Source organism: Ascidiella aspersa, chromosome 3, assembly GCF_963924565.1.
Source record: "Ascidiella aspersa chromosome 3, kaAscAspe10.2, whole genome shotgun sequence".
NCBI lineage: Eukaryota > Metazoa > Chordata > Ascidiacea > Phlebobranchia > Ascidiidae > Ascidiella > Ascidiella aspersa.
In genome coordinates, this window is record NC_139449.1 from 13,538,095 (window position 1) to 13,603,529 (window position 65,435).

The 65,435-nt window shown below is 35.3% G+C and overlaps 3 protein-coding genes across 3 annotated transcripts; 1 reads left to right on the top strand and 2 right to left on the bottom strand.

The window, feature by feature from the left end:
• Window positions 1-6,448: 6,448 nt before the first annotated feature.
• LOC146160304 (beta-ureidopropionase-like) lies at window positions 6,449-13,494 on the bottom strand. The gene is made up of 10 exons (XM_083383768.1): window positions 13,355-13,494; window positions 12,573-12,738; window positions 12,051-12,138; window positions 11,415-11,509; window positions 10,110-10,271; window positions 8,464-8,567; window positions 8,257-8,404; window positions 8,121-8,190; window positions 7,399-7,526; window positions 6,449-7,304 (listed from the first exon to the last, which is right to left on the bottom strand). Exons 1-10 carry the CDS (start codon window positions 13,447-13,449, stop codon window positions 7,218-7,220), a joined length of 1,143 nt encoding a protein of 380 aa, XP_083239894.1. The 5' UTR covers window positions 13,450-13,494; the 3' UTR covers window positions 6,449-7,217.
• Window positions 13,495-21,597: 8,103 nt separating this feature from the next.
• Window positions 21,598-40,744, bottom strand: LOC146160305 (uncharacterized). Its single transcript, XM_083384923.1, has 19 exons — window positions 40,687-40,744; window positions 39,844-40,014; window positions 39,632-39,755; window positions 39,005-39,197; window positions 38,664-38,836; window positions 38,289-38,529; window positions 37,977-38,145; window positions 37,709-37,798; window positions 36,624-36,801; window positions 36,082-36,301; window positions 34,780-34,938; window positions 34,576-34,707; window positions 33,736-33,922; window positions 32,848-32,963; window positions 28,276-28,389; window positions 27,041-27,156; window positions 24,641-24,765; window positions 22,692-22,840; window positions 21,598-22,311 (listed from the first exon to the last, which is right to left on the bottom strand). Exons 1-19 carry the CDS (start codon window positions 40,742-40,744, stop codon window positions 22,141-22,143), a joined length of 2,886 nt encoding a protein of 961 aa, XP_083241049.1. The 3' UTR covers window positions 21,598-22,140.
• Window positions 40,745-44,274: 3,530 nt separating this feature from the next.
• On the top strand, window positions 44,275-49,245 carry LOC146160306 (uncharacterized). Its single transcript, XM_083384924.1, has 13 exons — window positions 44,275-44,379; window positions 44,462-44,536; window positions 44,709-44,837; window positions 45,270-45,320; window positions 45,415-45,523; window positions 46,244-46,399; window positions 47,266-47,323; window positions 47,478-47,632; window positions 47,704-47,749; window positions 47,864-48,089; window positions 48,298-48,338; window positions 48,404-48,564; window positions 49,154-49,245. The coding sequence occupies exons 1-13, from the start codon at window positions 44,275-44,277 to the stop codon at window positions 49,243-49,245; spliced, it is 1,404 nt and encodes a 467-aa protein (XP_083241050.1).
• The last annotated feature ends 16,190 nt before the right edge of the window (window positions 49,246-65,435 follow it).

A 65,435-nucleotide genomic window follows, 5' to 3' on the forward strand; every position in this document is an offset into this window, starting at 1 on the left:
TCTAAACTCGGAAACATCCCGTTTCACATTTTGTTAACCTAATTTAGTTAACGCCATGTTTTGTGTTTTTTTTCCAAATTATACCTTCTTTGCAATATAGCCATGAAACCGCGAGTAGCACATCGGAAATGTTTACGTCTTTTACCTTAAACTTGATCAATAGCAATGTAACAAGCAATATGCATATATTTTATAATGTGATCAATATGTTATATCCCTCTTTAAATCTAAATTAAGGTTTTCTCTTTTTGTAACAAATAGCAACAATATTTCTTCAAATTCGACTTGCGCTCCACATTTGCGCACAATTCATAAAGTAATAATAACAAGTTGTCTGAATTATTTGTTTTGTAGTAAGACAGTATGACGTCATATTGAGTGTATTTAAGATCATATTTTTAACCCGGCACGCCGCAACATTTTAAGTTTCTCCTGCGGCCCGCTGTAAAAAAATAATGGTCTCTACTCCTGCTTTAGATCATCGAGGAAGCTCGGTACAATCGAGAAAGGTTTTCTGATTTGCAGCTTAGCATTGACGAGCTACAAGGTGAAAAACTTAAACTTATTTCTACAAAACAGGAATTGTCATCTTCACTACAGGTGGTTTATCCTATACCTAAAAATGCCAATAAAACACTTTTGATTACATTTTAAAATTTTTAGTTCAAAAAAATTGGTTTTTCACATATTTTTTATTATTATTAATTGGTTGTATTGCCTAAGAGGTAAACTGTTTTTTTTGTCGTTTAACTTGTTAAAACAGCAATAGTTTAAAATGCTTGTATCTGGAATATATCAAAGGTGTTTTTTTAAGGAAGAGCAAGTTCGCGCGACTGTGTTAGAGAAAAACTTGAGAAAATTCGAGCAAAATTTTACGGATCGCCTCACGAAAGATAACGATCTGAAACTGGAACAAGCTCTTAAAAGTTCTGAAAGTACTCTTTCTGCCCTTCGAAAACAGATGGTGACCATTAATGCAGCAAAGTATAAAATTTAATTAATTTTGTGTATTATGCCTCAAGTTCAAATTTGTCCCTCGTGTGTCTTGCAATGCGCAAACTGTCCGGAATGAGTAAACTGTCCTCCTAGATCGTTTGCTGGGGCTTCCTTTTCAATGAAGGGTGTCCGAGTCGCTCAACTCAGCCGGTTAGTTTTACAGAATGTAATAATTTAAGAGATATTCGAAGAGAGCCGAAACTTAACCAAAATTGGTGAATTAAGAAAAGGATTTTGTTTAATTGCAAACAAAATTTAGATTTGGGATAAACATTTCTTATTGCAAGTATTAGGACATTGATTTCCAAAGCACATTCTGCAGCCCCTAAATATTCTATGGAAGCGATATCAAGTGACAAAAGCAACAAATCGGATTATTGTCATTAGTTCATAGAATACGAAAATATCGCATGTTGTACGGTAACTTATACCTTTAAGATAGCCCTGTGACTTTCTCTCCTTTTTCCTGCGGCCTTAGAACGTGCTAATTACCGTGGTTAAGTTGCATGTTTAGCGAAGTAAAACAAACGAACCTACGTTGACACTCAATGTCACGCGAAAACGATAAAAAAGTAAAAAAACAAACAACAGAAACCCCCCAAAAATGTTTCAAACCTGTGTCGCTGGATTTGAGACGTTATTTTCAGTTACTTTACAACCGTCAGAACATTAACGGGAAAGCTTTTTGTTCTTTTTTAATTCTAAACCATAGAATTAAATTTATTTGGCAGGGGAGTATCTGAACGAACACTTGTTGAACGTGAACAGGAACTTGAGGCATGTCGTCGATCATCGAACCTTCTATCTGGTCAAATAAGTGCTCTTCATGAAACGATAGAAACATTTAAAACACGAATGCAGCGGGTAACGCCATTGCTTCATTGAAATATAATTACATTTAAAAGCTGTACCCACATTTATGACGTGCAGACTACTGACATCCAGACTCGACTACAACAAAACATTGAAAAGGCAAATCGCACCAACAACAACCTCTTGCGCTCATTGAAACATAAAGAATGCATTATTAGAAATTTGAAAGAAGAACACAAAAACATGGCAAAGCAGGTAATGCAAGAAGCACTAGAAAACATCGCGCCAGACGAAATAACATAAAAATATGTTATTGTTATTTCTCCTGTTTTGAGGTCCCCGTTAGAAAGAAAATTAATGCAATATTACGCCGTCGTGATATCCACAGTAAACGTATGCGCGCTTCGTTATGAAATCATCCTGAAACACGGTCGCAAAAGGAAACACGATAAAGTTTTTAGTATATGGCCACAAGCATTTTAATTGCAGGATAGTAAATTCAAGCACTTGTTTTTATGTGATTACCGAATTTGTCGTAATTGGCCTTTTATTGCTAAATTTTTGTTAGCTTTCTTAAATTTTTCTGAACATATTCTGGTTGATATAGTTTTTTTGACCGTTGGTTACTTGCGCCACGGCGCTGCAATGGCCAAATTCCTCGCGCAAATATATAACGTTAAACTTTTAGGAGGTCTCATTTAAAGGCTTCTCTGACCTGACCAACAATTTGCCATCCCGTAAACACTATACCTATTTATTTTGTAGACAAAAAGAAGCAAAACATACGCTGGGAAAGCATCTGACAATATCGGATCAAAACTTCTTGAAGATGATCAGGTTTTCCTATTCTATATTGTAATGAACATCACATTTTAGATTTAACTGGTTTAATTGGTTGGCGTATTTCAACCCCGGCATATTCTCGACAACTCATTTTGCTCACCCAAACGAAACAGTCTGGATAATTTGGGATATATGATAGTCTTTCGTCGAAAAAAGTACGGCCGCGCGATTTGATTCGAATAATAATAGCCTACCCATATTACCACGCTTATATTAACAATATGTTATAAAATAATTCATACAGTGGTAATGTTACCACCAGTATGCAGTTATAATTTGCTTTAAATGCAGGTAATTACGTTTGGTGGTGAACTTTTATAATACTTTCTAGTTAAAAATCTCCGCGTTGGATAGCATGTAATTGTTTAAATTTTGTTTTTATATCGGACGCCACATTTATTGCATTTTTAGCAATAGGTAATAACAACGGTATTCTTTTTTAAGTATCAAAAGTTAAAGACAGAGTACGCAATTTTATCAAGCTACACAAAGAGCTTAAAGCAAGAGCTTGAAGAATATCAGTTAAGATTAAAAAATAGCAACATCACCTTTCAAAAAACTAGCAATCTTCTTCTTCGAAGCACAAAACAACATGACTCCGATGCAAAAGGTTTAAATTCTATATTTTTATGTGTAAATAGTTTTTTTTGGTAATCCTAACAATGTTTTTACATATAATATATTTAAAACTGATGATAAATACAATACGTAAATATTCTTTAAACAATGAGATATATTGTTTGTAACGAAAGTTTTTTTTAAGTTTCAGAACTTTATGCAAACTCAGAAAAAAATTGAGATGAAACCAGATTTCCGAAATATTTTTGTGAAATCTCGACAACTGATAACTAATGGAAACCTAAGCCTATGATCAAATTTCACGACCTGTTAAAATTCAACTAATTATAAACCTTTCGTTGAGTAACCTTAGCGCAAGCCTGGTACTTTCTATGCTGCAAATAAAAACAAGAGTTTTTTGTTGAGACTACGTAATGACGATAATATTTTAAATATATAAAAAAATCATAAACTAGAACACTAAATCGCTTCTAGCACGCTCGTAAGAGGTAGGTTAGCCGCTTACCAAGCGGGTTAAGCAAGTTTTGAAACACTATTATTTCATAAACTTCTATACAGTTATATATGTTTTGAATGGGCAGAATAGGATAATCCTCTTTTGAACTGCTATATCTTTTACAGAAAAATTAACGATTAAAGTTAGTTCTTTTAAATATAGTACTGAATAAAAATTATCCTTAGAGATGCGATTAAAAAATATTTTTTTTGCCACAAATTAATGATGACTCACAACCAAATCAGATAAAACTTTACTGAGTTTTCGCAATTTTCTCTTGTCGCTTTTACGCGCTTTTAACACGAGTCAGCTAACACGTAGGGTTTTGACAGGTTATAAATGTTAAAAACACTGCTCTAATGTAATACTCATGCAAACTAGTGGCTGTATAGAAGCTAAAAGTTTATTTACTATCACTAAAAATCAATGTTAAGCCATAGGCGTAGCCTGGGGGGACCTGAGGGGCTATGCCCCCAAAAAATTTATAAAAAAATTTCTCTTACTAATTTGTGTTTTTTAGCATTTATGAGCATTACCACAACAGTCGATCGCAGGCATGCCATACCTTCAATTACCATGCACTGTTACTTCACAAACGATGAAGTTAATATTACGTTGGCTATACATTAATGTAGTTTTGCTACTTTTAGACAGTTTTTGCTCTTTGAATGTTTTTTGAGTATTGCGTTAAGACTCAGTCAGTTGCTGCTCGAAACGGTTTGCTAACATTGGTATTTGTGTTCGTTACGGCAGTAAATACAATGAAAAAAGCTAAACAAAAAAGTTCAAACTTTTTGGCCTCACAAAAATTTTCGGCTGCGCTACGCCACTGTGTGCATGTGCTTGGGCTAAAAATATTTAGAAGAAAATAAATATAAAAACTATGCAATCTCTTGTAAAAAACTTCTTACGAATCCCCAGGGTTTTGCGGAAATTAAGCCTCATTTGATTTTTCAAGGACGCTGTACTTTGCTTTAATTTCGTAATTTAACTCAATTGCAGTAATATAATGCGAGCAGGTATATGTGCCATAGTACATTCGAACTTCATCATCATTCAGTGCCATGCCTGAACCAGGCTACGGCTGCCATGAAACACTGTTTTCTCCATATGTGACTATTTCTTGCCAATTCAAAAATACTTGTTGCTTTGATGTCTAGAAAGTCCCTCAGTTGATTAATAAGCATTTTTCTTTGCCGTCCAGGTGAACGATTTCCACATATTTTGCCACACGAAATTATGTATTCTTGTTTTTGTTGTCTGGTTATGTGGCCGAAAACCTTGAGTTGACGAAGTTTTATTGTGCTTAACAGTGATCTCTGTTGATTGGTCTGAATTAATACCTCTTAATTGGTTTTATGGGAAGTATATGATATTCGTTGCATTTTTCTCAGGAAGCACATCTCACCTGCACTCAGGTTGTCAATCAGTTCCTTTGTGAAAGTCCAACTTTAACACCTGTAGAGCAGAACAGGCCACATTCGAAACTCATGATTGCCAAACTGTATAGTTTAGGCCTAGCCCTCGTTAGGCTACATATTGTAATATAACAATTAAACGAATGACACAACACAAAATAAGGTTTGAACTTTCATATATATGAATGTTTAATCTGGGTTTATTTTTTAACACGTACCGTAAAATACATTGTGGGTTTGTGTGGATAAAGCTCGACAAGATTTTTTCACGTCATAGCTTAACGCAGTGAATTAACTACTAAAGAAACCTACCGTCGATCTTGTGTGCAAATATGAAACTGAAATTAGGTATGGTTACATTCAAGGGAAGGTCACGTAAGCATTTTTTAAAGAATCTATTTTCTTTTGAAACATCATTAAACAATATATATTATAGGTCTACTCTTAGATATACAGCCTTTCATGTAGCGTATCTGCACCGAAATCACGTAAGAATTCAGACGAAGAGCATAACAGGGTGGGCTGTATAATTGGTAGGCTACAGACGATTCAATGGTCATATTGAAAAGACGGTATAGACTTACGTAAAAAAAATAACACAAAAAAGTTATTTCCAAAATTAAAAAAAAATTCGAGGCACACTGAAGAACCTCTCAAGGCAAACAGTTTACGAATCGCTGCGATAAACTGTGTAACAACAAATTTAAAGACTGGGTGGGTGTACCGACACTAATGTGTAGGCTAATGACGTGGCCATTTTACTTGTTGTATCTGGGTCGCTCTTCAGTGAACAAAATAACTATATTAACCTTACCTGCAATCAATCCACAGTCATTTAATTCAAGAAAACCGTTTAGTTTTTAGTTTTTAATGATAGACGAATTATAAAATTATTATTATTAGCGTTGGCAAAAATGGTTTACCTTTTCACTACCTCGTGTTTATGCGAATCAAATTTCAGTTCAGGTATGGCCCTGATAAAAAAACGACCACGAAATAACGTAAAATGACAAATTCAAGTAGCTGACTGGCTGTTTCACAGATTGTTCATGCATTTCATTATTTACCTACTCATACAACTTTTAGCATGATCAACGTAATCTTAACGCCTATTCATATTTAGGTATGGTCAATGTATTTCTGGTTAGCTTTGTGTCACATTTTAGTGGGATGTTTTTATCGCAATCTATTTTTTATTGAAAAACGGGGAAGACTGTCTAAACTATTTTTAAGGCAACTTAAGCAACAAAAAGTGCTAGTGTTGCGCGCTATTTTTTTCGACATTGTTTACAAAGAATTCGATTTTGTATTGAAAAGCGCCACCAGTATATTGACTCGGGTAAAGTTTCACAAAAAACTGTCTTTGCGTCAAAGCGAAAATAAGTTTGTAGAAACCTTTAACCTTAAAAAAAATTAAAAATCTGACGAATATTAAAAAATAAACAATCGATACAACTCTGGTTTCCTTTAGGCTTTTTGTAGCTGCTAGGCTACAATCTTGAGTTTTTTATTGTGACTCCATATTCATAGTAGCATACTTCTAGTGATGTGAATCGGAAGCAATTGCATAAAATCTCTCAAGACAATAGGCCTGACGCGAAGGGAAACAATAATACAGGACAAAAGTTTCCGGAGACCTAGAAATTCTCTACCTATTTTGATAGCAATGCAAGCAAAATTCAATTCAATCTGCACGAAAGACAAAGTAATTGATACCTTATTTTGTGACAATCAACAGTTAAGCAAGGGTGTTTTATTATCGTAATAGATTTTCAGACACATTGCACCAATAAAAATTAACAACAAATTGCACATATTAAACATTACTACAAATTTTGAATGGAACACAATCGCAATAGTAGTTTCTCACTGGCATGACTGCCTTATAATTGTTAAATCACTCGATGGCAGTGAAAAATCACATGACACAATTATTTATAAAAAAATATTATTTAATGCATATTTTTATTGGTGTTAATAGCAAATAAACTAATCTATAAACACCTTAATCCCAATGACTATGGTTTTTAACAAATACTACGGAATTGTTTTGTGCATGTGTGTGCTGGTATTTATTTCTCTTTTATAATGTTGGGTGTGAAATCAGGACTAGTTGCGTCCTGTAACGCATCTGCATACATCTTGTGTCTCGCAGTCATCTAAACACAAGTAAGGAATTAAAACATATAAATATAGTTTATATTTTTAGTTTTTAATATCAATAGAAAATCACAAAAACTTTTTAGTATTTACCCGAAATCCCCATTTGTCCGATATTTGTTGGCACATGTTCAAGTCAATTGATGCTATCAACAAGCCATCTTTATTTCTACATAACCCAGGTGTCCTTGTCCCATCAGGGGCAGCAACGTAACTTGAACCTAGGACAGAGATGAGTTAGGACTGAAATCAGAACTACATTAGACTAGAGTTCGACAACCTAAACCAATTAGTTACATTTTAAAATACATTGAATGCAGTTGATTAAACTATTTAGACCAAAGTCCTTTTAGGAAGAGAGTGTTCAAGAGACATTGAGATATCAATTTCCTATAGTACACACAACTTACGACAAAATGAATAGTACTATTCAAGTTGATTTTTAATGTACAACTTGAAATTACCAACATTTCTTGAAACAATTTCTTATGAGTTTCACACATTCCACTCTGAGAGAAGTGTCATTTCCATTATTGCAAATAATGAATGAACTCTCATGTATTACTAAATTTTAATGCTAACCAACTTTTGTGTAAAGAAAAATTAATTAAAGATTTGGGAAAACTTGACACTATGACAAAAATTGACAGACACTTGGATCCAATACGAAAAAAGGCCAAAAAAAACTATATACTAATATATCAACAAAGTCTTCTAAAAAAATTATTATATACCATTCAAAAATACTCCCAAACTCTTTAAAAATGTAACATTAAATCATTTCTTGCAAAGCGGCAAAGTCAAAAACATCCTACCATAAAAATGACCAAAATCAGTGTGTGCTGGTTTGCCATCTCCAGATGTAAATTCATTTGGAAATGTTTCCTGGAGACAACATCAGTTATTAAAGTAAAATATTGTTAATAAAACAATAACGACAGTAATACCAACCGTTCCAACTCTATTAATGGCACATGTGAAGTAATGGTTAGCAATAGATGCACATCTGGCCTCTATAGGCCACATTGGTTCAGAAAGCGAACCAACAGTTGCAGATGGATTGAACACTATCTCTGCACCGTGGATGCCGTACATTAACCTGGAAAAGAAATTATTTATGTGAAAAAATAAATTTAGTTACGAGTAAATGGAACGTACCAGTTCAAAGGATGATGTCTTCCATAACAAATGTTAATCGCAATGCGTCCAAATGCTGTTTGAAATACTCTGTGTCCTGTATCTCCTTCCATATAGTATGTTGACTAAACAAAAAGTCAGTCAGTATTCATGTGTATTGCTACCTATATCAGTCTATCATTTTATATTCCTCGGTTTGATTTGCTGGAAATATTTAGTGGGTTTATCTGTGGCAGAAAAAAAAGAAAAAAATCTGACATTGTTACAAAGAAGGCCAAAAACAACATATATGGGAATTTTAATCCTCAGTATGGCCAGTCATATTAGGTTCCCATGAATATTGTGTAACACTTGCAGTGCTATGTTTAAATCGGTTTCATTAAGTGATGCATCAGAACTTTTATTGGTCATGGAAATAAAATCAAAAATGCTAGATTTTTTAGGGCCTATGATGCAATAAATTCTGGTAGACAAACATGAGGTTTGTATCTTAACATTTTTGTGTTTTGCATCACTTTACTTCTAGAACCGACAACAGCCACATATGTTTTTAACCTAATAATTACTTTATTATTTCAAAAAAATACATCAGTCCTATGACTCCTATACAGTAAAAAATAGATTCCAGACAAATGTGACAAACTGACAAACTAAGAAAATCATTTGATTTTTAAGCAAGTAATCATGTTCAACTTGGGAAAAAGGTTTATGTTAAGTTGTAAACAATAGAAAAAGTATTTTATATAGAATTTGAAAGCATGTACAATTTCAATATAATATTACTCCGTAAAAATACACTTTAGGCTTTTCAAGAGTAGCAGTTTCCAACCTTTTAGATTAGATTAGGCTGACAGACCAGTTGAAACCAAAAATACTTAAGTGCTGAAAAACAAAAAAGCTTTTGACAATTAGAAACAGTGCAAACGGCATATTGTTCTAATGAGGTGCATCTTTATTATGCATGTTTGTGATAGAAGGGAAACTGAGACATAGGAGTTTTACTGTTGTTGATTTTTAGAAATAAAAAAACTTTTTAAACAAAGGCTGTATTTGCATACCAACAAACTTGGAAGTGTCAGAAAAAAAACGACAATAATGTAGTAGTGTATTTGTTCAATTTGTCATAAATAAAGGTTGGTTGTCCTAGAAGCAATCCAGTCAATATTAACTGAGGAATAAAAATAACAAATCCTAACAATAACCCTGTGGCACTACGTAAAGCTACAAACAACAAACTATGCTTTGTTTGCTTAAGGCGTATTGTAAAATTGCAATAATGCAGGCAGATTGTTAAACATTGTTAAACTAAATTTGGTATTAGCAGTGTAACCTGACAATGTAATATATATGCCTTGTTAACAATAAAATCATAAAATCAAATATTTATATATATATATATATATGTCTTATTTGCAAAGAAACAAAAAGTAGATTCGATCATTCTAATAGATAGCTTGTGTTTTGAAATTATTAGAAAATTAAGAAAACTGCTTGTTTGGGACAGCATTCATTAACATTACAAAACACAATAAGCTAACATTTGCATACTGATATATTGCTTCAAAAACCATTTAGTTTGGCAAACATTTTTGAAATAACTGGTATTCTTAAATGAGAACAGAAAAATGCATGGTACAAACTACAAATCAAACAAATATAACTTGTACCTCATTGAAATCCCCAACACGTGGAATATGATTTTTTCTAGTTTTTCCCAAAACAGAGCCAGTATTTGAAATAACAACAGCAGTGTTCCATAATACACCTCCATGAACAAAATCTCGCTCCAATATTGGTGAAATTATAACCATGTTGTAACGTCTTGCAAGCTAACAACCAAAAGTAAATTTTTCAAAAATATTGAAAGAAAGGATCAAACAATATAGCTTTTACTGGTGGCAATATCCAATAAACTTTAAATTTAAGTTTCAAATAGAACCTTTTAACAATTTTTTTTATAGTCATATAGTATATACATAATATTTAGAAAAATATATGTTAAATGTTTGATTATGTTTTTGGTGATTTTGCTCACATTAATAACATTTTTTAACTTTACAAGAATTTCTCACACGGTCCGATTTTCTCACAGTGTTCACCTTAAGCAAAAATTGGTAATTGTTATCAAACGTTGGCTGTCTTTATCTGTTGAACTGTGGCAAATTAAGGTTAACCTTTAACAATTTGTTAAATCGCTTTAAACGGTACACTATTTGCAAACTGTAACAACCTAAAAAAATCCAATGGAAAATAGTCCTATGCATTTAAATATTACAGGAAAAAATGGTCTCTAGTTGCAGTACGAACTTGCTATTTTGCTTGTTTATATTTGTTAGAAGAGAATTTTTTTTACCTTATTATAAGATGTTTATAGGGATGTTTATTGTGGATAAAAAATCCACCCATAAGATACTAAAACCCGCCTCCATCAATATGGCAAAGTTATTCTGTGGTTTTCATTTCTTAAACAAATTGGCATAGCGGAGTATTATTTTTCGCAGCTCATGTAATTCAATGGAAAAATTATTTTGTTGGAGAACTAAATAATGGTGTACAAAGACATTAAGTGGCATTTTTAAGAGTTAACCTTTGTAATTGGCCATGAATCTAGAAGTCGATTAGATGGATTGATAAATAGTTTTATCGTCATTAATTTAGTAAACTTGTCTGTAAAATAATTGGTGTTTGAACATTAACTACGTTACAAATGATTCCATTAGCCAATCCAAGCATGTGAATAAATGCTGATATACTTAATAACTATGAATGTACACAGAAATAAAATGCCAGTATAAATGGTGATAAACAAAGAGGTCGAAAAGACAGAAATTTGCACACATCAGGCCAACATTTTGGAAAGCGTAATTTCAGTCGGGCAAGTGCTGATTGGTACACATTTGGCTTGATTGACGTGTGCAAATTTTATTTCAATATAAACCCTGCAAACCAAACTTATTATTTTAGTAATTTACCTCTTGGCACATCTTGGTGGTTGGTCCTTCTTCGGCAGATTCTGCAAACTCAGTCCATGGTGTCTTTTCACGTGTACAGAAAGCAAATGGCATTGCTGTAGAGATAAAAATGTATAAATAACATAAGTCAACAGTATTATAAATAAGAATGTAAAACAACTTACCACCACACATATTACAGAGTAGGCAACATTTATCAATTTTCTTGGTTATTTATTCATATTTTTTTTATAATAGTTTTAACATGGCCAGTAAAAAATAAACAGTTAACAGAATAAAACAAATTATTTATGTAAAATATAGTGCACTAACATAGTGAATCCCAGTTTTCACATACCAATTCTAATAACAGTTACATTTGATTAAGGGATATTTATAAACAAAATACCCTCTTATAATTGGTGTAAATACAAAAACTAATGAGACAGTATACTAAATGAATATACACAGCCATGGGCCGGTTAACTAAGGTATTTTAACATAGATTAACCAGGTTAGTGTTTCCAGCAATATGTAGTATTTACAATTTTATTAATAATTTGTGGTTTGAAACAAGATTTTTTATTTAAAAAAGTATTTGTTTATTCTTTTACATGCAAAACTATGTTCCTTGGTAGTTTTATATACAAAACTTACTCCAAGCTTCTTGAAAGCAAAGAATGTTAACTCCAGAAAGAGCTGCTGCTTCAGCGATTTGTGAAATCCTTTTATGTAATTGGTTCACCTGAAATAAGATGAACAATATGATATGACAAAGGTGATCCAAAACCAAATCTTTACAAAATGTGACAATTTTTTAGTAGAATACTGTGCATCAATTTAGGTATAAAATATCCAAAAACACATTTTCATGGTGGCAGATGGCACACCATTTCATTTGGAACATTGAAATGAACTGAAATACCATCTGTCCCTATATTTAAGATAGTGCATTTGTGGACAGCAACAAGTGCATTTGTGGACAACAACCCTTAAAATATATACCCATTTTGTAAAAATACATCAAAATCACCAATTAGTTCAAATTTGAACTTTAACCTAGTTTTTTTAACTACAGCCTTTTGTCTATTTGTCCAAGATTTATTTTACTGTGTATGAACCTCTTTTCAAAATAATTACACTGTGTAATATTTTATCTTATAATTTTTTTTTTCACACCTGTTGAAGTGTTGTGTCAGTGGTTGCAGACACAATTGCATTTTGAATTAGTCCCACTTTTACCTTCCGAGATTCAATTGTATTAGAACTAGGTATTTCAAAACCTTTTAGTTCAAAATCATACTTTTGAGAAAGAACTTTGTCTTCTTCAGGTAAACTTATTTCACTGAAAAAGCACAGACATCAATGTTATCCAATATAATATAAGACAGAAGTGCTACTACTTCAATATATTTACCGATACATGTTCAATTTAAATAACATATATTTTAAATATAAGTTAATATAAAAGTTTATGAAATGGCCACAAAAGTCTTTCTTAAAATGCTTAACTTTCTAAACAACTGCTATTTGAAGCAGCTGTGTAAACTGTTAATGTATAATACAAATATCAGGTTGTTTCCGAATTTGGCCACTTTAAACTTCCCCAGTGTAAACTGGTGTAGGCCTACCGATAACCGTTAGAAGTTAGGAAAATTGCTCTATATTGTACATATGAGAGGATAAGTTTTGATTAAGGCCTGTAGTAGTGTACTCACTTTTATTTGTTATTAGGCATACCCAATAATACTCTGTTAATCCGGTTTAGATATTTGATCATTGCCTTAAAAGTGTATGTTAACTGTTAATTAACCCTTTGGAAGTCCATATTTAATGATATTGGCTTAAGTATCGTATATCAGTATAGCAGGAGTTCCAACCTAACCACAGACTAGTTGTGATTTAGCCTGCTTTGCTTGCATTTATTGTTTGACTTATTGTAAAATAAGTTAGATGCATACCCACAAGCTTTTCCATATAGAATCCTATTAACTTCTTTCAACTCTTCTTCGGGTATGTACTTTTTTAAAGTTTCTTCTAAACTATTTAACTCCATTTTAAAAAAAGTAATGACACAAAACAAAACTAGTCAACTTACAAATCTCTCCTACAATTTCAACAGCAAAACAGGCATTTTAGGAATTATAACATAAAAAAGCAAGCTGTGAATAATGTATGCAAAGAAATGAAGGGAGGGGGGGCATAAAAGTTTACAAAGATAAGGAATCGCGGTTGCACAACTTGGTCAATATATACTTAAGAAGATGTGGCCAACCGTTCGCGTCAAGACTCAAGAGCAAACCTCGTATAAAACTATGAGGAAATGCAATAATGAGTTTGGACTCGAAGTTTGATACACACCATTAGAATAAGTTTGTAACTCAGTAATTTGATATCATATTATGCTTGAGATCAAAAATATATCTTATAAAGGTGAAGCTAACGATATAAATTCCAGACCTAAAATCACAGGCACCTTTTCGTGCCACTGGGGCCTGATACTTTTTTCGTTGGGTAAACCCCCGGCGTAAATAAAGTGATCGTACCATAGAATACTAATTACATAGAAGGCTCACTGGGTCTCGTCACGCATGAGTAACACTGACACGATTTGTTAAAAACAAGGGTTTCGGCGGCAATTATAGGTAGAGTATTCATGTCGTTTGTTGACCTGTGTATTATTTTCGCGTTTTCGCGTATTTTATTCAGCGTTTCAGTTAATGCACGAACTTTTCTAATTATATCAATGTATATTTTGTCAGTTTAATATAATTTAACATGTCAAGTATTGGACTGACAAGTGAGGTGATAGCCGAACTGCTTAACGTTCCCCAAGAAGTGGAATTACAACCCACCACTAATCAAGCTAACAGCAGAAGCAACCATCAGTTTAGTGTCCCTGCCTGGAGAGATTCAGCTTCCCTTCTAGCCTATGAAGTAATTACGGATTGGTTGCAGTTATTTTTAAGAAAATATTAACCGGGTTGTATAATATCACAATATCCGAAATTTTGCTGTAATGCTGATAAGTTATTTTTAAATTTACCATATTTGGAAGCTGCAAAGCAACTTTTACATTTATTCAATGAAATTGTCTAAAACAAAAAAGAAGATAAAAAATTGCCATCTAAAGATGCCTGCTGATTGATGCTTATATTTTTTGATTATATGTATTTTACTTTTAGCATAGAATGCAACAAAAAAGCTGATAAAATTAATTTTAATGAAGTAATAATTGACATACTTTCTAGCAGTCGTTTTAGCAAGTTCAATGAAACTCTGAGTGAAATGGCTAAATGTGATTTGCTTTGTGGTGGATATACTTCTATGTGTAAGCACACATAATCCAGCTGTTTTAAAAGACGATTATTAAGCAGAATAAAAGTTATTTTATTCTGATTAGTGGTGAATCCTTCCAATGTGGGCTTTGCCATAAGTCTTTTGTTTTCACCTTTGTAGTGTTTTTTCTATATTTTCCTTTAAGTTATTTTGGCCATTAGGCCTTCTTTCGATGAATTTTGCCTTATTCCGATGAATTCAGGCCTTCGTTTGGTGAATTAAGGCCTTATTCCGACAGATTTAGGTCTTATTCAGACGATTTTGATATTATGCTGTTCTGGATATCACTGCGTATTTGGCTTTATTATGTTGTTGGTCTTAATACTATGGTTTTATAGATTTTTCTGCTTTAGGTCTTATTGTGTCACTTGTGTGTTCCCAGATTCGTTACCGCACAGGTGTAGGTGACCGCGACTATACGTATACATTTTATACGATCGTAGTTGTATGGAGAGGCCTTTACGATGGTAAAAGCCTAATTTTATCTTAATTAGTATATAGTTCTGAACGTCAGTGATGAAAATCCAATACACAATACAACAATTTTTTATGTCAAAGCTTGTTTACATTCACGACCGAAGTAAGCGTCATTCATGCGGAACAGTATGCAAATGAGGCAGTGAGCCTTCTATGTAATTAGTATTCTATGATCGTACTATAATGCTCACAGTGTAAGCATAGAATGGTAAATTCATTCAATTTTTCTGTATATTCATATAAATGAGAAAGGTTGTCCGCCGCATGGCATATGTTCGCCCAGTCGGTCGCTGGCAGAGCAACGTCGTCGTCGACACCCCACCGTGTGTTCGAGTCGGGGGTAAATCGTCGCCTAACAAACAAAAAACGGCGAATCCCCACCGTGGCACCGTGCGCTCGCCTCTTCACAGGGGCGCGGGTGACATATCGTATAACTCTTAACGTAACTGAATCTCTTTATCAAGCGCAATTAGCCTACCTGCGTGGACATAAAAAATAAACATTGCCTTAATAAAAATAAATTTTAATGTTTTCAACTTAGAAAATGCTTGACGTTCTTAGCCGTTGGGTATTAAGTCCTTCCAGCGGTTTTAATAGTAACCAATTTTAGCAAAGCTTATACTTTTATGTTTAATAGCTTTTTGCAGTTTCTGTAACCACGTCTAAGATAGTCTAAGTTCGCAAAAATTTTCTTTTGTTGTAGCGGTTTGCGTAACATTATTTGATTAGGCATCAAGATGCTTAAACCGGTAACGTACAGCAATTCTAACCGCAGTGACGTGCGGTGAGGTTCCTAGATGGTGAGGCACAAATTTTTTTCGAGTCACGTTTTTATTAACAACCTCAAAAACGGTTTCGTACTAATAAAAAAACGGCGCTAATCTGGAATCCTACCACAACGTTGAAATAATTGTTAAGCAACGCACATTATTTGGGTTAGGGTTAGTGTTTTGTGTTAGGGTAGGCCAAAAATAATAATACTTGACCCACCCACATCCAAACGCTAACTCGCAACCTAACCCAAATATTGTGTTTGATTTAATAATTGTGGTAGGATTCTAGAAAAAAACTTTAAACTTTTTTTGTTTAGCTTTTGCCATTGTATTAACTGCTGCGTACCGGTATCGAACACAAATAAATATGCTAGCAAACCGTTTCAAGCGGCAACTGACTGAGTTCATTTCATTCCGACAGTTCATTCTGTTCCCACAGCTTTGTTCATTTCATTCCGACAGTTCATTCTGTTCCTACAGCTTCGTTCATTTCATTCCGACAGTTCATTCTGTTCCTACAGCTTCATTCATTTCATTCCGACAGTTCATTCCGTTCCGACCATTCATCAAATTAGTTTCGGCCCTATTCATTCCATTCCGACAATTCCGACCATTCCGTAAATTAGTGAGCGTTCCGACCATTCATCATTCCGTAAATTAGTATTACCCGCTAAATACTTCATCATGTTTTCCGAGAGAATTTGCGAAAGAAAAAGGCACGCATAATGCAGTGTATAGCACTTCTGTGATCTGAAGAGAGGCACGGCTTGGCGCTGCCTCTCTTAGCATATTTCAATGATTTTAACCGCGCGAAAGCTTGATATGAATAACGCAACAACAAAAAAAATTAAGCACGTAAAATTTGCGGTAGAGATAACTGATATAACTTTTGCTTGATATATATTTTTGCTTTTGCCAGACTCCCCTGACTGCACGTCCCTGCCTAACCGAGTATACCGCGGACCAATTGGAGTTCGTACAGCAGTTTCAGAGGGTCCGCAAGGAGAAGAAGTCTTTAAGTTTTTCAACGTTTTGGTTTAGCGAGTGTATTTAAACATTATCTGTCATCATATTTGTCTGTAGTTAATTGCTTTAATATTCGATCTGTAGCGTGTTTTATGATGTCTAATGTAACATTATAAATCGTCTATAATGCTGTACTAACTGCTATCAGCCAATCGTTCGCATAAGTTAGAAACTTGTTACATTAGAAAGAATCGTGACTGGTCTAGTCTACAGAAAACATAGGTATTTTTTGTGAGGCCGCGAAACATCAAAATAATTGCAAAGGGTCCACCAGGCAAAGTTTTAATATAAGTTTGGGAACCGCTAATTTAAACAAAACACACAACTTTGTAATTTGGTTGGATGTTAAATACCCCAATACCTTTTTAAATCATCGTGGAATTTACAGAGATAAAGAATTATTTAGATCGTTAGAGCCACGCAGATAAGTCACATAAATAAAAACGCCATTTCGGTAATGCCGCTTTCACACAGAGTGTGAGGTGTTATTCTAATTGTGGGTAAGCATTAGGTTAACCGATTTGAGACACACGATGCCTCTGACAAAGATCTTACGCTATTCGTCATATTACTTTTTGTTTACCGGTATATTTTGATGATTACCACTTTTGTTTTTCATAGTCATGAGCTATAACATGAGGCTAGCGGTTTAACATGTTGCAACTAAATATACAATGATGGAGAGCCCACAGCATAATGGATTGTTTCATTTTGTTTAACCAGACAAAATTCAGGTAGACTTCGTACATTACCGTGGTTATAGTGGGTGTAATTATTTCTATACCAGTTAGAATTAAACTGGTAAATATTTAACCTAAGCAACCCAGGGTATTGCGTCTATTCTACTATATAAACAGAGTTACCATCTGCCCAGACCAAAAAATAAGCACGCTACTCCAAAAAAATAAGCACGCTACTCAAGATCAGGGGCAGATCCAGGACTCCGGGGGTGAAATCCAAGGTTTCAGAAATAACGTTATAAAATAAAAACTTGAAAAACAGCTATTTTTATATTCGCAAAACGTAGCTTAATCGCGCGAAGCGCAAAAAATGCGTTTATTAGGTTGAAATTGGCAAGTTAACCACCCTTATTTAATTTAAGCTTTGTCAATTTTTTCACATCAGAGCGCACCAGTTATACACCTTTTAAACCGTGGTGCCTGGCAGCATGAAACGCCTAATTTTGACCCTGCCTGGTGGTTAAGTTTGGTTCACTTGGCAGAGTTATGCTTGTAATAAAATTATTCATTGAATGATTTACTGTAATGCATCTAGCAATTTTTTTTTGTAGTAACATTGTGTTTTCCATAGCCTCTGGGCTGTTTAGCATTTTGTCTGTATTGACACAAAAAAGCCAGTCCTCACGTCAAGCCGAAAGTTTACTTGATTGCTAAAGCAACCTACCACACTTCTATAGGCTACAATGTACTTTTTAGATATAGAATAAACAATCACAACCCATTGTTATTATGTAATTTAATGAATTATCGTTATAATCTGGGTCAAATAACTTGGTAAATATAAATAAAAAAAATGATAAAGAACGCTTTTAGAAACTAAAATAAGACAAACTAAGCACACAACTCTAAAATAAGCACATTTGCTTTTTCTAAGACACTGCGCCCAAAAATAAGCACAAATCTTAAAAATAAGCACGGTATGGTAACCCTGTATAAAAATGAGAAAGTTTGTCTGCACAACTGCACATGTTCCCGGCTTGGTCGAGGCAGACAGAGAAGAGTTATCGTCGCCTAACAAAAGGAACGGCGGCGTCACACTGTGCGCCCGAGTTTTTTAAAGGTCGGCGACGTCAAAGTGCGCTCGCTTCTCCACGGGCGCGCGCTACATATCGTAAAACTCTTCCTGATGTCTGTTACTGCGCAAAATTTAGGTGGTGTTCGCAAAATAATGCATTTAATGCGTCGGATTTTCAGTTTCAAACGAGTTTCTACTTACGTTGGACGCAGTATGGTACCAGGATTACGTATTTGCTTGAATATCACCCAATAAATGCGATAATTTATAATACGCCATCCGATTAAATGCCGTTTACACGCAGGCTAAAGGATGTGACTCCATTTGTGGGGAAGCATTTACTTAAAATAGGCAAGGGCGACCAACAAATAATTATGCTGTATAACAATTAACGATTAGTGTTTTATCATTAAAATGTTTTATTTAGGAAAAATAAAATGTTTACCACTTTAAACCAGGGAGTCAAACCGGAACCGAACCGGAACTTTATGAACTGGTTTTGGGTCAATTTTATCCGAACCGTAACCGAACCTGAACCGTTTTTTATAAGATTTTAAGGAGCCGAACCGGAACTGAACCGAATAATTTGAAAGTACCTGAACCTTAACCGAACCCGAACCTTTAAATAAAAGCGGTTCGCTCCTGCATGACGTCACAACTTCTATTTTACAGAGTCAAGTTACGCCATATTCGAAATTTTATGAAAAAAATATGAATATTAAATGAAAAAATCGTTTATTTTTTATTTTTTAGATATTTCAATAATGAGCTGCTGTTTTTTAATACGACACGTAACTTAGATTAAATGACTTACAATTAAAACATTATTCTCTACATTTATCGAACCACATTTTGAGATTTAACGCAAATTTTATTGTATCTAAGCCGGAACTTTTTGAACCGGTTTTGAAATAGCGATGGTCGAACCGGAGCTGAACCGGAACTTTTAAATTCCTCCGAACCGAAACCGGAACTGAACCGGCATTATTATTTTGATTTAAAAGTTGAAAATAAACTACACTTGACATTGCCGTTTACGATGTTTAATAAGTGGAAATATTAATTCATTCACGATACAAGAGTCACAAAAAAGTGCATTGTCACGTTTGTTCCTGTGACTTTATAACCGAACTGGTCGATCGTGAGTCCTATGGTTACCAAGAAATTAATCGCAATGTAACATATCTTATCGGGTTATTGACAGTTTTAAACATTAATTCATATAACAGCCTATATCAAAGATGGAACAAAAGTTAGAGTTATGACGATACGCAACCAACCATACGTCAAATTTATTCATTTAACGGAACTCGGAAAAAAATGTACAAAACCAATTACGCAATAATATCTGTAACGAAATAAGACTCGTATAAATAAAATTGAAATCTACCGAAACAAGACAAAAACCCGATAGGATTAAATCCTTAATGTATCAAAAAAAGTTAGAATCTAGATCGCCAAAATAGAATCTAGATCAGCATGCCATGGTATGTGATGGTTTGTCCCTGATAGTTAGAAATTGAGTTAGAAATAGAGTCATTTGTGCGGATAGCACTTAACGAAGTTCAAGGTGAGGTTTGGGGGGTAGGCAAGAGGTTCCCAAAATTTTAGTCTGGCGGTTGAGGCATGTTGAAGAGTAGACTTTCGACTTGGTAGGCATATAGTTAGTCTAGATTTTGCCTTAATCCGAGTTTTGTTTTGACAATAAGCCTGTTTATATGCACGTTTAAGCCGGAATCGAATCCAATTCGTTAATCTATTCTCTCTCGTTTTGGCGCTTAAATGGATTAGGTTCTCTCGTTTCTCAATCCGTCAAAAGGTGTGGTTTACAATCCGTTCGCGGCTTAATCTGTTCGTTTCGCTGACGGCCGAAATTGAGCGTTCAAGTTTAACTATTTTTAACAGTTACGACAAGTGTCAGGTTAAAAGTATTTCCGAAGTGAAATATAGTTGCTAGTGTTTGACAGGGGAGAACAGCAAATGCCCTGGTTAGGCTGCTTAAGTATATCTAGTGTGGTTGTTAGTCTTATTTTTATCGTAAGGAAAATGAAGGCGCTGGCCTAGAATTCTACCACAGCGAACATTATTTGGGTTAGATGCGCCTTTGGGTAGGTTAAGCAACATTATTAAATAGCAATACTTGCTTTATTAATTGTCTCAATGCTGGGTAGGATTCTAGGCCAGCGCTAAATACAGTTTTTATTAGTCATGTTATTATTTTCCTTCTTTCGTCCACTCACTCTGATTTGTAGGCTGTATACCGTTGACCAGCACACATAAGCTTTCCTGCACTTACATTCTGCGTGCTAGGCAAACTGTAGCACTATACCAGGGGTCGGCAACCTACGGCCCGCGGGACGGATCCGACCGGCCGATTTAATTCATCCGGCCCGCCGCCTCTTTGACAAACTAGAAACGAGTCCATTTCACATACTTTTTGACTATTTTAACTACATAAGTGCGAAAAATGTTCGCGCCCCGCGAATGTCTATTCTACGTCCGGTTTGTTTACGTTTTGATGCTGCTTTTTTAACTAGATCAGCGCTTCTTCGCCACCGTTGGAAGGCTGCCAAGTTCGTCGCGGAAAAACGGAAAAAAGCATTTTTTTCGCTTTGCGCAACACCTTACCGCATCTGTAAATGTAACTAAACACGTTTTTAAGTGCAAAAAATATTCGACGCCCGCCTAATTCACAATTGTTCTAACATTTCAATAACACAATTGTTAGTTATCATTTTGTGCGGCCAGCAGAGACCTTTCTGAGTTTGGTTGTGACCCGCGACTTCAAAAAGGTGTCCGACCCCTGTACAGTCAAAAACGTACTTAATCGGCAAACCTAAAGCAAGTAATTCTTGTTTTTTTCATTTTTAGGTTATTGAAAACGAACAAGCAGTAATAGATTGCTAACCAAAGGAGTATAGCCTAAGCCGAAAAAGCGGTTGTGCGTCATAAGTTTAGTGGAATATTACGTAACAATGCATATAAGTGCAGTTTGTATACTCAAGCTGGCTTGAATTTCGCCATGTAATAACGACGCTGGAACGGATTACTTTTCAATCCGGATTGAAACCTAATCTAATCCGCCCGCGAAAGGTGCATATAAACGGGCTTACTGACAGGTTCAATTTCGCTCATATTTGCTGGTGTAATGAAATACTAGAAAGTTCAAAAACCATGTGTGCTGATCGACGACAAATTGAAATATAACATCACTGTGCTTTAGTACAAATGTGCTGCATCATATCAAAGTAAGAGTAATAGCGGTGGTGTCATATTATTTTGGCCCAATGAGCTTTTTAAATATACAAATACATTCAAAATCAACGTTCGCAAAGAAGAACAAGCATCAACCAAGGATAAAAGTGAAAGAAAAACTCTCATATGTGATTTGAGAGAGTTGAAACTGCAGTACTTCTTCTTCGCCAGTTCCGAAGTAGACCCCTATTGAATGCCGCCTTTAAACTACTGGTACTACTGGTCCGCCCCCTTCTCAAGTGTTCGTTGTTTATTCTGTATAGGTTTATTTGACGTTGTACGCCGCGACGAACCTGGTAAAATATGATTTTACATCGATACAATAAAAGTCGAACACTTTAAGTACTGGTATCACACAACAATACTACAAAAGGTTTTTTTCTAAATGTTAGTACTAGCTTTGCAGAAATAAAACTATAGGTTTTTTAAAACAACTGTTTAAAAAAATATGTGAAAAGTCGTTATCATGTAAGGTGGACGTGCTGAAATTACAAATTTATTGTTTGTTATTTCACACTTTGGTCCATGAAATGCATAAAAGGAAAATGTGTGGTGTTTTTATCTGATGATGAACGGGACCATTTTTTCCTAAGGTCACAATAAAATGGTATTTTCTCCCTGGGTTTAAAACGTTCACATTCTTCATATGTACAAATCCTTTATATACAATTACCTCATTGTTGAAAACACAGTAAACCAAAAATATGGCAACGCCTTGCACGGAGTTAAATATGACGAAAATAACTGTAAGAGCAAAACTTTTATATCCAAGCATGCCACAAATCCAAGGAATTCCAAGAAGCGGCAGCAATACAATTGCACCTGGAAAATTCACATAAACGGTTTTGTTGCAAAATATTAGGATGTCATGCTTTATGCTAGGGATAGCCAACACGTTGAACGCGATCGACCGGACGGTCGCCACATTTTTCCTGGTCGATTGCGTTGAATATGTGTTACATCATTACAATAGCAGTCGCACACAAGCGGATTATTAAAATGACCAATTACTGTCTGGACAAGCCTAGCAAAGCGTTCTTTGACGTAATATATTAACCTCCATCGCTGGCTTGGAATGCAGTTAACGCTCAAAATGTATAATAGGTATTCTTGTGAATTTTTACTTAGTAAACCAGTCGATCGAGAATCAATAATTCAATTCAGTTTATACTGACAAATTATTACAATAAAGCAGGACGGGGCAGTCGGAAAACAATCCAAGTCCGACTCCCAAATCCCTCCAATCTCTAGTCTCTATATATTACACACATTTATGTAACTGAAGTAGGGCGGCTATATATGTCAACAACAATCTATAGCAGCGGTTCCCAAACTTTTCTAAAAATTTTGCTTGGCGGACCCGTTGCAATTATTTTGATATTTCGCGGCCCTATAAAAATTCAAGGGTCAGTTGGCCCATGTTTCTTGTAGTACACTAGTGCAGTCACCACCCATTCTAATGTAACAACTTTCTAACTGATGTGAACGATTCGCTGTTAACAGGCAGCATAATAGATGCTTTATGATGTCACAAGAGACATCATAAAACACGCTATATGATCGAATAATTAGGCATAACTAAAGACAATCATGATGACAGATAATGTTTAAAACTTAGACTAATGTTTAAAAACATTCTCTAAAGCAGTGCTTCTCAACCTTTTTTTCACTGCGTACCACCCCGAGCTTCTATGATCTTGTTGCGTACCAACAAAATATCGAAAAACTCAACTTTACTCAAAATGTATATAGGATTATTAACAGGGGTGGATTAGCTAATTAGTTATCCCGGAAATTTCAAAACAAATGCGGACCAGCACTACTGTCAAAAAAGTTTCCCTTTTTTTAATACTGGTTGTCAAGTTTTGTGATTCTTCGTTGTTTTGCTATGATGTCATAAAAAAAAAATTGCATAGATGTTCCGGAAAGATAGGCTAATAGTTCCTATCAGTGATGAAGCATAAAATATTTAACTATACAATCATTACGATGAATGTATTGTTTATTACAATAAGAAAAGCTTAACCTTTTGGTAAAACTCTAATTTTACTTAAAAACATACTGCATACAGAGTACCACCAAAAATGACTTCGCGTACCACTAGTGGTACGCGTACCACAGGTTGAGAACCACTGCTCTAAAGCCTATAATGTTGAGCAACTTAAAGACTAACTCTCCTCGCGGACCCTTTGAAAATGCTTTACTGACCCCATTTGGTCCGCGGACCCCAGTTTCCGCTGATCTATAGGGATGTTAATAGTCCACCAACAATTCGCCGAAAAAAAATTTTCCACCATAAGCTATTCTACTTTTACACCATAAGCTATTCTACTTCTTCCATAAGCTATTCTACTTTTACACCATAAGCTATTCTACTTCTTCCATAAGCTATTCTACTTTGACTATTCTCAGTGTACCACCCAATCGGTTTCGAACTTTCTGTTACGTAGGCACACGTCGCACTCGGGACTGGGGTATAGTGCTATACTCGAGTCCCGAGTCCGACTTCAGACAAACATCCGACTTCCTTGATTCTCGAACCTGGCTTCGAATCTACAGCCCTCATGGTTTGTACTGTTTTGCAAGATGAAATAATAAACAGCAAATAAAGAGTTATATTACCTTTTACGGCAGTTCTAATATCGGCCAAAAAATTACGATCTCCTGCAAGGGAAGTTGGTGACATTTTTGGTCTCTCCATAACTCTGTTTTGAAGATATACCTGTGATGATGATCGTGAATTTGGCCTGTAAAACAAACTAACCACGTAAATTCAAATACCCCTGTTAGTCTACTAAAAGGAAAATCCTTGTCAAATATTAAGTATGACGAGTATCATTTTTTATTTAAAACCAATGTTTTTTTTAAACGATGAAAGTTCTTCATTAAATGAGCCTATTCGAACAATGTGACTTTGTCAATGTTCTGTATGTTGGCTATCTTATTATTACTATTAACACTTGTTCTTAAACTGGGTGACGTGAAGCGTTTAGCAAGTGTGGTAATCACCGAGAAAAAACCTTTTTAATTTATTTATTCTGAAGTTTTGCTAACAGTAATATATATAGTAATCGTGCTTTCTTGACTGACACATATTCATGCCAATTACGCGATCTTAATTTGCATTTGTCTGAAGCTGAGTGATGTTTTGGGACTTTATAGCTACCAAACATATTATTCAGATAGGGGCGCGAGTTTTGATAAATTGTGTCAATGGATCGCCCCCTTCCCCCGCCTTAATTCAAGAACCCCCGAGCTATATAGAAAATGCGATCATTGTTGCAACACCGTGTACCAGTACAAACGTCTTAAAGCTGGCAGGAAATAGGATGAAATAAGAAAATTACTTTTAACCAGCATTTATTTATTTCTAGCAATATTTTATGTTTTTTTGAGTAACCCAGTTAGTCTGAGTCTAAGATTTGCACAAAGATAATGCAAACTTTTTAAACTTTCACGAGATGCCTCCCTTTTTAAGGGCACAATAGAGTTAGATATTTAAGTGATAAATAAAACGAAGATTACTGGATTACAATACTCGAAGCCTCTGACACATTAACCGAATCAGTCGACTAATGGTGCAAGCAGATAGCTGGAAAAACAACTAGCCTGCGGTCAGCTTCGAACTCAGCACGACCCTGGTCACACCGGGACGGCCGTTGTAGTAGGCCAAAAAACGACAGAAGGGCTAGATTAGTGGTCGGCAAACTTCTTTTGTCGCGGCCCCAAGTACTCTTTTCAGAGCTATTGAAGGCCCACTATGTATAACTAGTAGGAAAACAGTGGCGGATTCGGGACATTTGTTTTAAGGTGAAGTACACGGCGCCTTGATGGCCAAAACCCTGCTACTATAATGTAAAACATACTGTAAAACGAAGAATATACGCGCGGGGAACACATTGGGCACCTGGGTCTGAACCACACTGAGACAATATAAAATTTCTAAGCCACATGTAACTTTAAAACAAAGTGCAATGAATTTACGCCGTACGGGTATCACGCGGCCTAGCTACAACTAGATGATAACACTAAGCTGTTCAAAAGTAACTCGCGGCCCACTAAAAATGGCTCTGCGGCTCACAGTTTGCCGACCATTGGCTAGATCAAGGGTCCCAAACTCAAATTGCTCTGAGGGCCCAATGTAACCATGTAGATCAACCCACGGGCCGCAATACACTAGATCAGGGTGTCCAAGGTTGCCAACATATTGTGCCACACTATTATGTGCGTATACTTCGCGGGCCACGAGATAAGAGCAGGACCTACTGGAAAATCTAAACAGTGCAGGTGTTTTTCACAAACGAGATAAAACTTTTACTGAAGTGTACGGTTCCTCAATTATTTTTACGTTACATTTAAAATATCATTCAGCAAAGTAGATTACCGTATTAATAATTTAGCACTAATATAGCGGCTTAAAAGCTTTAAATTTTAAAGAGGTGATATACCTCCTCGTATATTGACAAATTTACAGATGCTGTTTTATTTTTAAATAGGGGTGAAAGGGGTCCACAGGATAAAAACGTTGGGGACCACTGGCTTAAGATAATGATGTTTATCACGATGGTTTTGCAAAGTAAAATCGCTTATCTAGTTTCAAACGTTGCATTGGTGTAATTTAGGATACAATGGCCATATTGCAAAGAGGATTCGCGCTAACAGCAATGTTGCATTATTGCGGGTCCAAAGCCAGGTGCCCCCAACCCCCTGATCTAAAAAGTCATAAGATAACACAGCAAAAAGATAACACACTTAAGAAAACAAATATGAATTTGTTTGGTTTAAATTTATTGCTGAAGGTTTGTTATTAGCATAAGAAAATGCAAACACACAAGACCCTCAATTGATCATAATTACTTATTTCCCGGGCAGTTCTGGCCGCCTGTTAGAGGCTCTGGGCGAGATCAAGTTTGTTGTACATGCTTGTGTATGTAATGTCGTTTTAAAAGGCGTTTTTATTGTTTGAAAGTGTTGAGGCCTATTAAAATCAATCAAACATATTATTTGCTATTCAGTTTTAACCTTGTGTTTGATATAGCACTTCCGTGTAGAATTACTTCATCTGTTTCAACTATACTACTGTTAAATTGATCACTTGATTTTCTTTTGTATTCGATCACCGAGTCTTTTAGGCGGGTCTGCAAAAAAACATGTAGGGATTATAGGCTATATAGATTCCAATTCTCTATGTTGGATCTAGGTAAGTTACATAAAGAAGACAGCCGCTTTGAATTTATTTTTTGAATTTAAGTGCAGTTAATGTAGGCCTACTGGTCACCTCTAAAACCTTTTACACGACCCATTGATTTAAACACAATAGTGCTATCTAACAAAGATTTGTTTTTTTACATTTACCCTTTCCTAAAAAAGATTTAAAGCATCTGGTATTTCTAGAGAGACAAGTGGGTCATTAAAAATTTGTGCGCGGGTCAGTGGTTCGCTATCCCTGGCCTACACGATAAAATCTACAGTTTTTTGGTTATGGAGCTCCTTGTAGCCTACAATAATATTATAAAATGTACTGTTTAAGCTTGTATATCGAGGCAGCCAACCGGTAGAAGACCAAGAGCCTTATGCATGTCGTACTTTGCCTTTGGTGTATATTATCCGACACTGAATTATTGATTTATGTGAAATATCAAATGTTGTTAACTGAATATGTTGCCATGATCTTACTGGTCTGTGACTCCAGAATAGGTGTAAGTGCTGTTACAGTTATTTTTATGTTAAAATTGGGGTAAAAAGATGTAAAAAGTAATCTGTGAAATGCTTGGATAATTAATTGCTTACATTTAGGCAATTGGTTGCAAATATTATAAAACTGACTAAATAAAACCACGACTACAAAGGTGATCAACAGCACAATCTTTAAATTAAATTGTTTTTAAATTAACATATTATATAGCCTATATATATATATATGTTTAGTTAAAACTATACGACTTACGCTTATACTTAAACAGCTCTTGATGACCTATAATAATCAGTATCAACACTAAACTACAGGGCCATGCTACTTAAAACAAACATTTTTGCTAATTTAGACTTAATCCGAAAAATATTTTAGCCTCATGCAAATGGTTTTTGGCTTTTTAGTAAAATATGTTTCAGAAGGGCGTGGTTGGGCACTGCAAGAATCTGTTTAGCCTGATGAGGCGCTAGTTCAAAAGGTTGTGAAACACTCAACTGACCGAACTGGTTACATTCTGTGCCTATAGCGTGTGGTAATTCCACAACACTCACACTCAACAGCATACCTGTGGTAATTTAGGACGGTAGGATAAGTTTGAAGAACCACTACGTCCACCAAGCTGATGTCTTGCATCGAACGGTTTCATGCGCTTACTTCGTTCTGACAACTTCACAAGTACCTAAATACAGTATTTTGTTTGAAACAAAAATTGCATTTAAAATAAGTGATTAATTGAAGGCCCCCAGTTGTGAAAGAAATAGCTCAAAGTTATATACTACGAGTGATGTTTAAAATAAGGCTGAGACATTCATTAGTTTCGCATCATTTAGGGCAGGGTGGCCCAAGGTTGACAGCATCGCGGACCACAATATTTATTGCATATTTTTCGTGGGCCACATAAAGTAGGCTACATGCGTGTTTAAAGATGACGTTACAAAGAAACATCGAGCTCCAGAAAACTTGCTTCTATCGTCAAACGTGAGCGCAAATAAAATCTAATGTTATGAGACTGAGGGAATGGTGCGCGCGAAGCGCGAAAAATTTGCGTATTTCACAAAAATTCTAATTTAAAAGATTGCATTTTATAAGCGTAGAATGTTCGCGGAAACCATGAGCGTATCTTACTGAAATATTAAGAGATCTTGCTTAATACACAATCGCTAAATTAGACGTTATCGTTTCGCGCAAAAAGGTTTTATTAACCAGATCAATTTGACTGAAATTGCATCTTGGAAGACGCCCTAACGTCACAGTGAAACATCAAACAATACTTTCTGGCAGCGCGATATATTTTATCGTAGGCTACATTTACTTTAAAACGCAAATATAACGTACAAGTTTGCAGAACAGCATTTCAGAAAGTTACATTTACGACGTACTGCGACTTTTCTCAAACCGGTCTAACACTATTATATACCGGTCTAACCACAATTAGGCGTTCTTGCAACCCCCTGGATCCGAATTTGGTGAGCGATAGGAAACTGTTTTATTAAAGGTATAATCGGAAAAGGCCTACTGTTCGTTGAGATTTCTTTGAATAAACCTTTAAAGAAGAGGTTCCCAACGTGGGCGGTACCGCCCCCTTGTGGGTGATGGCGAGTTACAAGGGGGCGTTTTGAGTCTTTTCATGATTTGGGGGGCACTGAACGCACATAAGGGGGCGTTACTTGAAAGTACTTATATCAAAATTTTATAAAAAGTTTACATAAAAATAGTAACAAACAGGACTGTAGGTAACTTTTAACCTTAAATGACAGCTTCCGTACTGCAAACTTGTAGTAGTTTCCCGACCATTGTTACGTAATAATTGGCTTTCTTATGTAAAGCTGTTGGTTGCTGTTGCGTTTCACCATTTTATACTTGGCAAAATGTTTGTATATTTAAAACAGGGGTCGCCAATCTACGGCCTCGACCCGCCGCCTTTTTGACAACTATACACGAGTCCATTTTAAATACTTTTTGACTATTTAACTTAGATCTCTCTACGTCCAGTTAGTTTACGTTTTGATGCTGTCTTTGGACTAGATCAGCGCTTCTTTACCGTTGGGACGTGGAAGGCTGCTAAGGAGGTCGCGAACAAACGGAAAACGTATTCAAAAATTTTAGACATTTATTTTTTAACATTGTTTATTTTTTTCGCCAATCTAATAAAAACTAGCAGGAAATTTAAAAGAAATGCCGTTATACCCCAAAAAAATCGCGCTCGGTTCGCTCGCCAGGTGCGCCCGGACTTAAAAAGATTAACAACCACTATTACACTTTTCATTATTAGTATGGATAAAAAAGACATTTATGAGTTTGGTTGGTTCCCGCGACTAGAAAAGGATTTAAAGTCCTGATAATGACATAACCTGGTAAAATAATGTTTTGTATAAATTCCAATAGTGAATGTATGTGAGACAAACTAAAATATCACTGACAGCTTATCGAAACAAAAATGAAGACAACATTATGTTAGACAAGGATTAATATAATAGTTACTGTAAAGCAAGATGAGGGGGGCGATATGAAATATTATTGAGCCCAAGGGGGCACTAGTGTAAAAAAGGTTGGGAAACACTGCTTTAAAGGTTTTGCAAAAATTCAACAGTGCTTCGCGGGCCACGAACAATGATGTCGCGGACCACATATGGCCCGCGGGCCTGGGTTTGGACCACCCTGATTTAGGGTAGACCATAGAGCAGACCTGGGCAACATACGGCCCGCGACATCCGGCCCGCCAAGCAGTTTAATCCGGCCCGCGACTTATTTTCAATAAAATACATAGGCTAAGCGAAAACCAGGGCAAGTTGACAGATCTTGTCAAGACCCCGCCAAATTCGATTTTTAGCCTGTTTAAATGCTGAAACGGAAATTCTTTTCGCGCTTCGCGCGAATCTCTTCTATGTTGCTCGTATGTTCCACGCGTTTTTTTGGCAACTTCACAGACAAATAGCGTCCTCTGCTCAGTGGCACTCTCTCCAACGAAAGTTTAACCAACTTAGCGTAATATTTAAAATATATATAAATATTAGGCTAAGTTTGTTAAACTTCGTAACACATCGGTAACTTAAAGTTTTCAAAAAGAAGAAAAAACATATAGGTAAGTTTTTCGTATAAAATTTTCACGTATTTTAATCTAAGTTTTGGGTCAACGCGCCCCACAACTTAATAAACGCTAATATATTAAGCAACGTACATTTTTAGTCGGTGCTCAATGCTTCACGTACCATCTAAATCTAAATTAAAGTTTGCATTTTCAAACAAACATAGTCGCAAATTTTTCGCGCTTCGCGCGACGTTTTGTGACCTTCTTTAAATCCGACTTAAATTGCACATTTTCGCACAACTCTAAACGTAATAACAAATTGGTTGATTATTTGTTTTACACCGTCAGAGTATGACGTCATATTGTATGTATTTTAGATCCTATATTTGACCCGGCCCGCCACAACATTTTAGGTTTCTCATGCGGCCCGCGGCTAAAAATAATTGCCCACCCCTGCCATAGAGCATAGAGTGACACACACCCGATATTGGTTAACTCTAGAGCAGTGCTTTTCAATCTTTTTTTCTTGGTAGGCTACAACTCAAGCAGCTTGTTGTAAACTCTGTATACGTCATAAATAGCAATATGCGCATTGCGCAATCCCTGATCATTTTTGAAGACAGTCGTTGTATAACAATAACATATATACCCTGTTTGTATTACAAAAAACAGGTTCTCGATAACAAGTTTGTCTTCAAAAAACAAGTTAAAACTGCATCTCAATAGAAATATCGGCAAAATTTTCATTTTAACGAGTGGCATGCTATGCACGATGTAAGCCAGTGGTATTCAACCTTTTTAATAGGCGACCCCAATTTAAATAAATTGCATTTATAATTTACATTGCGACCCCATTTTGTTTTCTAATACGAATAAAAATAATTTAAATAATGCTGAAACATAGTATAGTGCGAGCGTAGATTATACACAACAAAATAAATTTGAATTTAACACACGAAGAAACGTAAAAATTTCAGTTTGTTTGAACAATAAATGCATTCAGTGCTATGGTTGCGCCTGCATAGTATCTCCACTAATTTGGCATCCACTTTACGTAAGCATAACCACATGCCATGTTTTATTTCTAAGCAATATAGGCCTACGATGTTTCGTGATAAATATGCTCTTGGCGCTTTGTCCCCATTCACAAACCATGTGTTTTAAAAAATGGGATGGGGTTCAATAACAAAACTTAATACAGCCTGGTACGTTGACTGCATGTAAGTCCAAAACCAAATATTTGCTTACGGTACACTTTTGATTATGTTACTTTAAACGAGTTAAAAAGATGCAGTTTGCTGCATCCGCTGTCCTAATTAAGAAATTAACTCCATATATATGCAAACCACGTTGTCCAAGTTAACTAACTAAAAGTTGACCTTTTTTCGCTTTTAATATGCACATTGCGCTAAATCCCGCTTAACAAACCATTTTAAAAAAACAACCATTTATTACTGATTGCAATAATGTCGTATAGTGAAACAATTTGCGAGAGAAAGTGAAAGCTAATTTTTGTTAAATGTCACGTTAGTTGATTTAGCAGCTTTAAAGAGTTAAAGCAGCAACTTTATGTAGAAGATTCACCAAGTCACGTTTATTAGTGTGGCGTCATAGTAAAGAAAAATACACATAAATCGCACTAAAACGGAAATATGATGACTTAATGGCGACCTCACAAAAATTTCAGGCGACCCCAGTTTGGGTCGCGACCCACAGGTTGGGGACCACTGATGTAAGCCACGACTTTCAAGGTAATGGTAGCAAAATTGTACTAGATCTAGCATTTCGCCAGACTATATATCAAAAAACTTATTTAAATGCACTTTATATGGATACCTACCTTCCGGGACAAGATGCATGGGAATAGTTGTAACAGCCTAATAGACGCTACTGTATTTTATTACGTTTATAGGTTAATGTCAGGGTAAGATCAAGGCCTCTCCATTAATGTAGTTTTTTTGAGCTATACGTATGGCGTGCGCCGTGTGACTTATAGATTCTGTAAAGTGCAATTTCTTAAGAGTTAGTTAGACTTTAACTGCCGTTATTTCAAGCAATGCACCAATCTATTTTATGTATGCATACGGACTAACAACATAAAGAGCTTACTTGAATAACTTTACATAGGATTACAGCGTTGATGAAAATTACCGACAATGCAGGACCAATGAAGCTCCAAACCATGCCTGAAGCGACATCTAGCCAACAGGCCTCAAATTTTTGTGCTTGATTCAAAGTAAAAAGAAGATTTAAAAATGCTGTAATTTGGCAAATCCAATAGTTAATTGATAGCGTAGGCTACATATGAATATTCACTCAGTATAACATGACTAATAAATGCTGTTTTTATCTATACATTTAAATTTATACAGTGTAGATTTGCAAACAGACATTTCAGCAACATTCGTAAATAAAAAGTGGCCCGACAACGGAAAGGTTGCAAATTAGAGCTTTTGACTGTACGGACATTTCGAAAGCAATCACTGTCAATTTTTTGACAAAGTTTTCTGTTTTAACTGCTAATGTACTATTTACCTTTGCTAGCCATTGGTCAAAGTATACATGTATGATTGTATGTGTATGAGCATTGCGCACCGCAATTTTAAATTACAACAGTTATTTATTACATATAACTTTATTGGATACGTGCGCTTATAGGCCGGCGCGCGGTTCACACACCTGCTTTAAACGGAATTTCTCAATTTTAAACAGGCAAGTGGTCAAGTTTATAAAAAAAAAAAAAAATTAGATTTAGATTGATGGCCCTTACGTGGCGATGAACACATGACAATAGTCTGAGCTTTATTTGCAAAACAATTTAGGCTTTTGTCAGCACATTTTTGTGTTAAAAATGTCTTGCAGACTGCACGAAACGGTCCTGCGGGCCGCATGTTTGACGCCCCACTCTATCGCATAAAACAGATAAAACATAACTGGACATGACTAGGTTTCGCCTGTATTCCGGCAAAATTTCCTGCTAATTATGTATAAACTCACGGTTTTCCAAAGGTGGATAGAGTAACTGGTGCGCTTCGCAAAAATCATCAGATTTGGAAAGAGCGTGTTGAATATACAAGTCATTTGTAACACCAAACACAGCTGATATCGCCACAATTATTGCAGGAATACCCCATCCAATAAAATACATCCACCAATGACTTTCAAGTTTAGAATGAACAAACACCTGGCAGCATTTAAAGTGAAATAGTGTAATCAATTCAGAATATAAAACATCTTTAAAACGGGGTTTTAATTGTTGTTGTTTATTTTCATAGGTTAGCATGGGTGATTTGACAGTGTCAGTGATTCTTCATAAATACCGTTATTTACCAGCGTTAATTTTAAATAGTGTATAAATTTACTTTGTTGGTTTCGGCTATGTATTGTTTGTTTTCGCGTGTTCGGCAAAGACTATGCAAAATTGATGAATTATATTCATTTTTTATCAAAATGTTTATTATCCACACCCAAAAAAAAGTTAAAAATAATATTTAAGCACCCAATAAAACATACGCCGGAAAAAAATTCATATTAAAAATATTTTTTAAGAATTTCTACAACTTGTTGCTTAACCCGAAACTCCAGGCCTAGCTTTATTCCTACCTCTTTTATACTTTCAAACCTAACATAAATTCTAACCACATCCCTGATAACAAACAAGGGCAAAAACATGTGCCAAACGGTGCTGCCCAAACATTGAAATCAAAACGGCCGATAAAAAAACGGCGTTTTATACGATTTAAGATGCTGGCGAGCTATTCAGACAGATTTAAGTCTTATTCTGTCGTAGATATTACTGCATCAATGTACGTGTTTGTTAAAACAAGAAGGACATACTTGAACAACGTAAAGGTAGAGAAATATTCCTTCCACCAGCATCCACATAAACGAAGATAGCAAAAAGTAATGCGTCGCTATTGTCGTAACAACACAACATATGTTGCAGTACACAGCGTAATCGGTCACAAGCTGCAACAGACCGAGGTAAAGTTACTAAATATATTATTATTAGGCTATCAACTTCACGAACTACTCAAATACCTGAATTGCATGAACAAAAAGCAAGGCAACGACAAGGTTCATATGGGCCTTTAATCTATCGTTGCGAATAGACTCTTTAACAAGGCAAAACGCGGTAACTGCAGCCAATAGAGCCACAATAGACAGAGTTGATCCAACATATTCCATGATATTTAACCACTGAACACAAATAAATTATTTCTGAGTATACCTAAATTTAACTATATTTATTTTACAAAATATTTAAAAATGTTTAAACATGCTGTAAATTAAAACACAATTAAAACGATTAACGCTAACTTCTCGTGTCTTGGATAGTACTTATTTTAATAATCTCCGATCTATTTAAACTACTGAACAAACATAATTATTTAGCAAGATGACTCTATAGGTGTGAAAGTGCCTACCCTATTTAACTTCTTGACAAATACCGCAAAGTACAAATAGTTTTAAACTTATAATACATGGAAACGGCTTTTAGACGAAGCGAAAATAGTGTGTATTACAGATTTAAATTAAAACAAAACTTCACATTTATCAAGATGATTTTGGCAAACAAGTTGTGAGGCCTGTAGACCCAAGATTTGTATGGCTACCAAGAAACCACGTATAAAAAGTTGCGTTTTTGCTTTTGCATAACAGTTGTCAAAAAATTACGAGCAGGGCATTGCCTGGCAGCCCTGCTGAATTCACCACTAATCATGCAATAGAAGCGTTTAGTTGGTGCATGCCATTTTTTTATTAAAGCTGCAGAAAACACGTATAGGTAACATTAGGGCTTTGGTAATGCAAATGTTATTTAATAGCCTCTTCTTTATCTGTTCTTTAAATGCTCAATATCATTTCTCCTCAAAATAAAAACTTTGTCAATTAAAATCAAACAAATACAGCATTGTAGCATATTAACAAAATTTTGTTTGATTTGTTTATCTGGTTTGAGAAGCAATTTTTTTAACTGTTTTTTATGGGTATAAAGTAAACAATCATTTTAAAATGACTTAACTTCTAGTCGAGTTTTTTTACAAAATAACAATCAAAAGTCAATCCATTTCCAAAAAATAGCAATTCATGTCCCAGTCCAAGTCATTAGTTACGCAAATCAATTTCAATTCACAGCAATAGCACCAAAAGTAAATATTAAACTTCTCAAAATGGTGATCAGATTCCTTAAATCAAGTCAAGTCATTTGAAAACATTGACTTAAACTCGTTACAACGGTCTTTACAACATCTCTGTTTTGTACGGTGGCAATTGAACAAAAGAACTGTTGCCTGTTGTTTTAGCTTATGTAACTTACAAGCAGAGAAATGAAACGCCACTTACCATTTCCTGTTTGTTTGTGGTATTATATTCTGGATTGTGTGGCATCATAAAAGCAGCAAAGTTGGTAGTATGGTTGCAATGACACGTAACACCCTCTGCATCAGCGGCGGTAACGTGACATCCGTTTGACATCCAATTTTGTTGATTATCCAAATATTCACATGACAAGCATCTTCTTAGCATCTTCTCTCCAGAATACGAATCATTTTCAAATTTAATTCTAAATAAACAAAATGGCAAACCGTAGCACGATGACGTAGTAGTAAGAATATCCAAGCCTATGCAGAAGTAGGCCTATATTTAAACATTTAGAATAACTGATTTATTTCGACATTCGAAACGTTCAAAATGCTACATAATTCTGTATGTAGCATGTATTGTATGTTTAAACAGTTCTTTAAACAATTAGCAAGGTTAAGTGTTTTACAAGACAGTTCAAGTTGCTTAGAATTGCAGTTGACTAGATTTCTCTAAACCAGTAAGCTTGTAGGTTAAACTCTATACATTAATAAATAATATGTTTTTATCTTCAATTTTCTTACTTGTAGCTAACTGGAACCGATTGTTTTTGTGTTTTGGTTGTGCTACTAAGTGAAATTATTCCTCCTTTGCCGACCAAATATTTTGAACTTTTTACGTAGTCGAACATTGCGCTCGCATTACTTGTTTTCTGTATATTTTGTAGCGTTTCTTTCCATGTTGTGTAGTGAAGGGCGTACACTGAAAAGTAAATCATCTGGTCATAGCAATAAATATGAAAAAATAAGAATTTTAAAAAGCAGACAAACAACAACGGATTAGTGGCTATATTTAAACGTAGGTAAATTTAATATATAAGTTTTAATGAAATAAAATGGATCCCATATTTACATGGGTAAAGATAAAATAATGTAAAAATTAACGGTGGTTCTGGCAAAAAGAACACGTAAACCATTTCTTTAAGCAGTTTTGGTTTTGGTCGTGTGACGCATTTATATTTCTTTACACGTTGTTTTATTTTTGTTGATACCATCGTTATAAATATATGTTCCTTCTACAAAAACTGTTGATGCTAGTTAGGCAGAAACATGTTGTTATTGTTTTTTGATTTTAATAAGACTGACCAAAATTGGAATTTGCAGGTTAAATTGACACAATCATTGTTTAATTTAAATCATATACCTCGCGGCTTAAGCAAACTGATTGAACATGGTAGAACATAATATACAATAGTGTTTAAAAGCCCACAGCTTGGCGTTTTTTTTACATTTTGAATCCCGGTAGATTTCGCAAATTTCTGCGCTTATTTCAACGCTAATTACTGTATATCGCAGAGATAACTTTATTGGTCCAATCCAAATCTAACCTGGGCAAAGCCACGAATTTCGTTTCGTAACATATAAAACGATGAGGGGAGGTATGGCCGTTTTTCCCGCTGCGCTGTTATTATCGCATCAGGCTGTTGGCCCTTGATTAGGGGTAGACAATGAGCGTTTTTCGGTTTTGAAATTATTTGTGGAGTGATGAAGTTAGCGGGTGGGTTAATTTTAGTCCTTATTTTAACCTACATATATTTTAGGCCTTTTTTAACGTACATATAAATAAATAAACACAAACGTATATAAACATATATAATCGTCATACTTACCAAACACATCTGTTTTGTTATCAAACTGGTTTATCAATGGATCTGTCCAAATTGTTGCTCCATTAAACGAAAACTCCACTTTTTTTGATACTACATTATAGTGTTTACTTAGTATATCTATACCGTATTAATTTTTTTACAGTTTAAAACAGGAGGTTACAACCACAAGCAATAGAATATAGAACTATAGGCGATTAAGCACCCTATTTTAGTAAAATATGTCTATATTATTATTTATAAAAGCAATTTCCAAAACAACGTAACCCACATGTGTGGTTAGAGTAACGACCCATTTTCACACTCATCGTAGATTTATTCAATGCGTCAGTTGGGGATCCCTGTGTATTTCCCAAAATTATTTTAGTGAACAATCCAACATAGGTCTCACTGTTAAGAAGAATTTTCTTAAATTGATTTTCACTTGTTGTTGGTGTAGCCTAAAATACAATATTCTTAACATGTTTAAGTTGAAAATAATTGATTAGAACATTAACTGAAGCATATACTTTTACGGCGAGATAGTTTAACGAGCATAATTTTTTTTAAATAAACTACAAAACAATATAAAATTTAAATCCACCTCTTTCCAGGCGTTGACACTCGCACTTCCTATGGCAGTATCCACGATCCCCATGTAGTTTTCCAGCATCTCTTTACCGAAAGTAACAGTAGTTAAACGAGCTACTTTGGCAAACGAGTTACTGATTTTGGCTAGTTGAGTAAGCAGATCGAGTAGTTGCATCATATTCTGACTTGTGACTGGGGGATTTTCTTTTGAGCGGGTTTGAATTTTCTGGCTCAGTTGCAAAATACTTTGAGTCCTACGGTGAATACAGATCATAAACATATATGGTCTTCAACGTTAAATATTGTGCATCACAAATAAAGTTAAACCGTCTTAATTATTCAATTTTAAAAAGAATGTTGAAAAACATAATTATTTGAAAACACTTACGAAAGTTCTTTACAAACGTGCTCTTCTATTATCGGGCATGGTGTTTCCATAGTTCTATTTGGACATAGCAAATAAAACAGGTAGTCGTAGGTGTTCGACAGCAGATACACAAGATCAAGTTTGATTTGAAAAACTTGTTGCGAACCGTCATTTTTCTCTTTTCCGATCGCAAACTGTTAGAAAAATGTACTGTTGCCGTTGTAGATTTAACTGTTTGTTATTAAAATGTTGAATTTAAGTGGATTTAACTGTTTGGTATTAAAATTGTTCTTTTTTGAAAAACATGTTGTTTTAAGAAGGTGTTCAATCTTTGTACCATATAATTTTTAATAGTAACACACCTCGTTCGCTTTGAGCAAAGACACAATGCAGTCCTTAAGAGTACAATTTTTTTTATCATAATCGACACTGAGTAATGAATACCACATGTTTGGTATACAAATCTTGCAAATGTATTGTATTCTCCAACTTCTTAAAACAGTGCTGAAAAAATGATTGGTCGCCTTTCGTCCTACTGCACAGTCCAGGTTGGATCTGTTTATAATAGAGAATGTTTTTCAAGTTAATAATGCAAATTGACAATCAGTAAAAGTAAAAGCAATGGATAACGCAAAATGTCCTAAGTATAGTCAAGTTATTTAAAAACAAACAAAAGTAAAGTCATTTAAAAACGGTCACTTATAGGTGTATTAACTTAGGTCACTACAACACTGCATATTTCATACAACCACGTTGCAAATTTTGGCCCTTCTTACAAATTTACTTTCGGCTTATGTTTTTTAAATGCCAGTTTGTTAAATGTTCTGAATTTAATAAAAATAGGTCAGGTAATTACGTGAAGCTACGCTGGAGATATGTAAGTGTGAAAAAATATTTTTTGTTGCCGACTTGCACTAATCGGATCCAGAGTTGTGTATTTTGCAAATTAAAACCGTTTAACAAAAGGCTAAAACCAATATCTACAACACCTGAGTGGAATAAGTTGTTTATATAAATAATTTTCACTCCCGATTAAAAGTTCGTCTCTTTTTTCTTTTAGAACTCCAAGGGTCTTGCGAATCTCGACAACTTGAGAGTATGTAAGTAGAGAGCCTACAACAAATACGAAAGTTTATTAGTAGGTAATAAAGAAAAGTTTGACCATTTTATCCACCTATTTCCACAATATAAAAAGTGTTACCTTTGCTTTTAAATCGGTTCGATATTTCATAATAAATTTGATCTAAATCCCAGTAATCGTAATTTTCTTCCAAAGGCAAGAACACCAACAAGTTCGTCTGATTAAGAGATTGAAACAGTATGTCTAAAGCTTTTCTTGAAGAGGATAGCTCGGCCACCCACTGTTCAGGAACTAACATAAACACAGATTTGTTACAAACGAAGGCTGACACCTGACACTGCTTGCAACCATACCCAGATTCCAAATATATCCAGATTTCAAATAAAAATAAATCAAACTATTTAAAATAACTTTTTGTTACAATTTTATTTTATATAATAGAATCTGCCTAAATCCGAATGGTTAAAACAAACGATTTTGGTTGCACATCAATGGTAAAGATTAAACTAAGTACAAAACTTAGTAAATCGAAAATCAGTTTGTTTGGATATTATATGGTAAATACATTTCGCTACTAAAAGCATCATCAGTATTCTAATTACAATAATTCATATAACATTCGCTTATTGCTCGATATATGGCGATTTTAAGGTCTTTTTTTACGTGAAACGAGAAAGTTTGGAGACCACTTAATTGCTCCGCCGGCCACAAACAATGATGTCGCGAGCCGCGACCCCATGTTTAGATTATACGCCAGCACTTGGTCATAGAAGGACGACACAAAAACTAGGCAAGCATTATTTTGTTACAGACGCCAAAATTGGGTTAATGTCAAGTAATGTTGTTTTTGCCATAATCCCAATGCGAAACAGAGAACTACTAAGATAACGCAAAGCTAGGTAAAATTTCGCAGCAAATTAGTTTAATAAACCTATATCCGTTTTTTTAAGCAACAAGACCTACCCGCAGAGTAACTTTCGTAGTCACCATCATATAAAGAGTTTATGGAATCATAAGCCATGGAAATTTCGACGCAAATCTAAAATGTATAATAAGCACAATGTTTACATGAGATTATTGTAACTTTGTATCACATTTACACAACTAGGTTGTATGCATGTAAACTAGAATTAAGATAAAATATCAGTTTTTAAAACGAAATCCAACAAAAACACCTTACCCCAATAATGACCGCGGTCACTATAAGATTTGACAGTTTCATTTTTTTGTTCCTTATTTTATGGTATTCAAAAAATCTTTATAAACAAAACATAATTTATGTTATTTTGTTATCTAGCCTTCAGATAGAATAGAAATTGGAGCATTTTTCCAACGCGGCTCTTGTCCTCTTTTTTTAGATACATTGACTTAACAGCTGTATGCCTACGGGAGCATACAATAACACCTATAAAGTACCATATATATCTAGATAGGAATTATCTATATCTATACGCAACACCCGGTGTTATACAACATCAACATCAATAAAACACACTTTGGAATAAGACCAAAATAGGACTAATACCTAATAGTCGTAAAACCCTCTAAGTAGGAAAAAGTCCTAAACATCCGCCGGAATAAAACCTTAATGGTCAGAATCGGGCCTATACAACCTTTTCCCTAACCCTAAAGCCCACACAAAGCAACAAGGTAGTTGAATTTAAATTTTTGCGCGTTCTTTTGTTTGTTTGAGAGCGATTCTACGACTTTTTTTCTTCTGCAAACTGCTTATAACTACTTGAAAAATGGCGGACACCTCCTGTGTTATAAAACAGCGACAATGGAAAAATGACGATACAGACACCTTCAAAATTTATTTTGAGAATCACTCGTCAAGGTCAATTTATTCTCTCAAGGATAAATTGTCGCGCCGCTGTTTTGGTACCGAATAGTTCACCCTTTTGGGGTGGTTAGGGGTGAACAATGAGTGAGATTAGATTTCTAGTTAGGATTATAATTTTGTTTATACAAATGGTCGGCGTTAACCTATGATAACTAATAAATGTCAAACAATACTTTCAAAAAGTAAAATATATTTCATTTTTTTCGTTTTTTATAGCAGGGGTCGGCAACCTTTTTGGCACTGCGGACCGGTTTAAAACTAAAATTTTGTGGCGGACCGGCCTTAAAAAACAACAAATGTTCAGGAAAGGAAATCTATTACAACTTTCAATGCGAACTTTATGCTTGTTTTGCCGCAAAGAGATGCTCCCATCTAGGAATTAATAAACTAACGGAAACCCGCGGGTGGCATCCGGCCCGCCAAGCAATTTAATTTAACCCAGCCCGCTGCCCATTTTAATAAAACTTTTAGGCCTTAACGTTTTTTCTTAAACTACACTTGTATACCATTATTACCAATTCCTATACTCTTACCAGCTTGTCAAATTAAGGATATTTAACGCATTCTTTGAAAAGAAGTCAGACTTTTGTATAACATATAATAATGTATGATTCCATTTCCAGGCCCTACACGACACTTTCAATAGTTAGCCTACGTAATATAAAAACGAAAAAATAATGGCAATATGAAAAAGTACGAACCACAGACCGACACCTGAAAAGTATAGGATAAACGTACGTACATGGCTTGCCAGAATGTCTTTTTTTGACAACAAAAATCATTTTTTAACGTGGTTGATGTCAGAAAAATCGTTCGGCTTTTTGGCTTTTTTGTCATTTTTATAAGGTCTAAAACTAATTATTATACATACCTTTTTTCGAAACCTTTCCCGCCTAAATATCAAAATAATAAATTATTTCATTATGGGACATAGTTTATAAACATTGTTTGCATAAAATTCTATTGCACTTTAAGGTGAGCACGCTTAAAAGTAAAACACGTGATATTCTAGCCCATTTTTCGATATATTGTAAGTACTAGAAGGTAGATTTTGTAATAAAAATATGCAATACGGATGTTGTGAACGTGCTATGTAACTCATATGGCCACAACACACTAGTTGTTTTGAACCTCACGAGAGATTGATACTATAATTGAGACTTTTTATCATACCAATCAACCATGGAGTAGTAGGCTATATTGAAACGAAGGTAAATGTGTTTTAAATATAAAAATACATTTAATTATTTTTGACTTTTATCAGGTTTTTACGTACAGTTCGTGTTTAAACAAAATTTTAATCTGACAACAATCGCGGCGGGGGCGTAACATTGCTACGGACCGGTAACCAACTCCTCGCGGACCGGCGTTTGCCGACCACTGTTCTATAGCACAAAAGGCAAGCCTTTCCATATTAGGTTAGTTGCATCATGACCCCTCGTTATGGCGTTACTTTGTTAATTTATTTGCCGTCCCCCAATCAAAAATCTTGGATCCGCACTTGGTTGCTGCAACTAACACACGCAAAGGTTTTATCAATTGCTAAGGTTCCGTACAGCAATTTGCGATGCTCTTATTAGCATTGATAAAAGCAAGCCGGAAGGCCGTTTCGGTAAAATAACTTTAAAATATTTTTCCAGGGTCTCCCGAAATCTTTTTGAATGTATTTAAACTAAGTTTTTGGTTACAACTTTGTGAACTAAATGAAATCGGACAAAAGTCCAGGTTTCCTGAGATTACTTGTTTTAGACGTTCCGTTATGATGAAACTTTGTGACGTTTTTATTAAAAAAACTACATGCGTTCAGGTAAAACATTTTTTTATCTTTAAACCTTTCATTTCTGCAAATAAGTTTAGAAGCAAAGCTCAATATAATGCGACGCTTTGGAAAATTAAAATGATACACCAGAGAGTCGCTACGCACAATTTAAGAACCTTTGGCATAAAACATTAACAATTTTTTAAAGGCTTTCCAAAAAAATACATCCTACAACTTGCATGGACTTACAAGCGCTACTCAATACTAAGCCGTTTCGCATTCAAAGAATATTTTAATTTTTGCTGTTTAGCTGTCCTGACAACGCCGTATGTTGATCGATGTATGCATGTACGTCCAATACCTGGTCCTGCAAGGCCTGCTGACCCAAGCATGCAGTTAAAGACAGCTATTTAACAAACGTCGTTTGACTCATCTCAGGAAGTTGGCATCATCGCGTCAGCGCTTATGACTTTTACTACTTATGCAATAAATTGATTGTCAATCTGGACAACCAGCGCAAATAGTACGGCTTTAGGAATAAGGTTTGTACAATCTAAAGATCCTAATTGCCTATTTCCGTAACGTTGGATTTGGTGAATCGAAGACTTTATCAACCAAAAGTCATTATATGCCAGATTTGACACGTGCGCTGTTTATCAGCAAATCGCGAGGCAACTCGTTGACACCCCACAGGTTCTCGCAACTCGTTGAGACCCCGCAGGGACATCTCTACGACAAAAAAAGGTCCAAAACAATGCACTGGTGCGATAAACGCTTATCTACGGGTTGGGATTATTTATTTTGGTTTGTTGGAGTTGTTGTTGTTCCACTTGCACGTCAAATTGAAAAAAAGAACCCTAAGTCAATTAAACTGTAAAAAGGATCCAAAGCCATTTAAATTGTATTTCAAACATGCTGCGTCAATTTTTAGCAGTTGTTAGTCAACAAGATGGTTCTCTATAGCAAATCTAAGCCACCGTCGTCCATGATTTCTATAACGAGAAGTGGGAAAGTCATGTCTCTGGAAAAATGGAAAACCGATTGGTTTCACGAGGTAGTAAACCTGTGCACTTGTGCAGTGTGCACAGCTCTGTTTAAAGAACCTATACAAACGTAAACCTTGATGTATTTTCTAGATAAGTGAACTCTTCCATGTGACTACAGATCAAGTGTCTGGCCCAAACTGTGCGTCGAAACCAACCTTTGAAATAGTAAGCAACTTTAATCATATATGTGCGTTGTAATGCTTTGTATTGCTTTAACCTATATTAACGACATTTTCTTTTAGTCCGTTTACTTCTACATATTAGTTGAAAATATTAGTTGAAAAATCATGTGATTTATAAAGCGATAACATTAATAATAAATTGGTTTGTATTTCAGGTTCGTGCAATTCAAATTAAAGCAAAGTTATGTACGGTTTTATCGTTGATTGAAAGATATATCCGAGGTCAATTGTTGTCTCTCAACCCAGGTGGAAAAAAGCAACAGTTGTGCAACGCAAATACTAACGTGGGTATAATGTTTATTAACTGATCGGCATATCCCAGGGCAAACTACTTTCAGCATTACACATATAGTAAGATTTTTAGGATGCAATTTAATACCAATGTTTGATTTTTAAAAGCTATTCAGCTAACGTAGCAAACCAATAAATAAAACAATACCTGAGCATTATCTATATGAGTGAGTTGTTTTTTGCGGATAAAGCAAATTGTAAAACTGATAACAATGTAAAATGTTTTATTGTAAGCTTATAATTTTATAAGATAGCCGAATTGATGGTATTATCTCGATATATAACAGTGCTTTAACTGAACAAAAACGATTCGATTCTTGGGTAATTTTGCACTGTGTTTGAGCACAAAAATGATTTTTAACCCTTGTTCAAACAAAAATATTTTTGTTGAACAGAATTCAAATAATAATTTCAACGATTTTCGTTTTACGGACAACGCGGGCGTAATGCCTTGGACCATGGTAAACCCAAATGAGGTAAGAAAAACTGAAATTCAATAAGAGGAACATTTCTACTATTCAGTGCAACTTCCTGTATTTGTAAGCGACGTGCATTTTCTTTGACTATTAGGTATGTCCCATTGATTCCAAATACCAAGCACGTAAGCAAAATATGAAACAATCCGATGATGGCTTAAAGGAAGTGGATCAGCCACCGCGTTTCTCCCAAATTCTGAATGGTACGAGACATTAGATTTATTAGTTTGAAAGACTTGTACAACATGATAGTGTAACATCACTTACGTTGCGCTGACGTCATCATATTTCTTGTACCCAATCTTTATACATACACTTTCGTAGTCTAGCAACTTAATAATGACAGCCATGTATTCGTCATTTTAAATATTTTCATTTAACGTGAATGTGTTAGACACCATTAAATAACAAAACATAATTCGAATTAGCACTCGAAGCCTCATGTAGTCATTTGACCCGCAACTCGGTCGAAATTCTCGTTATATGAATTGTCCAATAATGCATTATTATTATTTTTTACCCAGTTAGTACAAATGCGACGTAATAAAATGTAAAATAACACCGTGAATTTGAAAATACAGATTGATGTGCAATTTTCCGAATTTACGGTACTTAATTGAATATAAAACGATTACTTTACTAGTTTTAGTTTTATCCGTTAATTTTCATTTTTTTTACCTGCTTTAGTTTTGTCCGTTATCCGTGGTTCTTATTTTGTAAAAGGCTTCTGTGGAAAAACAAAAACTGTTTTTTTCTACTTGATACTGTTTTTGTCATATTTTATGTAATAAAGGCCAATTTGAATAGTTTGTTTAAATTATTATCCAAAATAAGGTAGTATTCAACTTCTTTTTAAATATTTGAAAATGGCCATTTTGCACTGATCGTTACGCGTTTGTATGTGTAAAATTTTTATTTTGCAGGAGAGTTTTTCAACCAGTCAAAAGTAGACGAAGAAAACCCTATTAACAAAACAGATAGGCTGGTAAATCATGAAGAAAATATTTCGAAAAAGCGCAAACTTCCATTGGATGAATCCTGTGTAAAGAAAATCAGAAACCTTTGTGGTGGCGATAATGGTATATGCATTTTATATAATGTAACCCGCGGCTCCATAGATGGGGTGACAATGCAATCTTGCGAGTTTAAAGACTTACTATAAGAAATAAGAAATATTTGCCGGAATATTTGCCGGCAGGCCACGAGGCCATAAACCCAAAAAACACTTTTTGTTTAATTTAACTAGGCTAACGTAAAAACGTTTTGCGTTACGCCCGAATTAACTTTCCTTCATAGTTTGATCGAGCCTAATTTGAGAGAAACGAAAGGCGTTATTCGTCCATACACTCCATCACTTCATAAATTAGCAGTTAAATCGATACGGTATGTTTTTGCTGAACTCAGCGTGAATTTTTTTAGTTGTTAATGTAAGCACAACGATGATCATAGCGTCCCTCTTTAAGTTACAATTTTTGCGACCGACATGAAACTAAATTAACGATAAAATGCATGCACTTCTCCAAAGTTATTTTTACACTTTCAATAATAGTTTTAACATGTGGCTTTTCTATCGCAAGTAACATTCCTATGTAAATCTTTTTTGTGTGCTAAATGTGAATCACGTCTCCTAACTTTTAGAGTTTGCCAAAGTAAACCTAATACCGATTTTTCGTGTTTCGCGCGAACGCTTTAACTCCTTAACAGTCGAATGGGCGCATGCACTCAATCATAATTGGTATAGCATATTTTTCAAGTAACTGATTGGCCAACTATGTGGTGGGCGAAGAGAGTTTGCATTTTTTACCATCTAATATTGCATTACTACTGACAATAATTAAATAAAAATAAACTGTGAAAAAAATAAGCCGATTTATGTGTTTTGTATGTAATTTTTGTGTCTTAATTTTGTAGTTTTGTTTCCTAATTGTATATTTTTATTTGTTAGGTCTTCACATAACCGCTTCAAATTGCAAGCTCGGTCTGAAAACAGCAACAATACCCAGGTTATAACATAATAAATCATTACTGTTTTTAAATAATATTATTCCGAAATATACGTAGCGCGTTTCTAGTCTCACAAACGTTTAACTACTACGAGCATTTTTACTGTTACAATAATTTCATGTTTTTTAACATATTTATTCATATTTTTATCAGAGACCAGATTCCGACATTCAACGATGACTTGTTTTCTTTGTTGGATCAAGAAGAATCTATTTTAACAACAACAGATGTACTGTCTCCTAAAAATATAACTTATAAATCACTTTCAACAACATGTTCAAAAGGAAAAAACAGCACACATCTTTTTGGTAGCCATCCAACTCTAGTTACTTGTAATTTCAGGCTTAAAAAGGTATAATTACCATTTTTTTAATCTTAGAAATTCAAAACTACAATGAAATCCAAGTAAAGCCAGTCCAATTCAGGTAATATTGCGCTATGTATTTAATAATTAAAAATGCTTGCCGGATATAACTATAGTTGTGATTTGTACAAATCATTCCACTCGCTCAGAATTCTAGAATTTAAATTACTTTCAGACAAAAACGCAAGTACACAAAACATCAGAAGAAGGTGCAAACTGATATTGGAACCGAAAATCAAGGTGGCGAAGAAAACGATTATCACAAGCCACCTCTTCCATACAACCAACTTATCTATCTGGCTTTTAAGCAGCATCACTTTTGCCACTTAACAGTGCGAATGATTTACAAGTTTATTCGGCAATGGTTTCCATATTACGAGAACGCAAACCTAACATGGCAGGTAAAAATGTGAGATAAATTGGGAGAATACATGCTCCTTGGCAGTATATAAACACCGGTTAAATGGTTCTACCACCAATTAACCGTATTAACAATTTATAGAGATTTAATTTTGAGCTTCCACACAGTGTTACCTAATTTATTTACCTATACTTCAATTAATTACACTCCAAAGCCTTTTATAGCCAAGTTTTCTTTTTTTTTTTCAGAATGCAATTCGACACCAGCTTTGCTGTTGCAAAGACTATGAGTAAGTATTAATAAAAATAAAAATATTTTTTTGTTACCATTTTAATTTCCTAATTGTTCTACTAGGAAGATAATTTTGGACCCTGATTCGATTGCTGAAAAGGGTGGTAAATGTGCATGGAAAGTAACAAATCAGACAGCTCTTAAAAAACTGGACGACGACCTCGTAACACATCTCGAAAAAGCCGATGTAATTTCTGGTATAAAGAAAGGAATGCTAAGCATTGGTAAGCAGATATTTGTTCGTCATCAATGTTTTCTACCGGCTCGCGGCATATTTCCTTAATCAAGATAAAGCATAGGTGAAATCCTTTCGGGTGCAATTCCAAACTAAATTTTGATGAATTTTAAACTGACATACAATTTATTAAAGCCACTACAGTTTTTGTTTCATATAGCTATTTATATTTACTTTGTTTACCAGTTATCAAGTTAATAAAGTTCGACACAAAGCTTTATAGGCCCGCGATTGTCAGGGCCTTCTGGCCTTAAAAAAAAGACTGGTGTCCCATGATTACACCTTTAGTCCTTTAAGCGTCACCTATATAACCTTTAAATCTGTATGTACATCGAAAACACATGCGGTCCGGGTATAAAATGATGTCCTAATTTTGCTGACTTAATTATTATTAAACAAATAAAAACTGAATTGTAGATTCTTCAAGATTATATGTACTCGGAAGAATTAACCGCGCGGCCAGCATCCGTTGTTTAGTGATTTTCACAAACAAATGTGAAAATACTGTTGTTGTTGTTTTTTCTTTTGTACTCATTCAACATGTAGCCTAAATACCTGTATGTGGTTTTATGTTTTAGAGCGTTTTCAACATATATTTGCCGACACAATCCACAGTATTAACTCAAAGAAACTCGACGAAAATGAAGGCATCTCTCAATTACTTGTTTAATTGTTTTGTTGTGTATTGTACAAGTGTTTGCTTTATTTATAAAACTATTTATGTCATTAAATTTTTAACCCATATTTTGTGAATTATGAGTGGATAATTTGTTCCCCCCCAAAAAAATAAAACAAATAACAAGTAAACTTTAAAATTGTGATGTCGAAGCGCCTTGACTTATAGGCAGGCTTGCCATCCCGTCCTTATTTGTAAGATTTGTTTGTATTTTAAAGGGCAATGTCTTAGAAAAAATGATTGTCCTTATTTCTAAGAAATGTCCTTTTTTTGTCTCGAGTCCTTGTTTTGTCTTATGTTCAATAATTAGAAAAAATACTTCCGATAAATTAATTTAGGAGAACCCGAAGCGCAAGAAGTCTTCTTATATTAACAATATGACGTTCAGACAAAACAACACAGCAAAGAGAGATCTGTGAATTTTATTCGAAATAGATTACGACAAGAATTACCTGAATAAAATATGAACTTGAGTTACGTTTAATTGTTTACAATGGATTAGGGTTAACATTCAAAATGCCGTTTGGACAAACCAGCATTTTTGATAAAATGTGGCATGGCTCGTATAAATGCAACGATTTGTTTAAAAACGTGTTTCGTTGTATGAAAATTCGCGACTCACTTCTCAAAGTTTGTCGATATCTTTTAATAAATTTTATTTATTTATATGAGTATAAAAATACGCACAAAGTGCAAAGCGCAAGAAATTCAAACATCGCATAAGGCAACGGTTCCCAAACTGGGTCCGCGGACCAAATGGGGTCCGTACAGCAGTTTCAGAGGGTCATAAAGCATCTATTATGCTGTACTACCTGCTATCAGCGAATCGTTCGCATTAGTTAGAACAGGGTGGTCCAAACCCAGTTGCAATTTCAGCCAAATAGATCTGGTTAATTAAACCTTTTTGCGCGAAATGATAACGTCTTTGTAATTTAGCGATTGGGGAGTATGTAACATCTATTTTACGCGAGCATTCTACGCTTATAAAATGCAGTCTTCTAATTAAATTTTTTTGTCAAATACGCAAATTTTTCGCATCTCGCGCACACCAGTTTTCCCAGTCTCTCATAACATTCGATTTTATTTGCGCACAAGTTCGACGACAGAAGCTTAAGTTTCTGGAGCGTATCTGTCTTTCGATGCTACTTTGTGACGTTATCTTTAAACATTTCATGCCTCGACCAAACGACAAACGTTGATCCGCTCCTGGTACGCATTTAGCCTTCTTTATGTGGCCCGCAAAGAATATGCGAGAAATATTGTGGCCCGCGATGCAGTCAACCGTGGACCACCCTGAGTTAGAAGGTTGTTACATTAGAAAGAATTGTGACTGCACTAGTGTATTACAAGAAATATGGGTCAACTGACCCTTGGAATTTTATAGGGCCGCGAAATATTAAAATAATTGCAACGGGTCCGCCAGGCAAAATTTTTAGAAAGGTTTGGGAATTGCTGGCATAAGGTGAGACGAGTTGTCTTGTTCAGGAGTGTGGTGGCCAATCCTATATTTGCGTATTAAATGCAACATTACGTTTGTTTCGTCATACAAAATCAGTGCATACTATATAACAAGTGCCTACAATTTATAGGCAATAATATAACTAACCGCTCCAATCTCTATTTGATGCACGCCGAAGTGGATCACATTTGAGAAATGTGATTGTCATGGGGAAGCATTCTATTACCGCAGTTGAATTTTGATACGAAATTATTGTGCGACGCCCTTTGACGAATAAAACGACGCTCCAGGTCGTCGCGACGAACAGTTTGGAAACACTGAAGTAATTAATTATACGCTCTACTGTATCAGTAAATATGACCGAACCTTTTAAGGCATCACATCGAATCAATAAAGCAAACTATAAACGGCTATCTGTCATGTGCATCTTGTGTGATCAATTGAACGTCAGACAGTTTATCAGCGCACACAATAACACAGAATCAAAACAACCTACAGTTTAAAGAGAGCTCGTATTCTTCAAAAAAAAATAGTAGGTTTCAGAGTAAATACTTAGAGAAACGTTTCCGTATATTGTTAAATTAGATAAAAAAAAACTGCCTTCCTTGTTGTGGTATGTTCCTGCTATTGTTTTTTGTTTTGTTAAACTGTTGATGTTATTGCTACTCTGTTGTTAATATCGACTGTTTAAAATCGGCTCATATACCAGAGGTCGGAACTATATGTTCTAACGAAACTATATGTTTCGTAATAGCTTGCCAAATGGAACCAAATAAATGTTTTTCTCGCGCTTCGAAAATGAACTTAAATTCAATTCGAGAATTGCTCGCAAGTGTGTTGAAGAACAACACGCTTCTTAGGATAAATTATGAAGGGCCAATAACCGAAGGGAATGACGCTCGCGAGCGAAGTATCGATTTCATTTATTAAATTTGATAATATTCGACAAATATAAGTTGTACAAATATTTAAATCTCAAACGGGGCTTTATTAAATTGTCGTTTTGAAATGTTATCAATTTTTTATTGTGCTTGCATTATACTTATATATATAGGCACTATTATTGGTTTCTTTTAGCACAATCATTATTTTGAATCTAACCATTGACGTTAAAAAAACAATTGTTATACTTTTTTACCCCTTGTTTTATATTTAAAGTAATTTTGTGACAATAAGTAAAACTGTTTGGTGATGTAACAATAGTCTGTTTGGTATATTGTCAATCAATGCTTAACAAAAAAGTTAAAAAAGTAATAGTTACCTTATTGAAGCAACATTTTTACAGTTATAAATTTTGCATTTTAATACAGTGCAATTGATGTTATCCAGGTAAAGATGGGAAAGCGAAGTGTTTAGGTAAAAGTTAAGGCCATCGAAGTGATGATTCTAAAAAATAGGCCGCGACGAAGTGGCTCTGGCAGCAACAAAAAACAGATTGCAAATGAAACAATTTATTTTTGTTTCTCTTTTTTGCTGAACACCATACCGCCATATATTTACTGACATTGTTTGTGAGAAGTTATAAAAAAAAGCGTTCGATATTGACTGATACAGGTGCGTCTTATCTGTTTTTTTGTTAGCGTGTAGAGTGTAGAGCTGTAGAACTGTTGTTGTATATCATACGAAAGGGTAAGAAGCGGTCGCGTCCACCATTAGTAGTTAAGATTCGTATGGAGGGCGTGGTATTGTTATGCAATTGTATAGTTTACGGTTCCGGTGGCATGCTACGTGCGTACTATGACAATGACACTATCTAAAATAAAAAAAATTGTCAACCTAATCCAGTGTTTTTTAACCGGGGTGCCGCGGCACTAGGGTGCCATTTTTAACGCTCAAGGGTGCCGAGAGATATTTCAAATTCTTCAGGATTCCAATTTTTGCTCTATTGGTAATGGTAAGCTTTCCACGATAAAAGTGCCAATATTAAAAAAAATCGGCGCTGGTCTAGAATCCCAACTTTTTTAGTGTGGTCCACCCTTTTGATGTTTTGGCTGAAAGGTGTTCACCCCCTAACTCAGTGGTTCTCAAACCTTTTAGCGATAGCAATTTTTGTTTCATTCCTCTATGGTACAATAAATTAACATCAATCCGTGCAGTTTTCTTCAAACAATTAATTCCAACGCGTTTTTCACGGGACAATAATTCCTATAAGAATTCATTACTGCAAGTGGAATATAGTTTAAACACGAAACGGAATCTTTTGCGACGCCCTTGGAAATAAAAACGAGGCAACAGGGCGCCGCAACGCACAATTTATAAACCTCATGTTTAAATAAAGTTTGTACACGAAAGTAAATTTATTTATTTATATGTATGTTGGAGAAATAATAAAACTATTAGCGATTTATAAGAAACGACGTTATTATGCGGTGCACTTGGAAAACTGAAACGACCCAGCAGGGTGTCGCGACGCGCAGTTTGAGAACCACTGCCCTAACTAAACCAGTTACAGGGGCCGATCTAGCGTTTGGTAGAGTTGGAGCATGTAAATTTATAATATGGCGTCACAAAGTTACGTCTTAACATGTAATTAGGCAAGAACCCGCACCTGTTTTTTTGAAAACTGGTTTAAGCAAAAATAAACCTATACGTTTCGCTTGTTTAGAATATTTTTCGGATAAATGACTCTTATGATGCAGTCTTACTTTTTCTACTATTACCAATTTGTCAAAACAATGCCATTTACAGTTTCTCTAAAAAATAATTAAACTTTACATTATGTGTATTTTAGATCCGATTTTTAACCGGGCCATCAAGAGACATTTTCTGTTTCTCATGCGGCCCCTGAATAATTAGGAATTCAAATTGTCTGGAAATGCCTAATTGATTCGCAGAGTAATTTAAATTTATGACCCTTGGTTTAGTTAGTGAGCATAAACGGCCTGTCAACGTAATAGGGCTACTCCCCTGAAAAGTTTGTTCAAACACAGCTTGCTAAAGACCCTTGAAAATCAATTAGGCATTTGTTTATCGCGGGCCACTTGAGGTTTGGCCTGAAGGTTGTTTAGCATTGACAGAATGTGATGTTTCTTTCCTCAACACGTATCGCCACGTTTTAAAACCTTTTAAAACAGTGGTTCTTAAGGGGCGCGATAATTTAGCACAATATGTAATTTTTTGTATTGTAGCGAAGTTGTTTTTATTCAGCGTGTCCATTAAGACTAATCTGTGAAACGCCGAAATAAGACACGTAAACAAATCACAGGAAAAAAAGCAAACAAGAAAAAAGGCGTTTCTTACAAACTTTTAACTTCGTCTCCACAGTATAGTAATTTTAATGGCTCCATGCTTGTTTCGTGTTAATTTAGATTTTATGCTGCCCTCTGCCTAACCTCAAAATTGGACATGTTTAGTAACTGTAAAAATTGGTTCAAGTTTTGCCATTTTTGAGGTACCTATTTTTATTCGTTTTTCGGTGTTTCGGCTCCTTTTAACAGCAAGGTTTTCGGATTACTCGTTATGCCTTTTTATGACGTTTTAGTTAGTACGAATATCAAAGCCCATGGTAGGCGACTATTTCAATCGTTTCGAATATTACTTTATTTATTTTCAACATCGATGCTTGGTGCTTAGACCAGAAGGAAGGATTGAGAAATACAACATCTCTACATAATTTTAAAGCGAATTTGCTATTATTTGTATATAGTAATTGATGTGTGTTTAATTCGCCAAACGGATGTGTATGATTGGAATAAAACCGCTTTATTAATGTATACACTTACTAACCATGTAGGTTTGTTATTATAAAATATAATGAGTGGTGATTCGAAAAATTCTGAAGCAGTGTTTTTTCAACGAATCGAAGATCCCTTCAAAAAGGCCGAAATTTATATGGAAAAACATCACATACTTAGTTTGCTCCAAAACCTTGCCGCCACCATATTCTACTTACAACCTGACAATCCTAAAGAGATGATAATGTCAACAGTTCAAGATCTTATGAGAGACAGAGATGATACGAATGTCGCACTAACATTTAGCGATTTAAGTTTATTGGATGCTGATGGTGATAGTGACCTCAGTGATCAGGACGATGCATCTCTGGTTCTTTCAACTTCTTCTGATGAATACTACTATGAAGAAGAAAGCGAAAACTAGTACTTAAGATATTAAAGGGTGTTATCCACTTTACGGACTACTTTAAAATACACAAACCTATATGCTATACACCCTGCAAAAAGTTACTTAAAAATGCCACACTATTTAAAACGCAGAACATAAGCCATATACGGGTGCTTTCTTCTTTAATAAAACTAAACATTTTTAAAATTCGACTAACTTAATAAGATGGTAATAACTTATTTTTAAATGCGTTAATACAGCTATATGTGCCCAAGTTGTGATAAATGTTAGGCTGTATTTAATTTGATCGTTTGTGAAAATCGTCAAGTCACTAATAGTACTTTTTGCAACCAAATTATGCTTGAACGTGCTGTTTTGTCAGGAATTTCTACAATTGTTTGTATTGTATTCTATTTTATGTAAGTAAAACTAAAGATATTTAAAGTTGTTCGTTTACTTTTTATCCTGGTACACAAGTAGAATGTAGATTCAAGGTGGCGTATCTGTTACCTAAAGCGACAGGTCTTTGGTCCCGTGTAGGGTTGAAAGCCATTAGGCAATTTTAAAGAGACTAAAGTGTAGTTTTTATCACAACCTACCAATTTCGCAAGTATTTCTATCGCGCTGCAAAATAAGTCTAAAAGCAATGATTTGAACTTGCGGCTTCGATGATTTCGGAACCATAACTCTACCAACTGGAAACTAAGGGGATGTGCCTGGCGTATTTTGCACAACCGCGACTAAACTTAGATAGGGTAAGGGTTAGCTGTCTTAAGAGTGCCGACTTCCCCCTTGATCCGCCAGTGATGTGTTATGATATTTGTGCATTGTACAACATCTCATTTAGCTATGTGTTGCGACAAAAAAACGTTCTTCATATCTACAGTTAAGGGGTGCACATCTACGAAGGCAACAAACGTAATCATCTATTCTATTTTAGTAACAACTTAAGGTTAAACGGAATGTTAAGAATTATGAAAATCGAAATCACAAGTTTGGCAAACAAAAAGCAACATAGCACAAAATAACCGTTATATAATTACAAACTGTGTGTTAATGTTCCGGACTTAAATAAGAAGTTTTTAAACTGCAAATGAATTGCAATTTTGTGTGCCACTTCTATAAACGATAAACAGATTTCAGTGTTTTCCGTGGGACCGGTTTTCCGCTCAACTACGTATAAGCTTTAAAAAACTATTGTGATATGTATTTGCTATGCATGAGAACCAGTTGTTAAGCTTGCCGCAATTATAATGTTATTTAAGTTCCGGTTCGGATGCAAATAAGTAACAATTGATTTATCCTAATTACTTGGATGTATAGAATTCGATATGTAAGGCATAGAATAAATTTATTAAATTATGGGTATTGTAACTCGTTTTTATGCTAAGCTTCCGTGATGCGTTAAAGGAAAACAAACAGGTAAACAAATGCAACGTTTTATTATAAGTGTAGCAAACGTGGATCGGTATACCTAGTAGTATAACTTACGGTAACTAATAACGTGTTTGTAAAAAATTTTTTCAAAGTCTGTTTAAAAATGTTCTGGCATGATTCTTTTTTCCGTATCCATCCCGCCAACTCACCAGTTAATCCATAACGCATTTACTTTCCTGCGATGTTAATTTATTCTAATTCTATAAGTGACTTGACAATATGCTCTTTGAAATACTCGGACAGATCGTTAGTCCCCTGTTGAAATATACATAAGCATGCTGTATATTTTGTCATCTTTGCGCTGTTGCACCCATCAGGTGCGGACCCAAAAATGGTACCAGGGCTTCGGCACCCGAACTGGAGACTATTTAATGTTTCCCCCATAAATGCAACTATTTCTAAGCAAGTTGTGAAAATTATCTATATGGTTCATATTTGTTTGGCGTGTATATTTCAACAGGTGAGACATGACGAAAAAGGTCTCGAGCAGTTAGTTGGGCCGCGCTTCTTCTTTAAAATCTCCCCAGGATCCGATCACTAGTCGACAAGCAAACGCAGAATGTTTGACATTTGTGCAATATCGATCCAGAACGTATTGGAAATCGTGGTGTTCAATAGAGCGAAAAATGTTCATGAATTCCTTGTCTTGGCGGCAAACGGACAATTCCAGGGGTAGCTGATCGTACGACACGATGCAAGTCTGAAAGTGTACTTAAAAGGCACAATAAATAACAATGCAAAACACTTTTGAATAGCCTATAATGCAGAAAATTATCGTCTTAAAACGCAGTTCGAATTTCAAATCGCAAAACTGAAGTTAGTTGCTTAGAGTCTTTTGCTCTAGAATACCAATTAAAAGGGGGTAAGGTGCTAATCTCAAAAACGCGAAAACAAATTACATCGCCTAGTCCACATTAAATGGGTTCCCTAAAGCAGACATAATAACCTTGGCGCAAAAGGTTATTCTAGAAAGTTACTTTCTGCATGCTAGTAACTTCATGTGGGCTACATGACGGTTATCTCACACCGTCTGAAAGGTGAATGAGGCATCAAAGGCCTTAAAAATCATCGGCTTATAATACCCAGAGCATGCTCGCTTGCAGTCACAAATGAGATAAAACTCGCGTTATGTTGGGAATTGCCAATGAGGTTTGGCCTTCTGCTCTGTTTTCCTTCTTATAAATCATAACGGTTAAGTGACGCAGGAATTTCAGACAAAGTGATCAGGTCATTTTGGGTGAGATATAAAACATCAATCACCATAACACGTGATCAGAGACAATAGCCCCAGTGGCTTTGACACTTTAGAAGTAACCACTTCTGTAAGTGCTGGTTGAGATAGAATCTATCCGTTTATTGGTTTCGAGATTAGATATCACGAGAAGTGTCCAACCTCGATCGTAATACTTTCACCTTTGAAAACTTTACCAAAAAGGCCATAATTTTGCAACAATAACTATAACAGTCTTGCGTAACTAACAATTTAAAGCATCAAACGATTTTTCTCTGCATTATATCTAATCAAACATCAAATTAACAAGCAATAACGCTGGCAAAAACTTGTCAACAAACGTTTCAACAAATCATAACTGATCGGCGTAACTTAAAAAAATACTTACAAACGAGAAAACTGCGCTAGCAAACCAAATTAATTCATACATTTTATGCAACCTGACAGTATGCATAAAATGTCATTCAGAAGGATTTATTTGCATGTTCATATCACGTCGGGGTCACCAATGTATATTTTAACAGGTTAGATATGACCACCGTGCTATCTGAACTCCACTAAATCGAAACTAAACAAACTGCCATAGCATTTCAAAGTGCATACTGTCAGGTCTCTTATAGATTTATTGTACATTCACATAATTTAGCATAGCTCGCTTTCAATAAAAGAGCTTACAGCGCAGTAAAAACGGTTCTCGCAAGTAAGGCATGCATCAGTTGACTGTAGTGTTTAATCCAGAGGTTACCAACGTGGGCGGTACCGCCCCCTTGTGGGCGTTGGCGAGTTACAATGGGGCGTTTTGAGTCTTTTCATAATTTGGGGGCGCTGAACGCACATAAGGGGGCGTTAAATAAAAGTACTTATATCAAGATTTTATAAAAAGTTCACATAAACATAGTATCAAACAGCACTGTAGGACGTAGGTAACTTTTAACCTTAAATGGCAACTTCCGTACTGCGAACTGTAGTAGTTTCCCGATGATTGTTACGTAATAATTGGCTTTTTTATGTAAAGCTGTTGGTTGCTGTTGCGTTTCACCGTTTTATACGTGGCAAAATGTTTGTATATTTAAAGCAGGGGTCGCCAACCTACGGTCCTCGACCCGCCGCCTCTTTGACAACTAGACACGAGACCATTTTAAATACTTTTTGACTATTTCAACTTAATTATGTTTCTACGTCCAGTTTGTTTACGTTTTCATGCTGTCTTTGGACTAGATCAGCGCTTCTTTGCCGTTGGGACGTGAAAGGCTGTCAAGTGTGTAGCGGACAAACGGAAAACGTTTTCAAAAATATTAGACATATATTTTTTAATATTTTTTATTTTTTTGCCAATGTAATAAAAACTATAGCAGCAAATTTAAAAGAAATGCCGTTATACCCCCCAAAAATCGCGCTCGCTTCGCTCGCCAAGTGCGCCAGGACTTCAAAAGATTAACAAACACTATTACACTTGGCATTAGTAGTTTGAATGAAAAAAATTCGATGCCCGCCTCATTCACAGTTGTTTTAACATTTTTCTAAGTTAACATTTTGTGCGGCCCACAGGGACCTTTATGAGTTTGGTTGGTGCCCGCGACTAGAAAAGGATTTAACGTCTTGGTGCAGAAAGATATGACTTTTTCCTGGTAATAACATAACCTGGTGAAATAATGTATGTATAAATTCCAATAGTGAATGTATGTTAGACAGCCTTAACTATGACTGACAGCTTATCGATACGAAAGTAAAGACCATATGATGTTAGGCAACGATTAATATAACACTTTACTGTAACGCAAGATTAGGGGGCGATATGAAATAATATTGAGCCCAAGGCGGCACTAGTGTAAAAAAGGTTGGGAAACACTGGTTTAATCCAACAGCAGCGTGACACTATATAGCACAAGAGCGGCTGCGATGGAGATTAGCTGAGTCGAATGTCGGCTAGATTTGCCAGAACGACCACGAAAGGAAATGAGTATCTAGGTGAAATATTTAACACTTTACCAGGCGAACACGCTATAATTACAAGCACAAACAGACATGAGTCGTTTCTTTACAGGCGCTTTGCGCGAAACCAAACATCCTTTTAACATTGCTGATCTATTGTCAGTATAACAACTAATCTCCATCGTAAAACTCGAATGCACTGTTTAGTGTTATCAAAGAGATTTAAACCAAGTCTCTTTGGTGTTATTAGGGTTACTTTTTATGACACGTTTATATGTCACTTTGTGAAGCGTTAAGTTTTAACTTTGTTGGCGCCACCTATAAAAAATTCCATGAACATGGTATAAAGTTAAGCGAAGAGATTCAAACAAACAAGTTTAAAAATCTCTTTGGGTTAAGTTATTTCAAAATTTCCGATCAGCTCCGGACTCCGGTTCGACTTTTGTTTCAAAAATCAGTTTGGTTTCGGTTATGGTTCTGTAAAAATGAGCACTAAACCAATATATAAAGGTCGGTTCGACTCCCTACTAGAAACTTTGGTGAAACAAAAGCAAAATGGATTCGTCTGATTTTAGTGTGCCCCCAAGAAATTTTGGTCTCCTGATTATTACAAACACACCCAACCTCGAACAAAATAAAACTACTGTGCGCCCATCTTCGATTCGAATCTCGCCGCAGAAAGTCAGTCACACACGAATAAACATCAGTGACGTTTAGGGGCGTCTTGTGGTACAGAAGAACACGATTGGTGACCAGAAGCTACACAGCACCAAAGCGCTAGCACAAAAACGATAAAGTAAAAATAAACGTATTTACGACCAAAATTTAAAAAAAAAAATTATACCACAATACTAATACTGGGCTATACTTTCTGAATATAAAAAAAAAATATAAAAATTATGAAAAATATTAATATTCAATATTAATATTCGTCATAAATGACAAGATGAAAAAAATTCCGCACCGTTTAATTAACAAATTGTTGTAGACCTTGATTGCACCTTTCCAGTGATACCACACTCGATGCCACTAGTATGGGGCATAAGGGTTTAAATCGACGATAACCGATATTAATATTCATAACATATCGCGATAATTTTTAAACGTCTGTAGCATCCTCAATTCGAGATGGAATCGAACGAAATTTCGCCATGGCGCTTTAGACTATCCTACCTGGCCAAAGAAAGAAAAATTTTCAAAAAATTCAAAGATTAAAAAATTCCATATTTATCACTGAATATGAACAATATCGCGATTTTTGCTCCCAGCAAAGCACCCCCCAAAAAAGATTAAATTTTCAATTCCGCACCGTTTAATTAACAAATTGTTGTAGACCTTGATCGCACCTTTCCAGTGATACCACACTCGATGCCACTAGTATGGGGCATAAGGGTTTAAATCGACGATAACCGATATTAATATTCATAACATATCGCGATAATTTTTAAACGTCTGTAGCATCCTCAATTCGAGATGGAATCGAACGAAATTTCGCCATGGCGCTTTAGACTATCCTACCTGCCCAAAGAAAGAAAAATTTTCAAAAAATTCAAAGATTAAAAAATTCCATATTTATCACTGAATATGAACAATATCGCGATTTTTGCTCCCAGCAAAGCACCCCCCAAAAAAGATTAAATTTTCAATTCCGCACCGTTTAATTAACAAATTGTTGTAGACCTTGATCGCACCTTTCCAGTGATACTACACTCGATGCCACTAGTATGGGGCATAAGGGTTTAAATCGACGATAACCGATATTAATATTCATAACATATCGCGATAATTTTTAAACGTCTGTAGCATCCTCAATTCGAGATGGAATCGAACGAAATTTCGCCATGGCGCTTTAGACTATCCTACCTGCCCAAAGAAAGAAAAATTTTCAAAAAATTCAAAGATTAAAAAATTCCATATTTATCACTGAATATGAACAATATCGCGATTTTTGCTCCCAGCAAAGCACCCCCCAAAAAAGATTAAATTTTCAATTCCGCACCGTTTAATTAACAAATTGTTGTAGACCTTGATCGCACCTTTCCAGTGATACCACACTCGATGCCACTAGTATGGGGCATAAGGGTTTAAATCGACGATAACCGATATTAATATTCATAACATATCGCGATAATTTTTAAACGTCTGTAGCATCCTTAATTCGAGATGGAATCGAACGAAATTTCGCCACGGCGCTTTAGACTATCCTACCTGCCCAAAGAAAGAAAAATTTTCAAAAAATTCAAAGATTAAAAAATTCCATATTTATCACTGAATATGAGCAATATCGCGATTTTTGCTCCCAGCAAAGCACCCCCCAAAAAAGATTAAATTTTCAATTCCGCACCGTTTAATTAACAAATTGTTGTAGACCTTGATCGCACCTTTCCAGTGATACTACACTCGATGCCACTAGTATGGGGCATAAGGGTTTAAATCGACGATAACCGATATTAATATTCATAACATATCGCGATAATTTTTAAACGTCTGTAGCATCCTCAATTCGAGATGGAATCGAATCACAACCGATCGGTTTGTATTTTTGAAGATAGTTTCCACAAATATAAAAGATATATTACACTTATTAAAAAACGTAACCCGTTCTGTAGTTTTGCCTTTAAAAAGCATTTCTGGAATGATCAAAAAAAAGTTGAAACTCGTGCTTTTCACTGTGAAGCCTATTGTAAATTCGAATTTTGCACTGGTAATGTTAGCATCGATTTGCTCAGTAATACCAGCAAAACATTCGCGGTTACATACACGGGTGATGTAAAACACAGGAAAGGCGATATTGTGGCATGTAAGTTGAAGGGTGATAGAAGAAAAATAATGCAGGAAAAGTTGGCCAATGTTTTGCCCCGTAGGTGTAACCTAAACAATTTAGACAAGTTGGACGACGAAGTGGAAGAGTCAGGCAATCGCGATAACGCGCCTATTTATAACGTTTTAAGACAAGCGAGGGCGGAAGTTAATAAAATAAAACTTCCTTCGAGTAATGAAACGGACGCGATTAAGGCAATGCAAGTTGAACAAGCGAATAACTGTATAGGAAGCAAGTCCTCGTTGCCAGGAACAATTCGGTTTCATTCTAACATACCAAGTAGCCTTATGCTCTGGTCGTTGGATACTTTGCGCATTTTTCACGAAAGAACAAAAACAGATATTATGTACATAGACGCCACAGGAGGTATCATTAAAGCCTCAGAGGGTAGAGCACAGTATTACGCGTATGAAATCTCTGTGCGCCACCCGGCCAAAGGAAAAGCCCCTTTGGCTGTTGCGACTTATGTTACTAACAGTCATAACATCGTTTCTATATCCAATTTTTTTAAAATGTTTTATTCGGACGAAAATAAGTTGGTTGGAAAAACCGTTGTGCGACAAATCATTTGCGATGGAAGCATGGCAATTATTCGGTCGCTATTGTCAGTTTATATGAGCGAGGATTTTGAGGCCTATTTAGATCGTTGTTTTAATGTGGTGTCAGGAAAAGCATCTGATAGAACTTTTAGCAAGCCCTTTCTTCATTTGTGTGGCAGCCACACCATGAAGAATATGAAAAGCCTCTGTGGCCTTCTTCCAAAGAGAAGGCAAGAGGCGATGTTTGTAATGGGTTTGTTGATGTGCGCGGGATCTCTTGAAGAGATTAACAATATTTTGTATCACATGGTGATTTTATTTACATCTAAAAATGGCATCCAGGTTAAAATCAGCTGGAAATGGTTAAAATGTCAAATTGAACGCAAAGATGATATTTCTAAACCATTCGTTCTGACCGAAAGAGATGCGGGGGAAAACGCACTTGAAAACACCGAATCAGACACCATTTCAACAAACCCTTTTGTTGCTTATTTTGATAAGACTCTTAGCAGAGCAAGACAGGCAGTCAAAATGCAAAAGGCGTGTGGACAAAACGAGTTTTATTGTCCTGAATTTTTTGTAAAATTTACCAACAATTGCTTGCCGAAAATTGCGCTGTGGACAGGGCTGTTGCTAGGCGATTTGGGGCGGCATGGAAACGACGAGTCGTACAAACGCGCGTCAGAATTTTTCGAACGGGTATCTAAAAGTGAAGAGCAAAATTTATCTAAAGACAACAGGACGCAAGGCGTTATGGAGAAAAGTCAGCAAGAATTAAAGCGAACGCGGTGCTTCGGAAAGCGGTTTTGTAACGTCGCTAAGTTCGCAAAAGTGTACAATGATCAGAGCGTTGCATTAGTTCGCGAGTTCAAAGATAATATAAGACTGGCGCAAAAGTCCAAGCGTAAAAGAACAGTCGTCCAGCCACAGGAGGAGGAAAGCTGGGCTAAAAAACCCAGAACCACCGGGCCAGATAGGACGGTTGGAAAGTATCTTCAAGCTCCTTCAAAGGACTTGAGAAGCTCTAGTCCGAAAAAGCGCGGAAAACTAACGATCAAAAACACGAATAAGGACCACGATTGTAATTCCAATTTGCCTGTTAGTTCTTGGGGACGCCGTTGTTGTGGTGTAAAATATCAACCTAGTTATAGCATAGATCAAACTGATCATAAGGAATTAATGTCAAAAGACACTTGGCTAAGCGACAAGCATATTGATTCATTAATGAATATAATGGCAGCACAATTCCCCCAAATTGGAGGGCTACAAAGCATTCATGCTTATGAAACTCCGTTTCATTTTCCTTCAGTACATTCTCCTGTCGGAAAGTTTGTTCAAATTTTAAATGTTCATTCAAACCATTGGGTAACGGCATCTAACATTTTTTCAACAAAGGGTAATGCTGTACAAATTTACGACAGTTGTTATAGCGAATATAGTTCGGACGATCTATTCAAATTGTCAAAACTTGTCTACTTTAAAAATAATAAAAACATTGAATTTGAATTTCCAAAGGTATCCAAACAAAGGGGAAGTTCTAATTGTGGTCCTTTTGCTATAGCCTTCGCAGTTGCGGTACTTTCGGACATCAAACCAGAACAGGTAATATTTAAAGAGGTAACATTGCGCAGTGAAATTCAGAAAATCATTTTGAATCGAACTGTTGCTCCCTTTTTCACGCGTAGGAGTAGATCAGGCTTACAAAGAAAACCTTTAGCTTTACAGACTAACATTTACTGTAATTGTAGATTAGCCGATAACAGAGCGCTTTTCTTAATAGAATGCAGCAGTTGTAAGGAGTGGTTCCACAGGGAATGTGTTCAAACACACGTTCCTCGAGGAGCAATTGTAAACAACGAAGAACTATGGTTTTGCAAACAATGTTAAATACAACAAGCGATGAACAAATATTTGGTAAGATTCTATTTATAAACTTTTAATTTGTTTAAAAAATTGCCAAAAAATATGAAAAACAATCCAATTGGCTTTACAACAATTAACAATAACCCAAATTTAAAAGTATGTTAGCTTATTTCTGTTAATATTTGGAAATAAGTGTAATATATCTTTTATATTTGTGGAAACTATCTTCAAAAATACAAACCGATCGGTTGTGATTCGATTCCATCTCGAATTGAGGATGCTACAGACGTTTAAAAATTATCGCGATATGTTATGAATATTAATATCGGTTATCGTCGATTTAAACCCTTATGCCCCATACTAGTGGCATCGAGTGTGGTATCACTGGAAAGGTGCGATCAAGGTCTACAACAATTTGTTAATTAAACGGTGCGGAATTGAAAATTTAATCTTTTTTGGGGGGTGCTTTGCTGGGAGCAAAAATCGCGATATTGCTCATATTCAGTGATAAATATGGAATTTTTTAATCTTTGAATTTTTTGAAAATTTTTCTTTCTTTGGGCAGGTAGGATAGTCTAAAGCGCCGTGGCGAAATTTCGTTCGATTCCATCTCGAATTAAGGATGCTACAGACGTTTAAAAATTATCGCGATATGTTATGAATATTAATATCGGTTATCGTCGATTTAAACCCTTATGCCCCATACTAGTGGCATCGAGTGTGGTATCACTGGAAAGGTGCGATCAAGGTCTACAACAATTTGTTAATTAAACGGTGCGGAATTGAAAATTTAATCTTTTTTGGGGGGTGCTTTGCTGGGAGCAAAAATCGCGATATTGT

What these genes read in the sequence shown, in the direction of transcription:
- LOC146160306 (XM_083384924.1), top strand. Translation starts at nt 44,275, where the DNA reads ATGGTTCTCTATAGCAAATCTAAGCCACCGTCGTCCATGATTTCTATA. An exon ending in ACGCAAACCTAACATGGCAG is followed by an intron (nt 48,090 to 48,297) that starts GTAAAAATGTGA and finishes TTTTTTTTTCAG; the next exon opens with AATGCAATTCGACACCAGCT. An exon ending in GAAAGGAATGCTAAGCATTG is followed by an intron (nt 48,565 to 49,153) that starts GTAAGCAGATAT and finishes TTTATGTTTTAG; the next exon opens with AGCGTTTTCAACATATATTT.
- LOC146160304 (XM_083383768.1), bottom strand. Translation starts at nt 13,449, where the DNA reads ATGGAGTTAAATAGTTTAGAAGAAACTTTAAAAAAGTACATACCCGAA. An exon ending in CTATATGGAAAAGCTTGTGG is followed by an intron (nt 12,739 to 13,354) that starts GTATGCATCTAA and finishes GTGCTTTTTCAG; the next exon opens with TGAAATAAGTTTACCTGAAG. An exon ending in CCACCAAGATGTGCCAAGAG is followed by an intron (nt 10,272 to 11,414) that starts GTAAATTACTAA and finishes TTTGGTTGTTAG; the next exon opens with CTTGCAAGACGTTACAACAT.
- LOC146160305 (XM_083384923.1), bottom strand. Translation starts at nt 40,744, where the DNA reads ATGGCTTATGATTCCATAAACTCTTTATATGATGGTGACTACGAAAGT. An exon ending in GTGTCAACGCCTGGAAAGAG is followed by an intron (nt 38,146 to 38,288) that starts GTGGATTTAAAT and finishes ATTGTATTTTAG; the next exon opens with GCTACACCAACAACAAGTGA. An exon ending in TCTACCTTTACGTTGTTCAA is followed by an intron (nt 33,923 to 34,575) that starts GTATGTCCTTCT and finishes AAATGCTGCCAG; the next exon opens with GTGTTTGTTCATTCTAAACT.